The following is a 72,089-nucleotide window of genomic DNA, read 5'->3' as shown; positions in this document are numbered from 1 at the left end:
CCTTGTTTTATATTTGTAAAGGGTCATGCGATGAAGCTACCTGTAAAGTTTCATTGAATTTGGCCTGGTAGTTTTAGAGATTTTTTAAAAAGCAAAACAGTAAGTCAGCCATTATGTTGTTTTTGTTGTTGATCAATCTCAATGCCTAGTTGTATTTTTGTAGAGGGTCATGCAATGAACCTTCCTGTAAAGTTTCAGTAAATTTGGCCTGGTAGTTTCAGAGGAGATTTTTTTTAAAGCAAAACAGGAAGTTGGCCAGATTGTTGTTGTTGTTGATCAATCGCGACCCCTTGTTATATTTTTGTAGAAGGTTATCCAAGGAAGCTTCCTGTAAAGTTTCATTGAATTTGGATTGGTAGTTTTAGAGGAGATGTTTTTAAAGCAAAACAGGAAGCTGGCCATTTTGTTGTTGTTGTTGTTGATCAGAACAGAACAGAACAGAAGTTTATTTCGACTTATGCAACAAAGCATCTCGTCAAACAAATATATACAATTAAACAAAATATTCATGCGTGTGATCATCGTTACAAGGTAGCCAATATCAATAACAATTCAAGATAGCTCAATAAATATGGAGAATGTTCACGTGTAACAATATTGATAATAATAGATATAAGAAGCTGTTTATCTAGTTATTTAGATACATTATGGAAATGCAGATGATTAGTGGTCACGACAGTGATTGTGCGGTTACGACTTAAACAATATCATTGATTAATAGGTTTCTTCTATTATTTGCCTGTACCAAAAATTTACATAAATATACAATAGATGTTTTGTTATTACTACTAACTAGTTGAGTAAATTTAAACATGCTGGGTTTTACATAAAAATACTTTTTAATAAAAAATTTACGTAGGTCATCGAAACAATTACATTTTATAACAAAATGAAATTCATCCTCAATTTCCTGTGTATGGCATTATAAACATAATCTTTCATTTCTTGGCAGTCTGTTTTGTCCGTACTTGCCAGTTTCAATACGTAACCTGTGAGCTGAAACTCGTAATTGAGTGAGGTATTTTCTATTAGTTTTGTTATATAGTAAATTAAGATATTCAGCCATACCAAACGTACTGTGCAGATGCAAGTATAGAATATTAAGTTTCGCACTGTTTGCAATATCAGCACGCCACTTTTGTAGAAAACTATCGATTAAACGTTGTTTAAAGACTTGAGCAAAGTGTTTGACATTATAATTCCCCGGATTAACCCAGACATCTAAAAACCCATTCTCCTTTTAACGTTAGATGCCCAAGTTGTAAGGCCTTCCTCGCTTAAATCAACTGATTTACGGTATAACAAATTTAATAAAATATTATTGGACTGTTGTACTTTGAACCAATATTTAATAATTAGCACGTATCTGTTAATATATATTGGATAACGCCCTAATTCTCCGTAAACAGCCGCTGTACATGTACTTTGCTTAACTCCCATAAGCGATTTGCAAAGTTTTAGGTGGATCCTTTCTATATTTTTCGATTTTGAAAACCCCCAGACAGAACTCGCATAGTTAAGGACCGAACCTACAAATGAGTCAAATAAATGAAGTGCAATTTTCGGAGGTACGTCATATTTGTTAATATTTTTGTTTAATACGTTCATAGCCTTTAGAGCCTTACCGACTACATATTGGTTATTTAAAACGAAAGTGCCCGTGTAGTTAAATACTGTGCCTAGATGGTTAAAGTTCGTCAACTACTTCAAGTGGTACGCAACTATATACCCAAGTTTCATTAGCCCTAACCGGTCCTTTTTTACGGAATACTACAACCTTAGTTTTGGCTATATTAACTTCTAAGCCCCACGTTTGGCAATAATCGTAAAGATGATCTAAACTTCTTTGTAAGTTTTCTACTGAGTTTCCAATTATTACCATATCGTCTGCAAAAAGTAATATCATAATACATAAATCGTATAGGCTAATATCACAGTCAACGTTCTGTTGTAGAAACAGTTCTAGATCTTTTAGGAATGCAAACAAAACCGGCGAATTATTTTGTCCTTGGCGTAAACCAATAGAAATATCAAAGAAATCGGAGACGGAATTGCAATGTTTGACACACGATTTTACCACAGAATACATTGCGCTTGTTTCAAGAGTAAACTTTACATAACTATCAGATTTTAACATTTTGGCCATTTTGTTGTTGTTGATCACTCGTGACCCCTTATTGTATTTTTGTAGAGGGTTACCCAAAAAAGCTTCCTGTAAAGTTTCATTGAATTTGGAGTGATAGTTTCAGGGGAGAGGTATTTTAAAGCAAAACAGGAAGTCAGCCATTTTGTTGTTGTTGTTGTTGATCAATCGTGACCCCTTGTTTTTTTTATTTGTAGAGGGTCTGAATTTCTAGCTATACACAATGAACCAGTGGGCAAGAGAGAGCCTTCACAGTGAAAATCTGGGAGCGAGACAAATCGGCCCTTTATCAAATCGGCCCCTGCGATATTTCGGCCCTTCCATTTCGGCCCTTTAAAAATATTGACATTTCGGCCCCTTACTGATTTAAACAGAGACATTTCCCCCACCCCACAACTGCTGTACATTTTTGGCAAACATTTTCACACAAAAAATACCACAGTAAAGCATCCAATAAGCTACACATCATTTTAAAACATTTACTGTCATAAACATTTACTGTCATTTGAAATGTTCTACGATAAGTAATTTCATAAAGTTCTAATCGAATCGTTTTTTTTCTTATATTTCTGCATAAAAATTGTAAAAACATAATTTCCAAAATAGAGGCATATGCAAGTATTCACGATGATTTTTTTTTATTAATAAAAAGAGAAATATGACCAAGCCCCCTTTAATACAGCTATTTTAATCATTTATTGGTAATTCCATGTCAGACAAGTGTTTATTTTATAATGCCGACAAATGACAGAGGTATTTTATAATGCCAACAAATGTACAGAAGCATCTTATATATTTTACATATTTTGGTAATGTCAATTACAACAGCTTTGATGATACCTCAAACTGTTTTAGTATCATATATGTTATAAATCTAAAAATTAAGGTAAATGAAGTTACCATTATTGGAAAGATCGCTGTTTGTGGATCGGCTGGCTGCCTAATATAGCTAAACCTTGAAGACAGAATTTGTAACTCACTTTTCAGAAATTATTATACATTAAACCCTTTTAAAATATATACTTGAATTGAGACTGAAAATATATACAACAATAATAACCATCAACACGATGTATATCTACTCAATTCATCTTTAATTACCTATCGAACACATTAAGAAATTAAGAACACTAATTTATTCACACCTCTTTTAATGTCTTGTTCACACCTGCAACGTCAACAGTATACCTGACAAGGGATGCTTTGATCAAAGACAATTTTTCTTTTCAATTTATTTATATCTATTTCACAGTTTTAACAAAATACATATGTATTTAACATGTAATACTAATAAAAAAATAAGGACTGAAACGTCTCCGTAATCAGGGGCCGAAATGTCTACAGGGTGGGGCCGATTTGGTAAGGGGCCGAAAAGGTCACCGTTTCAACTAGGGGCCGATTTGGTTAGGGGCTGCTTTGTCTGGTAGCCGAAAATATTACTCATTGAAGGTGTTCATGTTGAGAGAAAAGACAAGAATGACGGGAAATGACAGAAAGGTGGGAATGGTATTGGGCGATTACATTGCATATTACATCCTTTCATCAATAATCATGACATACACAACCTGATTGATCACTCTTCCATAGAAATAAACACTGACCAAAGGCCACTCACACATGACAGGCATTCTGTACGAACACAAGCATTCAATGTTACATCCCCACACCCCACTAGTGCAGTGTTACAACCCAAAAACCCACAAATGAAATGTAACGCCCCTACCCCACAAGTGCAATGATGCAATCCCATCCCACATTTGCAATGTTAAATCCCCATCCCACAGATGCAATCTTACACCCCACCCACTAGTGCAATGTTATAACCCCAACCCACAAATGCAATGTTACAGCCCCACCACACAGTTGCAATGTTAAATCCCCACCCCAAAAGTGCAATGATACGCCCCACCCCACAGTTGCAATGTTACATTCCTCACCCCACAGTTGCAAGGTTACATCCCCCACCCGACAGTTGCAAGGTTACAACCCCACCCCACAGTTGCAATATTACAACCCCACCCCACAAGTGCAATATTACAACCCCACCCACAAGTACAATGCTACACTCAACCCCACAAGTGCAATATTACAACCCAACCCCACAAGTGCAATGCTACACTCCACCTCACAAGTGCAATATTACAACCCCACCCCACAAGTGCAATGCTACATTCCACCCAACAAGTGCATTGCTACACCCCACCCCACAAGTGCAATGTTACAGTTGCAATGTTACAACCCCACCCCACAAGTGCAATATTACAACCCCACCCCACAAGTGCAATATTACAACCCCACCCCACAAGTGCAATATTACAACCCACCCCACAAGTGCAATGCTACACCTCACCCCACAAGTGCAATATTACAACCCCACCCCACAAGTGCAATCTTACAACCCCAACCCACAAATACAATGCTACCAGCAGTGAATATTGTGGCTTAGAAAGAAAGATAACTAACAAGTCTACAGTCCTCTTGACAGCCCTCTTGGTTACGGCAGTAAATATTGTAGCTAAGTAAGAAAGATAACTTACAAGGCTACAGTCCTCTTGACAGCCCTCTTGGTAACTGTAGGAAATATTGTGGCTAAGTAAGAAATATATATTACAAGGCTACAGTCCTCTTGACAGCCCTCTTGGTTGCGGCAGAAAATATTGCGGCTAGGTAAGGAAGATATCTTACAAGTCTACAATCCTCTTGTCAGTCCTTTTGGTTGTGGAAGGCTCAGCTCATTGAAATTCTACAATGGGGAAAACATTGAAGTAAAGGCATAATAAATTGTTATTTAAACTATGAATGAGGTAAGGGAGAAAATTCTCTTTCCAATGAAATCAGAAATCGCATGTGACAATTGAATATCCCACAATTTCATACAGGGGTCTCGTTACAAAAAATAAAAGAAAACAACTTTATTGGCTAAAATTTCCAGAGAGTTCCAATGAAATTGCCTCATGAATATGATTACTCTCTAAGCAAAATGTCCTACATATTTTTATATCATTTACATAAGTGACAACAACTAGATTTATTAAGAGTAACATTCAAAGTGATTGGGAAAGTAAAATTCGTCAGAAAGTCTTGTTTAAACTAGATCGTAAGTATCTGCTCTATGCAATAAATCTCTAGTATGGTCCTACTGAACTAGCTAATACTTCATAGATGAAATGATGATAGAAACAATACTTAACAAAGAAACAATACTCCACCAAGAAAATAATATTTAACATGGATCTTGGGCACAACTCATAAAGCATCGAGATTTCAGGAGATCAAGGAAGTGTTTTCAATTGAAAGCCCTGCTAAAGTAAGTAAGTATATAAAGGTGAGAGGTTTTGCAGTGTGTCTCTAGAGCAAGATAGGTACGTCAGCAGCCGCTCATTCATGGCCTCATCTTCTGTTATGACTGTTTGTAGCATTTGGAGATCAATTGAAGCTATGTCGAGTATCTGTTTATTTTTGTCTTGGCAACATCAATGAGTCTTCGTATACTATGGTTTTCTTTCTGTGGAAGAGCAGTTTGGAGATTCTGTGATGCAAAAGCCTTCGGATCTGATTGGCATCAGCTTGTATGTGGGTGGCATTATCAGAGATCATTAGTCTGGGCAATGATCATATGCTTACGAAACATCTGAAAGCCAGCAGAAAAGATTTTTCAGTGAGATCGGGTATTATTTCTAAAAGGACGGCTATAGTGTTTGCACATATAAACAGACAAATATTAACTTTTGGTTGCTGTTCATGCCTCTCTTCCACATGTGAAGGCTCTGGTAAAATCCACATCCGTGATAAAGAAGGGAGACTTTTCGCTGACTCTCATAAATGAAAGTGGTGGATGGTCCAGTGGATTGTTACTAAGGACTTTTCTGTTACATTAAACGAGGTATACAAGTCAATGTAGGATATGGTACTCTCCATCCCCTACTTCCTAATTTATCATTCGCTGGCAGCTGTTTGTGATCCGTTTTCCATGGCAATTTTGCTGTGTCTTTGCCATCGGTGAATGTCAAACAGTTTTCTTGGTAGTCTTTCTGGTAGAAAATATGTCCATGCCTTCTTCCTGTGGAATGCCCCATGCTTCCATGTCCAAAACTCTGTGAATAAGATAATTGTTTACCTATGTGCATAGAAAAGTCTTGGAGCCACTCTCAGTGTAAGTACATGACATTGTGATAAACCATCGACATTGATAAAACAATCTTGCATGCTCAATTTTGATTTCCTCTCTTATAATGCACCAGTCAATTGTAACCACGGCCCCCTCGGGGATATACCAGGTAAAAGGGCTGTGTTTTTACCTTTCAGGTGTCCTCGTAGCTAAAGAACTTCAGCGAACACATTATATATTACCTTTTTGGACGTGTTGTAAACATCAAAAAAATAAAATATCAACATTAAAGTTATGGAAGCCAGAACTAGTGTCCTCGCAATGCCGGATGATTGCGGTGGTTTTGTCTTCCCTCAAAATATATCAGGGAATTGCTCTTACCTTAGATCCCCGGGGTGTGGGGTTATTCACGGGATTTTACCACCAGTTCGTTCTCGCAGGGCAGGGATTTTAGCGGGGATTGGCTGGACGGAAAGTCGGGGGGGGGGCATGGTTACAATTGACTGGTGCATACTTTACAAGTTCTTTTTCTGAAGACACTTTGTGCTCACATTTTGTTTTCTAGCCAAGAATGAAAATCAAAAATCAGTCAGAGATACAGTATGGTGATGCATTGTTGTTGATAGATCAATATAAATTTGTGAAATATTTGAGGGAAAGGTATTTGGTTAAATAATTTACAAGTGTAACTTTGAGTTTTATTTAACAATGCAGTGCCGAATATTGTGGAGAATTGAATTAGTATTAATTAATCAGTTGACTTGTGGCGTTTAGGGAACAAAATTAAAATCAAAATATTCAATAAAGTTCCCTTATCACCCAATGTTGTGGAATAGTAAAGTTATGAAGATTTAACCTCACAACAGTCTTTCTCAAATGCTGTCCAGGCTTTCTTATGCTTGCAGAAATCATCTTGGCATGAGATTGGATCACTATGGATCATTATGCACCAGTCAATTGAACCATGGCTCCCACATCCAGGGGTATACCGGGGATAGCCGGCGAAATGGGCCATGTTTTTACCTTTCAGGTGGCCCCGTAGTGCCAGGTCTTCCCGGAAAATACATTGTGGATGGGGCTTAACCTAATGTTCCTTGGGTGCGGGGCATTTGGTGGGGACTTTACCATCAGATTATCTCCGCAGGGCGGGGATTTTAGCTGGAGTTTGCTGGACCGAAAGAAAAAGTACCCGCTATTCCGGGACCGGGGCGGGGGGCATGGTTACAATTGACTGATGCATTAGCTTGTGTATTCAGATAAAGTTAAGAATATATATTTATTTATATAAGTTATACTTTGCAATCTAAATCAAAGATTTGAAAAAGGTATCCTTTATCAATAAATGCAAGTATACATAAATGACTGTGCAAATCTTTATGTATCATCCAAATATGAGTACCTTGCTAGGTGTTATTTGTAAAAATTATACTAAGTGAGCTTTCAAGATTACATTTCCAATCGCATACACAATGAAGTTTGAAACCTGGATAATTAAAACAAATCTTGGTTTTAGACCATTACTATTAAATATTTGATAAATCACAGACATTATAAGGTACAGTATAAAGGGGCTGTACTCTGTTAATGATGAAAAAGCAAAAAATTAAAGAAAATTGTAGAAAATTGACATAAACTTGGTATCGATCTATACAATTAATGCATTGAAACTTACTAACTGATGATCCCCATAGTTTACAAATGATTTATTAATAGCAGTTATTTCGTGTTTTTCCATTAAAAAATATTACTAGGTATGTCTACCGAGTAGAATTCATTCCTTATGCGTGATCTGCCGTTGATGTTATTACATGATATTAGCGAGTTAGGTATATATCTGGAAAATTCCTCCCAGTAAAAGTAAGTCCTCATAGCATAGTGGATACGACACTTCACTGCATTTTTTTTTCATTTTGGTATTTTATTTACAATAACGATATCAAAGAGTAAAATATTTTATTAAAAAAGTGTCCTTAGATTCGTTACAGGAAAAAAACAAATTTTTGGGTGCCAATCTGGTGTACAGTCCCTTTCATAAACAACAAGTGAAGCCAATGCTGTATTAATTTGAGACAAACAAAAAAGACAGCACAAAAATCAAAAAGTGTGACCAATGTGAAAATACCTTACATAATTTATAAATTTTCATGCGATTAAGACAATTTTAATGCTAGAAATCACAAAAAAATCATTCCCTTAAATTATTCCTGTCATAATTTAAAGCTACCCTCTCACAGATTTACCGTTTTTACAACTTTTTTTTGTCTTGAAAAGAGCAAATTTTTGCGTTAACATCTTCAAACCAATGATATCAGATTGCTGACAAACAATCAGCTCGTATTTTGTCATATTTCCGTTCGAAAATTAATGTTTTATGGCTTAAACCGTTACTAACAGTTTAAAAATAATGCTTAAAACAACAATTTTTTAACTTTAATATAAAATCTGCCATCTAAATTTTGGTCAGCAGTCTTATATTACTGGTTTCCATGGATTTTCGCAAAAAATGGCTCGTTCCAAGACAAAAAATAAAAAAAGTTGTCAAAATGAGAGTGCAGCTTTAAACTCATACCGTTATAACATTTCGATGCACCACATTTGACATACAATTTTAAACAGATGAAAAAATGTTATTTTTAAAACACAATATATCCTTTATGTTATCTTACATTATAATGAATTTATTCAGATCATAATTAAGTGACTTTTCTTGCACTTAAATGTGAACAAGAAAGCTTGGGATTGAACACTAAATGAAACAAGAATGAAATTAAATGAATCACAAAATATCATCAAAATTATACACACAAATGTTCTTTGATATACCAAAAAATGAAACTTTTTAGACTTTCCAAAATTTAACATTTACTAAATACGGTTATATAAAATGATGAATACATTTGTAGGATTTGATATACTACTAGATGTAACTCGGCTTAGTTCATTTTTCTAAACTTTCTCTCAGTGATGAGGAATGACTTTTATTCACTGCAGTTGTTTTCTAAGTTTATGAAAATAAGAACAATTAAAACAATTAATTAACTACTGTTGATCAGTGTTTGTGGGAGGTCATGGTTGATTTCAATGAATCACCAATAAGCCCTGCCAAAATTGGATACTGATTTAAGGTCAGTCAGGTGCTTTTGGTAGGCATGATTAGCATGAATGTTAATTTTAACCATCATTTATGAATGTTTACACAATCAATGAATATTGAAATAACAAGCGAAATGTTAGTTTGAATGATGAAAGCCATGAAATATGGGAAGTATTCAAAAAGAGACCATTTTTTCAGCTTGTTTAAAAAATGAGAAAATTGTTAAGTAACATTATTTATTGTTTTAGGAAAATGTTGAAATCTCATGTTTAGGCCTATAGTGAATATACTTGATTGCTATGTTATTGCAATATGTTTTATTCATTGCAATATTTATGTAAAACATTAATTATTATGTTGACTTAAGTTTGTAGATAAGAACTAATGGTATAGGTGATGTGAGAATGATCTCATAAGTCTTTAAAACCCCTTTTGGTATTGCGAGTTCTTTGCTCCAGTCTTGTTCAGTTTAGCTTTTGAAGATTTTCAAAGTAACTGCAAAAGAAGTCCAGCTGTCTAGAAAGACTATGTCAAACCCTGACCAGATATAATTTCTTGTCTTTTCAAATTACCAACTTGGCAATGGTTTTATCATAACATAGGATATTGGTTTTAAAGAACGTGTTAGTGTTTTTGTATGTGGAATGAAATATCATAAGTGGCACTAAATTGAACATAATTTATAGTTCTCATTGATATTACACATAGCCCCAAGTACATGTTGATCTAAGATTTAAGGCTTGGATGGAGTCAGGGCAAGAAAAATGCATGTTAATACATTGTACTTTCCAACGCAAGAACTGTTTGTTTATTCAAGTAAATAAAGCAATTCCCACACCAAGGAACTGCAGTATTGCATAACCAGCTTAATTGACATTATGAGTTGGAGTTCAAATTGCTGCAATTAAATGCACATCTAGTTTTCAGAATTATTCAAACTCTGATTTAGCAACCTTAATATAGTTATATGAACTACTTTTGCGAAATGAAACTTTTTTAGATTTACAAGGACGGGTGAAAAGTATTTGCCAAATGTACTGCAACACCTGATACCTGTTGCCTAGGAATCCAACAAATTTTTGACACTCCAAATGTGACAGTAATATTCAATTTGGAGTACCTGAAAAGAAAGCTTCTTGATTCTACATTCAACATCTTCTTTCTGTATGACATATTGGACCAGGAGAATCATGACCCTACAACCTTTTGCATCTATTGAGATAGGGAGCTATCAGGACAGTGACAGAGGACAATACAAGAATGGCCAACTGCTGCATTTATTGAGTTATCGAATGCATACAAATTAAGACGGAGAAAATAATTCTTAATTTTTCCAAACTACTTCCTTAAGCATCTTATACATTTATGTAGTTGTCTTTTACAATGATTGTTCAAAGTTACAATGGCCCTGTGGGATAAAGATGCTCCGTTCACGGGGTAACAGGTTTTGTACATAATAGGGTTATAGGTACTGCGTACTGCGTTTTGATCCAGGAAGTTGTATTCGACTCAAGTAGATTTTTGCAGATTCGGATTTCACAAGGCACAAGCCGAGTAAAATCAAAATCTACAAAAAACTACCAGAATCAAATATGACATTCCGCCATATCCGGATCAAAACGCAATACTAATAACACTTTTATTTTATACATTACTGATTAGATCACTTAGAAGCCACATCTTTGCATAAGAAATTTCATTTTAAGGATGCACTCATTGGTTTAATGACGTCAATTTAATATTGCGCAACATACTTGTTATGACGGGACGTCACAAGAGTGGTATATGGCTGTATTGCACTGGAGCGGAATATGGGTTAAAGTATTTTGTGATATGTATTGCATGTGGATTGATGATGGGTATAAAATAAAAATTAAAATTATGTTTGGTATTCCATTCTCACTAGCAGTGTGATGAACTGCTGACACCATGTTATGAAATTTGATGGTCAAAGTAATTAAAAGACATTTCAATATTTCATACTTTAAAAACGATAATTATTCATCTCATCTTAGTCTACTTAACTTGCTTTGCTATGTACAAAAGTCTGCAGCAGTAATATGAATAGCATTAGACAGAAGGCAGTGCATTATATTTATCAACAGCACTAAGTTATCATGGTAACATGTTATATGAATTGAATACCAAGCACAAATTAAGAGGGAGAAAATAATTCTTCACTTTTTAAATAAAAACTACTTCCTAATAGCATTGTGTATGCCGTCTGACATAGGTGTGCAATGTAGATGTCTTTTACAAAAAAATGTTCAAAGTATGGCCCTGTGGTTTAAAGCTCCTCTGAAAAAGAGGTGACAGGTTTTCTATATAGTATATAATTACATCATTGAAAATCTTCTCTGAAACTGCAAATAACAGTCCTTTGATATAAAAGGATTTGACCAAATTAAAGAAGTATGTGTGCCAACCACGTAAATTAATTTGTACAAATCTTATTTAACAACTTTGAGAAATTCAAAAGAACTATGACTTTATCTGATTTAACGCTTTAGCCCCCCACCCCACCCCCTCACCATACATACACTTAACTAGATTTTTCAAATTTCCTTTGCAGTTTGCAAGCAGTTTTAGTCTAAAGATTAAGCTAGCCCATTAAACACACAGTGGCTTGATGACAAAGGCTCATTAAAGTCACAATAAATAATTTCAACTAGCCAAAATTATATTTTATACATACTTGAACATGTATATCACCAAAATAATACATTGCCATAAACATAAAATGAGATTTGACAAAATTCAAAAAAACCTTATACTGTAATATGGCAATGTATTATTTTGATGATATACATGCTCAAGTATGTATACAATATAATTTTGGCCAGTTAAAATTATTTATTGTGATTTAAAGGAGCCTTTGTCATCAAGCCACTGTGATTAAACAGTGACCCCTTGTAATGTGAGCCGTTTTTTTCAATGCTTAGAACATGGTTGTCAACATTCCCCTGAATGAAGCCCTAGTCCATCAGGGCTTTCAGCACTTTGATTTTACACGTGGTGATTTTAAATATCAGCGTGGCCGGAGGCCGGATGAATTACCCTATGGGCAGAGAGAGAGTAATATTGGACTGTCAGTGTTACAAACATAATGATATCATTTAACATACAAGTACATGAATATTCATTAAAACGAAAAAAAACTATGCCAGCTGCACTCTCACAGATTTTAAACGTTATGACAACTTCTTTAATTTTTGTCTTTGAACGAGCCAATTTTTGCGAGAATCCATGTAAACTAGTCAAATTAGACTGCTGACAAAAATTAGATCGCATATTAATATATATTATTTATATATTTAAGTTCAAAAATTGATGTTTTATGCATTTTCTTTAAACCGTTAGAAACGGAAAATCAGTTCCGTATTTGAGACTGTAGTTGCAGTCCATTTAGCCAACTACTGTGATATGATAATAATCTTTGAGCTCTCTCAACCATTAGAATATTTGCATCAATGGAAATACTTTCAGTTTACTCGAGCAGGGAGTCTGAATGACATGTCTTTGTTAATGAATACAATATGGCCATAGCTTAATCTGTAGGACAGGCAGAATTACTCTAACTACTGGTGGCGCCAGTACGCTGGGTTACTTGAACTTTCAGTGTTGTTCAGAATATATATTGGCAGAATTTTCTGTTAACAGTTGCAGATACTGAGTGTGATGTTGTTCTGTACGCAGACGACACCCTGATCTCGATTCACAGACAGACACCTCTTGTCGGTTGCTCAGGCAATTAAAGCGAAAATGTTTACTTTTCATAATATATTCATAGAGGACTTAACAAAAACTTCCTACTGTAACCATTATCAGAACTGATTATTTTAATTTCATATTGAAATCCTTATCAAAACTCAACACTTTAAACTACCTATTTCAAGCCATTATCAGAACTGAACATCTTAAACTATATATTCAAACCGTTATCAGAACTGAAAATTAAAAAAAAATCCTATTTTAACCATTATAAGAATTTCTCATTTTAAACTTCCTATTCAAACATTTATCAAAACTTTTTTAATCAACCTATTTAAACCATTATCAAAACTGAGCATTTTAAGCTTTCCAAGCGTTTCCCAAACATTTTAAACCTTAATTGTTATCTGGTCCAGGAGAGCTGTGGACAAGCCAAGAAGACCGACATTGTTTGCGGTATACAGCTATAAAGGTGGGCCTTTGTGTAGGATGGTCACTGGGTCAACACTCTGTACTGGTACTGCGAAACTCTGAAACAAGCATCTCAAAATGAAAGGATGATAACACACACAAAATCCAAAGCCATCTTATTCCATATCAAAGTATTATTTTAATGCCAAATTGAAAGCTCTCAATAGTGATTTCAGAATAAATCATGAACTTGATCATCCCTGAAATTACCAACACTAACAATGTTTTAAAAAGGTGAAGGTGAGAAATAATCAATGAAGGACATGAATTTTTTACCTTTGAACTGGAGACAAACAAACATAAGGGTCATCAGCCAGATTCTGGTTGACATGACCAACCCGCGTACCAAGTATGATGCTCCTGGGTCCAAGTATGAAGGTCCTGCTTCCATTTGCCTTCTTAAGTTATAGAGTGGAAAGAAGTGTGACTTACTGACTTGTGACCAAAAAATTGTTTTTTCACCTGAAGGTCACTGTGACCTTGACCTACTGACCTCAAATCAATAGGGTCATCTTCTAATCAAGAGTAACTAGCAAACCAAGTATGAAATTCCTAGGCTCAAGCGGGGCTCACCTTGACCTTTAACCAACTGATCTCAAAATCAATAGGTGTCATCTAATAATCATGACAAATCTGCATACCAAGTATGAAGTTCCTCGGCATAAGTGTTCTTAAGATATTGAGTGGGAAGGAAGTTTGACCTACTGATGCCTGGATTGACTGACGAACAGGGCAACAACTGTATGTATCCCCCATAGGCATAAAATATGTTGGTTTAGGGTAACATCTCCGAAACTACAAGTTAGATTAGGTAGGATTTTTTTAATAGGCAGGATTTTTTTAATATGTATTTAATGTCAAGATCAGTTTCTTGCAAATAGCGCTTTTTTTTGCAAATGTCACTCACATTATATATGTACTTAATGTCCAGATCAGTTTCTTGCAAATAGCGCTTTTCTTGCAAATGTCACTCACATTATATATGTACTTAATGTCAAGATCATCATGCGCAGTTTTTTGCAAATGTCACTCATATATTATTGCTGTTGTTATGGAGCTTCATTCTGTCAAAAAATAATGTCAGTTTATGTTTTGAATGGTATTTTTGATAATTTCTCAAGGGTCAATGTTTTTTTAGAAGAGGATTTTCTTCTAAACAATTAGCAAATGTAGCAATATAGTGCCATTTATGAATATGTCTATTGGTTTATTGAATAAAAGGTTTGAAAACATGTTAGAAAAGGGATCATTCCCTGCCAAACCACGCAATTTCCCAATCAAAATGCCCTGCCACCATTTCCGTAAATATGGAAAAAAGTCAGCAGCTTTTATAAAGAAGAGACGGTTTATCCAAAACAAACAATTTTTTTTAAGCCTTAAAAGTAAACGGGACCTGCCACAGGAAATAAAGGACTGTGATGGACAGATAACCATTAACTGTCACAGGAAATAAAGGACTGTGATGGACAGATAACCATTAACTGTCACCGGAAATGAAGGACTGTGATGGACAGATAACCATTAACTGTCACCGAAAATGAAGGACTGTGATGGACAGATAACCATTAACTGTCACCGGAAATGAAGGACTGTGATGGACAGTTATTCATTAACTTTCACAAGAAATGAAGGACTGTGATGGACAGATAACCATTAACTGTCACAGGAAATGAAGAACTGTGATGGACAGATAACCATTAACTGTCACAGGAAATGAAGGACTGTGATGGACAGATAACCATTAACTGTCACAGGAAATGAACGAATGTATAGGACAGATAACCATTAACTTTCACAGGAAATGAAGGACTGTGATGGACAGATAACCATTAACTGTCACCGGAAATGAATGACTTTATAGGACAGATAACCATTAACTGTCACCGGAAAGAAAGGACTGTATAGGACAGATAACCATTAACTGCCACAGGAAATAAAGGACTGTGATGGACAGATAACCATTAACTGTCACCGGAAATAAATAAACTGTGATGGACAGGTAACCATTAACTGTCACAGGAAATGAAGGACTGTGGTGGACAGAATTAATGACTGTATAGGACAGATAACCATTAACTGTCACTGAAAATGAAGGACTGTGATGGACAGATAACCATTTACTGCCACAGGAAATAAAGGACTGTATAGGACAGATAACCATTAACAGTCACCGGAAATAAAGGACTGTATAGGACAGATAACCATTAACTTTCACAGGAAATGAAGGACTGTATAGGACAAATAACCATTAACTGTCACCATAAATAAAGGACAGTATAGGACAGATAACAATTAACTGTCACCATAAATAAAGGACTGTGATGGACAGATTACCATTAACTGCCACAGGAAATAAAGGACTGTGATGGACAGATAACCATTAACTGTCACCGGAAATGAAGGACTGTGATGGACAGATAACCATTAACTGTCACCGAACATGAAGGACTGTGATGGACAGATAACCATTAACTGTCACCGGAAATGAAGGACTGTGATGGACAGTTATCCATTAACTTTCACAAGAAATGAAGGACTGTGATGGACAGATAACCATTAACTGTCACAGGAAATGAAGAACTGTGATGGACAGATAACCATTAACTGTCACAGGAAATGAAGGACTGTGATGGACAGATAACCATTAACTGTCACAGGAAATGAAGGAATGTATAGGACAGATAACCATTAACTTTAACAGGAAATGAAGGACTGTGATGGACAGATAACCATTAACTGTCACCGGAAATGAATGACTTTATAGGACAGATAACCATTAACTGTCACCGGAAAGAAAGGACTGTATAGGACAGATAACCATTAACTGCCACAGGAAATAAAGGACTGTGATGGACAGATAACCATTAACTGTCACCGGAAATAAATAAACTGTGATGGACAGGTAACCATTAACTGTCACAGGAAATGAAGGACTGTGGTGGACAGAATTAATGACTGTATAGGACAGATAACCATTAACTGTCACTGAAAATGAAGGACTGTGATGGACAGATAACCATTTACTGCCACAGGAAATAAAGGACAGTATAGGACAGATAACCATTAACAGTCACCGGAAATAAAGGACTGTATAGGACAGATAACCATTAACTTTCACAGGAAATGAAAGACTGTATAGGACAAATAACCATTAACTGTCACCATAAATAAAGGACAGTATAGGACAGATAACCATTAACTGTCACCATAAATAAAGGACTGTGATGGACAGATTACCATTAACTGCCACAGGAAATAAAGGACTGTGATGGACAGATAACCATTAACTGTCATCTTAAATAAAGGACTGTATAGGACAGATAACCATAAACTGTCACAGGAAATGAAGGACTGTGATGGACAGATAACCATTAACTGTCACCGGAAATTAAAGGACTGTATACAAAATGTAGGACAGATAACCATTAACTGTCACCAGAAATAAAGGACTGTATAGGACAGATAACCATTAACTGTCATCGGAAAAAAAGGACAGTAAAGGATAGATAACCATTAACTGTCAACGGAAATGAAGGACTGTATAGGACAGATAACCATTAACTGTCACAGGAAATGAAGGACTGTGATGGACAGATAACCATTAACTGTCACAGGAAATGAAAGACTGTATTATATAAGGACAGATAACCATTAACTGTCACCATAAATAAAGGACAGTATAGGACAGATAACCATTAACTGTCACCATAAATAAAGGACTGTGATGGACAGATTACCATAAACTGCCACAGGAAATAAAGGACTGTGATGGACAGATAACCATTAACTGTCACCTTAAATAAAGGACTGTATAGGGCAGATAACCATAAACTGTCACAGGAAATGAAGGACTGTGATGGACAGATAACCATTAACTGTCACCGGAAATAAAGGACTGTTTACAAAATGTAGGACAGATAACCATTAACTGTCACCAGAAATAAAGGTCTGTATACAAAATGTAGGACAGACAACCATTAACTGTCACCAGAAATAAAGGACTGTATAGGACAGAAAACCATTAACTGTCACCGGAAAGAAAGGACAGTATAGGATAGATAACCATTAACTGCAAACGGAAATAAAGGACTGTATAGGACAGATAACCATTTAACTGTCACAGGAAATGAAGGATTGTGATGGACAGATAACCATTAACTGTCACCGGAAATAAAGGACTGTATACAAAATCTAGGACAGATAACCATTAACTGTCACCAGAAATAAAGGACTGTATAGGACTGATAACCATTAACTGTCACCGGAAAGAAAGGACAGTATAGGATAGATAACCATTAACTGTCAACGGAAATGAAGGACTGTATAGGACAGATAACCATTAACTGTCAAAGGAAATGAAGGACTGTGATGGACAGATAACCATTAACTGTCACCGGAAATGAAAGACTGTATTATATAAGGACAGATAACCATTAAATGTCACAGGAAATAAAGGACAGTATAGGACAGATAACCATTAACTGTCACAGGAAATGATGGACTGTATTGGACAGATAACCATTCAATATTTTGGCCTTTATGGACAGACAGTCTTTAGACAGCAAGAAGAAATACCCTTTTTGAGCAGCACAATACTGCATAAATGTTCTAACAATATTTGTGTCTCAATTGAAATATTTCTTCTAAAACTATGGCCAAACCGTCAAGGAAAAATGAGAATGATTTAACTGATAAACTTAACCTTTTTATAAAAGAGTCTGTATTGCCCTCACTTGCAGTTGGGCAATTAATTGTACTGCCAGGAGGTGAAGTTCTCTGATTGTCTGGTCTCCAATGAAAGGGCTGCCAGCTGGAATTAATAAAATTAACATATTGTAACCCATTTCCATTAAACACTTATCAAAAGGCAAACAAAATTGAAATAACATTTAAGAAAGGTAGTTTTAAAGCATATTGTCACTGAAGATGAAAAATTTACCATGACTGCCAGAATTGTTTCACTCCAGCACTTTTTTTGTTTTTGTTTTAAATTTGAATTTTTGGTTTTTATTTTTTTAATTACTCTGAACCATTTCAAGATTAAAATTTAAACCCTAGCCTATTCAAAACAGTCCCCTCTCCCAAGTATGAAGTATATCCACAGACCTTTCATAAGACTTTGTTTCCTGTCAATGACAAATCTGTCTAGACACTGGTGGTTGCTGCAGCTGCAGAAATCGTTGTGATCCCAGTGGATCTGAAGAACAAACATATGCCTACTGAAATAACAAATGGGAACTATACAACAGTGTTCTCAGAGAATCTGATGAGAACTGCCATAGCATGTTTCAGTAGCAAAATTATGCCATAATTTGTAAAAATAAATGTATCATATAATAAAGGTTTTAAAATGGACAGGAAGTTTAAAAGGGGGAAAGGGCACATTGTATCAGCCCGTGAAGAACTTTTTCATAACGAATTTGACAGGAAATGTTTTTATTGAAGTAATATTAAGTTTCAACTGCTCAATATGTATAGTTTGTATGTATTCATAATCAAATTATATGTATTAATCAAAACAAAAAAAATATTAATCCTTAAATTCTATGAAAGCAGAAGGGTGCACATGCCCAGGTCTCCATGAGGACAGAAGGGCGAAACCAAAAAAAACAAAGCGCAGCATCCCTCCATTTCTCGTGACCTAAAATCCTACTAATGCCTGCTGCTTATACGGCGTTTAAGGTGAGTCTGTTCTCATTGCCGCTGACTGGGTTTGTATTTTGAACTGTCAAACAAAAATGGCTCATAACAATTACTTAGGCTGATTGCCTAAGACCACAGTTATTTTTACTACCTGGTATATGTTTCATATAGACACTAACCAGTGGCTTTTCACTTTAAAATAGTCCCAAATGAAAAAAGTATCTGGCTGCTGTAGAACAATCCAAGGCACAAAATTTAATCACAAGAAAACATAAGGTCAAGAAAACGGTAGCCTTCACCTTACTTAAGTAATATTTTTGCCAAAACAGACTTCAAAAACTCCTACGGTTCAATTTCAGGCCATATGCAACACATACTGAAAGCTTAGCAATGATATATTAAACACTTAATGAATGAGACAAGTATTAGCATCTGTGGTATTTTCATAAAAAGCACAAATAGCCATTTCTGTCAAATGGTAAGCCACAAACCATTGAAGAGCCATTATTTCCTTATATGCATTGGAATAATCTGACCAAGTAAAGTTTTTCTTGAAAATTAGTGATCATGTGACATTTTGCTATCGGCTTTTAACCATTCCAAGGTTAATCTCAACTAATTTGAGTACCAAGAATCCCAGATGCATTTTGAAAGCGTTGAAACCAGACATGCTTACAATTTCTTCTTACTTAGAGACGGTATTCCTTTCTCGGAAATCCTTGCCGAGAGCCGGTATGGAATACCATACCAGACCACGTTTTGACCAGCACAGGTTCTTGTTCTTGAAAATACCTGTGGCTTCAGCAATCAGGCTGGCTATAAAAATAAACAATAAATTAGTGTTGTAGAAGGCATTTTGAGTGTATTGAAGTCGGGTTTTTTAATACATGAAGGGAAAAGGCTCTAATCTTAATGAAACTGGCACACTTTTAATTTCTTTTGCCCTGAGAAGTTTTTCAATAAAAGAAACTGAATAAATGAATGAATAAATGAATGTGTACTAATGATTGATAAGAATGAATTAATGAATTAATGTAAGGTAGCAATATTCCTTTAAAGTCACACTCTTATTCAAAATCAATACAAACACATATAAAACAAACATAAATTGAGTGATAAACCTTAAACTACTTACTAAACAATGCACTTTTGGAAAATAATAATTACTAATAACAAGATTATGACCATGCATTTACTAGCTGAAAATGCAAAAAAATATTAAATGATTGGTGAATGCTACATGTAAAAGATTTACTCTGATCTTCTGATAATCAGTTCATATGGTAGAAATAACGTGTTTTCTGCACCTTTCTTTCAAATTAAACTCATAAGAACCATTGTTTTTGACATTTATTCATCCTTTTTGGTATATTAAAACAATTGTATTAACTGTGGTAACTCTATTTTTAGAGTGCATCTTTAAAATAAGGATCTCATTGTGTTGCTGTGATTGTTGAAGCACAGGCATCTGGATCATTGTTTGTCACTTAAATGTTGTTTAAAACCATTTTGGGTACATACTGCATTAAATGTGTAGTAAGTTTTGTTTTATTGCTTATGACATATTATGCTTCAGTTTGGATACAATTTTCAATTATATGATCTTAAAGTTCTAACAAATTACCGCATGTTGGCATGTTGGCGTACACCAAGTACAGCTTGGCCGGATGGGCAGCTTAGCGGGTGGGCCGGATGGCTGGTTCTTCATCATTTCCTCTCAGGCTTGTTTAAAATAATAAGAAAGGACAATAAATAAATGCACACCACTTACCCAAGCATACAATCATTGAAGCCCTTACCCCTGCGAAATGTGACCATGGTTCACCATGTTCATCCATGGTTATTTAACCATGGTTAAACCATGGTTATGACATGGTTTAACAAAATAACAAATGGACCACAGTCTACAACCATGGTTTTGACAGACCATGGTCAACCCAAGTTGAACCATGGTATATAAACCATGGTCAACCACAGTTGAACCATGGTCTATAAACCATTGTCATCCTAGGTTGAATCGTGGTCAGAAAAGAATGGTCAACCAAGGTTGAACCATGGTCAGAAAACCATGACTGACATATATTACTTGGTGATGCACGGATGACGGACATAGAGTGATCACAAAAGCTCACCTTCAGCACTTTGTGCTCAGGCAAGCTAAACAAATCAATAATCACAAACAGATAATGTAAAAACCATACCTGTTAATCTAATAATGGATAAACTCTTTTTTATTTCAGTTAAAGATTCTATGTATGTTGTCAGGTTATCAAACCAACTAGGACGTAGTGTAATAAAGTAGGCATAATTTAGGGTTTAAGGTATTAGACTGATAAATATTTCTATAAGCCATAAGACAATTACATCAAATTCAACTGCATTCTCAACAATGCAGTTTTTGTGCTGTTAGTTTCTTAAACTTCCCTCATGAAAAAGTATGGTCTGTCAATATCATCTGAATTTAGCTGAATTTTGCTGAAAATTTGTCTGAATACCATCTGAATCATTGCTGAATGTGTGCAGATAACCTGAAATTGCAAAAGCTGAATCAAGTCTGTAACACTAATTCAGAAAAAATCAGCGTTGTTATATGTTTCTGAATTATGTCCGACAACACTGCTCAGTTAAATTTCAGACTTTTATTCAGACTTTTATTTCTGAATATTGGCTGAGCTGCTGAAAAATGGCTGAAAATGGAACAATCCAGACATAATTCAGAGGGTTGTTCAGACAAGTTTCTCAGACAGTATTCAGAGAAATATTCAGACATTGTTCAGGTGAGGTCCCCAGTAAAAAGTTTGGCAGTATACCACTGGAATTTCAGTGGTATATCAGCGGTGAATTTTGGTGGTCTTCCACTTACGGTTTAAGGCTGGTACTCCACAATACCACTGGAATACCAGCCGTAAACTTTGCGAGGAATACCACCAAAATATATCCATGGTTTACCCCTGGAATAAAGTAGCTAAAAATACAAAATCATTCCAAAATTAAGAGCAGATATAGTAGGAAATTCATTAACATTTGTTGACTTATATGGAAAAATATTTAGTCAGGAAAATAATTGAGTCAAAACATAATTCTTAAAAAGTTCTAAAATATTTCCCTTTTAATATTGAGTGCTTAGCACAAGTCACAACACATTTGTTATAGCTCTATATGTTTGCGTTGGGCAAGATCTGTGACATTAATTAGAAACAATATCTATGTTACAACTTATTTACTTCGAGGTCAGTTAAAACAACAGATTTACAGAAAAAAACCTTACAAAACAAAAACATTTGAAAGATATTAAAAAAAAATAAGTTATGCAATTGAACACACATAAATCTATAACACCACTTCACTAAATGTTTTATAATGGTTTAAAAATTTAAAATGAAACAATACCAATCATTACAAAATATGACATATTTATGGTTTTGTCAGGAAGTCCAGAGTCCATGTATAACAGTTTTCACTTTTTATGTATACTCCTTGCCGGGTGATGTAATCATTAAAGATGATTCTTCTTCTTTAGGGTTCTTTTGTAAGTTTCAAATTTATTTATCACTGCAACATGACAAACTTTTTAAGCATCTAGTTTAGGTTAACCTACCCTATACAGGAACTGTTTTTCACTTCTTCTTTAATTAAGATGGCATAACTTTTTTAACAGTTTCCAAAATGGCATCTGTATCAATGTTGATGCCGACAGCAACTCACATGGAAGTTGTAACACAGGGTTGATTCTATACTGCAGTGCGGTAATATGTTCCTCCTATTTCCTCATTTTCTTTCTCAAATGGCGGTTGTCTTACACAATAAGTAAGGTCCCAGTATATTGCTTTATTCAGTCCTTGACATTCACAATTAGTCTCTGAAGACTGCAGTCCGTTTCCTTAATACATTTGATGACAAAAATGATTCGACCATGACATTTTCTTAACTGTTGAGGCTTATGACTGAGACTTTGACATCCATCTTCCAACCTGAAAAATATTTCTAATATTGTTTTTTACTGCAAAAAAATGCCAATAACTTAAGGTGAGTTGGTTATTAAATCAGTGCGAATTTCAATGTCACAGGTATATTAATTAATGACCGCTTACTATATTTTTTCGAACCAAAAAGCTCATTTTTATTGAGTCTGATTTTTTTTTAAAGATTCTCATTCCTGTCTGTCACCACCCACTCCAAAATGTTTTATTTGATGAATAATGGTAACTGCAAAAATAACCAAACTATACACAATAATCATGTTTAATTTTATTGAATTTGATTTTGTCATGGACAGTACATTCATAGGGTGTCACCTATGTGCATTAGCAAATAAGTTCCACACATATGCCATATTTGTTTTTAAATCAGGATGAGAATCTTTCAATGTGCTTTAAAAAAACATCAACTTACTGAGGGATTTGGCAATTTATGGCTTAGAATGTTTTTCTCATTCTCTGTTTAATGAGATCTCCTTCACAGAAATCTAATTGATTCTTGTGTGGACGGACGATTTGTTTTTGCAAGCTCCTATAGGCTATAGGCTGGCTAAAATAGATGAAACAACACTTCAGTTTATTTGGCTGAACAGGTTAACAAAAATGTGAAAATAAAAGACAAAACATGGCTCGTTAACTTAGCATCAAGTTTCTTAATAGACAAATTTATTAATTGGCAACACAGGATAAGTGATTTGAGATCATGAAAAATGTGATGTTATGGTAAAAATATTGAAAATAATAACTATCATAAACTATGAAAGATGACTGACAACTGTTCCTACTTCTAGATAAAAACTAGCTCAACAGAAGTTTCATTAACAATTACCTTAATAAACATATATAATAGTTGTTAAAAAATATATAACAATGAAGAATTAGCTGTATGCTACTCAAAAACACTCGCTAAACTGTGTTTCTACACAAACGTATTTTGTACATTTGTCGCGAAAACATATAACAAAGAACTTATTTGCTCACAACTTTTAAATGTTATAATGTCGTTTTAAACAATAATATTAGTGTAAAAGATAGTTATTAAAGTTATTTAATAACACCAATTACTTTGTTTTAACTTACCTAAAATCGAAGAAATAACACTGAATTTATTTGGCGCGTTGTCGAACACGGCTGAAGTTCGAAATTACCTCCGCCAGTGAAGAGCGTTCTCTAAAACGCGTAACCGTAAAAGAATAAGACTATTTTGTTATATATGTGAGGCAATCGATAACAAGTTGTCAAATTAATTGCAATATTTTCACATTCATAGAGATCGTTATCCTTTCAATTTTATTTTAATTTTATTTATAATTAATAAAGACGTAAGCGATCCGTAAGCGATACCGGAAGTGGGTGAGAAAAAAACATCAACACCGGACATCGGATTGTGTCATTTTCAATGATTGTAGAGTCGTTTTAAGTTTAGTGAACCTGTAAACAATATACCTTAAACCTGTTTGACAACTAATTAACCAGTGCTGGCAAAGATGTTTTGTAAATTAAAGTATTTTAGCAAATAGGGCAATTCAGGATATCTCTATATATTGCGTCAACCATCAAATTCGGACAGCCACGAATTCAATTAGACCATCAGCATGTTTTTCCTGGATTAATTTAATACTGTACCCTCACTGGTCTTCAATTCTATTAGTTGAAGTGTTATTTTTTTATAACACTGTCTAATAGTGAGATCAATACCAGCTCCCATTGTGATTATCTCTATCTTGGACGATCTGATAAAAAAAGCAGGTAAGTGTAATAAAATTGGAAATGTTTAAGTTATATTTTATTCTGTATTTAATTGGCAATACAAGTTTTAATTATAATGTATACAAGGTTACATTTAAGCCCATCATGGTCAACTGCCAAACAATTGGTCTGTTACCTTGACCATGTTCACTTGAAATAGACCATGGTTTATAACTGTCTTATATTAGACCATGGTCTATCATGGCTGACTAAACTTGGTTTATTTATTGTGATCTTGGTCATCATTGTTCAAGACCATGGTTACCTAGTAGAACCTGGTTAGACCATGGTTGATCATTGTGGACCATGGTTTATATATTGTGGTCTTGGTCAACCATGGTCAATCCTGGTTCAAGACCATGGTTACCTAGTAGAACCTGGTTTGACTATGTAGAACCAATGATTGACCATGGTTGACCATGGATGAACATGGTGAACCATGGTCACATTTCGCAGGGGAATCGCCTATACAACAGACTCGATTAACACATGTCTGGCATACCAGTTTCAATTGATGGGTTCAACATTTTGAGTAAATCCACTGCTGCACATTTTATATTAAGTAGCTCATGATAGGTGCAATAAAGCCAACATTTGGAGATGAACCCAGTATCACAACAATGTGAACATGTTGGTTATGTCACTTGCCATCAGGAAACCTAGAATTGACAGAATAAGATAGAATTGAATAGAATGGTACCTTATGTGACAGTTGGCGTTTGGCCATGCTTTTTCATTGATCAAATTTATGTTGTTGATATTCTCAAAATCCCTCCATTTATACTTAGGAATCGCAAGTGAGGCTTTCTTTCATTAGTTACCTGCCTTTGGAACTATTTCCATTTTTTTTTTAAATAAAGTAGATTTTGGTAAATGTCAAAAATATATAAGAAAATTATAATTATATAAATTAATTATTAACTATACTACTCAGTATTCCGTTTTATCCTTATCTGTGGATGGGTAATACTGGTTACTGAAACATAGAAATGGGTATTCAATAATTATAATACTTGATTTTATGATTTATACAAGAACAGAAAAGGAAGCTTCAGGAACGTGGTGATTGCTGAAAGATTTTTTTTTCTAAAACTTCTTCCTAAGAACTGCACATGACGGGAAGTGCAATGTTGCTTGCAAAGAAATGTGTAACTGGATCTCAGTAGGGATCAAACAAAATTCTTAAATCGAAAACATCATCTCCCATTACCTTGCATTCTTAGCAAAAAATTACTTCAAACATAAAATAATAATGTCCAATGTTTTTTTCAACAAAAACATTAAACACAGTATTTCTTTTCCACTTTTAAAGGGAATGGTGGCAGGCCTTTCGATGAACGAAAACTTACGTGCTGTTTTGGCAAAACGGGGAAAATACTGACATGATTCATATGATGTTTAACTTGTTTCCAAACCATTTATTCAAAAAAACCATGGACATATCCAAGAATGGCACAATTTGCTACATTTGTTAAGTGCTCATCCTCTTAAAAAAATAACAAAAATATTTTTTTTTACCATGGTAGGGATAAATATATGCTTTTTTCAGGACGGAATGGGTCCGAATATGGGCCCTTAAAAGGGCTGAAAAAAAACAACACTGAAACCCATTACAATTTACTTGAGGTGATTATTCAGACTAGAGCTATCATGGAATGTGATTAATAGCCCCGCATGCTCAAGTGTTGGAATGATAAATAATTTTAAAATCTAACCCTGTATGATAATGATATGGATATTGATATCATCAGTAAGTCTTATGTAGCAAAACATACTAATTGTTTTGATGGTTGCTGTGATGTTAAACCCGAGAAGGTATGGACACAGTCTTGTACACATTCTCATGCTATTGTGGTCACTTCTTCCAAACTATTTTAAAATCTGATCATGAATGAGAAAGACATGGACAGGACAAAAATGGAAAGGACCATTATGAACAACACATACAAAGTTCAAAAGGTTGCTGTGACAGTGACCTTAAAGGTCAGGACACACGTCTAGTGTTAAAACTTCCTGATGATATATTAGTCAATTCTGCCAAATAATTGTAAAATCTGACTATGAATGAAAAAGATATGGATCGGACAAAATGTGAATGATGGCTGTGACAAAGGGTGTGAACCCTATATAGCTCCAACTTCACCTTGTGAACTGTGACAACGGGTGTGAACCCTATATAGCTCCCACTTCACCTTGTGAACTGTGACAACGGTAGTGATTCCTATATAGCTCCCACTTCACCTTGTGAAAAGTGACAACAAGTGTGAACCCTCCCGTACGAAATGATCAGGCGTCAACCAGCTGGTTGACGGGCGTCAAAGAGGCGTCAACCAACTGGTTTTTGCCTCGACGTGTGTAAAACCAACTGGACAAGAGCAGGACACGTCAAATTCTTGCCAAACCAGGCGTCATTTTTCTCAGTAAAGGAGGCGTCATTTACAAACCAAGCGTCAAAAGGAACTGTAACAATTTTTCAGCCTCTAAGTATTGAGGCGTCAATTTCAAACCAAGCGTCAAAAGGAACTTAGGAAAAATTAAAGCCTCCAAGAAACTTAAACAACTATGGAATTATCTTTAATGGTCACATTAAAGTTTCATTTTTTTATAATTTTCCACCGGAATACAGAAAGAAATTGCCACTCAAGGTGACTAAAGTCTAATAATTGTTTCCCAATGTGATAAAATTACAAGGGAATAAAAAATGAAACTGGAAGATCATTGAAAAAATACTGTTCTCTACTGTATATAAGCATTATGCATTAGAATTTCTTTTGAAAATTATTCATTTCAAAGTAAACATTCACATTAAAACCACATTCTGCATTTCAAACTCTTTTTAATTTGACTTAAATTGAGAATGATTTTTAATTTCTGCTTAATTTCAGAACTTATCTTTGACAAATTACTATGATGAAGCTTGAATAAATGATCGCATACAAAAAAAAATCATTATTAATATTTATTAATAATAATAATATATATTTTGTGCTGTAATGTTTCTAAATTTATAGATTTATTTTGTTATGTTAAAAGTAGCAAATAATAAATTCATAGCAATAAACATTTATATTTAGAAGAACAGTAAGCATTATACTGCTTAAAAGTTTAATACTGGTAGTGCTTCCAAATTTCTCCCTCCATGAGTCCAGGTATATAACAGCCTGGGCTTATCAGTCCATTCAAAAGTCAGGCAATAAAGCTTCCTGAAGGGTTTTATCTAAGCCAATCAGCATCAAGTAAACATTCATCTGTGTAGGAAATTCAAATGTATGGAGAAGAATCATGTAAACATATGGCGGTTTCTGGAGCTCATATTTTGTGTGGATAAACCTTTTTCCTTATCATTTGAAAGGTAAGAACAGTTTCAACATGTATCTTTAATACTATTACACAGTAAAAAGAACATAAATACAAAATGGTTTGTTATTAAGTATAATGTTTTTGCAATTATTTATCTGGCAGCAGTTAATCATTCTGTACATTGCTCCCTGAACCTCCATTAACACAATGTCCCAATGGGATGTTTTGAAACCTGGTGATTGTTACAAATACAATGTGTTTAAGCATATGGATATATGCACGATTTCTATTACATGAAAGTATAAGCTGCATTTAACTTTATATATACTCTTCTTTATACAGTGTTAAGCCTGAGCATGATCTAATCACTTATTTATTGATGATCATGTGGGTGTGTATGTGTGTGCCTAATGATCCTATTTAATTACCATAGATGACCAATATTGTGTCTGTGACAAAGATGAGGATCCTGTGACCAACAAGATTTGATGGGAAAGTTGGAAAGCTTAAAAGAACATGCTAAAAATGGTGGGTTGCTGACTGTTATTTCATTTAGTTTCACCTTTGAAACTTAATTCTTTTTATGATTTACAAATATAAATCCATGTCGGCATGAGGTAATTAAAACTATGAATTATCTTCTAACAATTACATTCCTCTTGTAATTATAGCTATAGATCCGGAAATCATCATTTGAATAAATACATTTAAATTTATTTTAACAGATTACGTTCCCAGATAGTGCAGAAAGAATGAAGCAGAATCAGCAACAGCAGCAGAACTAAATGGGGCGATAACGGAACAAGGTTCATTCTGTCGAAAACATATTAAACACAGAATATGAACTCTTAAAACAATAAGTGATAGTAAAAATGTGTAAAAAAATAACATTTTCAGCTGTGCCTTTATTAAGAAAATATATTAAACAATGTTTTATTGTCCTGTTTTCCGAACTATAAATTGTTCTTAACTCAAACTGGTTGTGTTCAAGTAATGCCAATTTTTGACGTCTGTTATTTTTTTGACGCCTGGTTTTTTTTTTGACGCCTGGTTTTTTGACGCTTGGTTTTTTGACGCTTGGTTTATTTGACGCCTGGTTTTTTAAAAACCAGCTGGAATTTAAAACCAGCTCATTTGCATAATGTTAGCATATAGACGCCTCTTTTCCGCTTGGTTGACGCTTGGTTTTAAATTTGACGCTTGGTTATCCATATGAGTGCTAGATTTAAATTTTTTAAACCAACTGGTTTTAGTCTGATTTTGACGCCTGGTTTCCTGCTCATAACCAGGCGGTTAATTTCGTACAGGTTATATAGCTCCCACTTCACCTTTTGAACTGTGACAATGGGCGTGATTCCTATATAGCCCCACTTCACCTTGTGAACTGTGACAACGGGCGTGATTCCTATATAGCTCCCACTTCACCTTGTGAACTGTGACAACGGGCGTGATTCCTATATAGCTCCCACTTCACCTTGTGAACTGTGACAACAGGTTTGATTCCTATATAGCCCCCACTTCACCTTGTGAAATGTGACAACAGGTGTGATTCCTATATAGCTCCCACTTCACCTTGTGAACTGTGACAATGGGCGTGATTCCTATATAGCCCCATTTCACCTTGTGAGGAGTTGCTTTGGCTGCACCATTCTTTCCTCAGCGAGACCAGCATGTGCGCATTCTGCCATCATAAAATGTAATGCCTAGGACAATCAAATATTTCCTTACTTTTGTTTAAACTCATATTACGTGACAATAAACACATACAATCTTAACATATTTAAGAGTTGAAACCTGAAACTACTTCAATGAAACACATTTCTGACATTTTTCTGTCAAAGCCATTATATCTTTATATCCGGAAACGGAAATGACGTCATCATAACAAGTTGTAAAAAAATGACGCTCTTATATATTTTTCACAAAAATAAATTATTTTAACATTATTTCTTAAGCAATATTCAAAAAAATATTATCAAACGATGTCAAATTAAAATTCACGTCTTATGGTACAATTTTCATCAAGATGGTTTGTGAGAACTTTGGAAAACTTCAAATTTGCTTTGACGTCGGCGCAAAAAATCGAGTTACAAAGAGGAAAAAGACGGAACTTTAACTTAAAAGATGGGAAATCAACAGTGAACAATCATTTTGCCAACAACCATACCGTTTATGACAAATTCAACAAAATCGAACAACAATTCCACTGGAGATATAACGTAAACGCTTGATAGTGTTCGGATCCCGGCGTAGAAATAACCGAAGAGGGACTTACAAGCTTAGTAAAAAGGAAGAGTTAATTATTTTTTCAACACTGTCACTTTTTCTTCTGGACGTATTGGTGAGACATTTAATTTCGTTTTAATACAGGAGCTAACAGTCTAGTCGTTCAAGATGGTGGCTTTTCGTGGAATATTAGTCGCCTGTATACTTCTTCAAATATATTTAAAGGCAGTGGAATACAACGATACCAACCAGCCTAAAACAAAACATAAATATTCTCCAGGCGAAAAAACACTTGTCAACTGTTTCGACTCTACAAAAAGAAGTATTTTCACGTTTGAAATTCTTTCGTACCTTTCGCCCCCAGTGGTTGAAGTGGCACCCAGCCATTTTGTATCCTCCATGAGAACTATTAAAAACCTAATGCAGCCAATTGTATAAACGTGGATAAGTCCTAACCAGCGGTTATCTTTTGGTTATCTCCCTGGTTTGGTCAAGTTATCCGTAAACCGATTGTATAAAAAATAAGTTATCCTAACCAGCGCGTGATTCGGCTAACTTTTGGACAATATTTAACCGACCACTGGGAGTATGGTTAACTGACTTATCCAAAACAAAGATGGCGGACCAGACATAAACAAGCTCGATTCCAAACTTATTTCAACGATTTTACAGACACATGGACTCTGCCTAAATAAAAAACAAATGGTATAACATCGATATCCATGACAGTGATGAATTTAGAGGTAAGAAAAAAACAATTTCTTATTTGTGACCCAATTTATGCATAAAACTTATCCAAGGAATCTTGAAACAAAAACAGTGACAACAAGCTGCATTTTGAGAACGATATTTACCTTGTTATTGTGTGCATATTATTCCATAATCTTACACTAGTCACGACTCTGGGTCGAGACCAACAATTGCTTGCAGGTCCCGCCCTTACTGTGTATAGATACAACCTCGCTTTAAACATATTTTGTTTCATTTCCACATATTTACAATCAAACTAAACCGCGTGTAAACATTGAGAAGTTGACAGCTATGACGTCATTTTCAAGGAATCTTACCCATTCTAAAGTCTATTTCTCCAACTTTCTTTCAATACACCCTGGTTGAGGCACACAGGAGGATAATTGCTACTGTTCAGTAGTATGTAATTATATTATTGGTTTATACTAATTTATTTTAGCTCGATTGAGACGAAAGCTGATAGCTTATAAGATCACTCTCGATTCCGTTTCCTGGGCAGAAACCAGTACTGTGTCCTTTTTGAGAGGCCATGAGAAAGTACCCCTAGTGGGGATCGAACCCACAACCTCTTGGATGAGAGGCGGACACATGTACCACTAGACCACTCTCACCACACATAAAGAAGTGTGTGTGTGTGGGTGCGTGCGTGCGTGCTTGCGTGCGTGATATAAATGACTAGATGTAAGCTATTTGTGATTTGAGACCTAACTGTATCCTGCAAATAACATGTTATAGATAAAAAGACAGATACATTATTTATCTCTTATTGTATATAATAAATGTATGTTTCAGTTGAGTGGTTTTACCATCCAAAGTCAGAAGAACCAGTGTTGATAAGTTCTACACATGTCTGCTACAGCAGGGAATGGAACCAACACCAGATCTAATACTTCACGAGCAGTAAGGATATACATAGCATTATCAGGTTAGATTGTTAACAAAACTATATTGTGAAATTGAAAACATATTTCAGTAAATATAGCAGTATACTCAGTACAGTCATTTGAATAAAAGAAAATACATTTATATTTATATATAATAATTGGCTTCTTCATAATTCAACCTTCATTGATAACAATGAACATAAATATCATAAAATAAAGTGAGAGCAATACTTAATAGGAATTATTAAGAATGCCTACCCTATCACATGTTATGGGTAATATGTTGAATATCTGTTTGTAAGTCTGTTTGACTGCCTGATGTCAAATTGTCTTGAATACTCCACTTAAGGGAAAGTTTTACAGGAACATTCAAATGTAAAGCATGGATTTTTATACTTCTGCTTTATTGCTTATTAAATAGTTTAAATTTGAACATTTGAGTACTATAGAGACCAAATTGCATTCTGTTGCATTAAAATCATGTTTTGACATTCCAGTTCTTGTAACTTATATAGTTTAGTTTTCATGGTGTTTTAAAGGGGCGTTCCCTTCATTGGCAAAATATCATTCATCTACCTTTAAAATATGTTCAAATGCCTATTTAAACGCACATACAGGATTGTTATGATTTAAAATATTCATTTTACTATTCTTCAGAGTGTAGCGGTACTAGCCACTTGATGACCAAGTTCATCTGACAGACTCCTGTTTTAGGAAACACCACAAACAGGAACTTAAAAGTTCATGAGAGGAATAGAAAACGTTTCAAATTGCTGCTCCCAGAGGGCTTAATTGTCAACGTCCTATCTTGTATTGATAGGGTTAAATAAAAAATGATTATTGTTAATTATTATATTATCCATCAAATTTGATATCTTAGATCTTTTTCTTGCAATTCAAATTATCATACTAATGGGGAGTGTTATATAAAAGAAATAATAAATACCACTTGTCATGTTGAAACAATGTTTAGTTTGATTATTGTTTTTAATTGGAATGTACCAAAATAGTCATTTTATATTTAAATTTCACTCTTAATGATTTTCTTTGTAAACTATTCATTTGACAGTTAATGGCTGAATTGGAAAATAAACAACAGTATTTGACATTAATTAAATTGACACAGGACTGCATTTACTGTAAAAATAGTTTTTACAAAAGATGTTTGTCAAACATTATGCCCCCCCCCCCTTGAGCGCCATGTTGTCAGGATTATATTGACAATTGTATGAAATATGCATGGACCGAAATGACAGCTGATTTGTCACTGACATTGGATGCCGTTGAGGCAGTTTTAAGATTATGACCATTCAATGTTTGAGGATAGAGTGTGTTTTGACCATGACCTTTGACTCTACGACCTCAAAACCCATAGGAGTCATCAGCTGGTCACCAAAAATATAAATGTCAAGTTTAAGGACCATGGGTGCAGGAATTGACAAGTTATCACACAGACAAGCTTTTTTCGTTCAAGGTCACTGTAACCTTGACCTTTAACCCGATGACCCCTAAAATCATAAGGGGTCATCTACAGGTCAGACACAACTCCAAGACAAGTTTGAGGGCCATGGGTGCAGGCATTGTCGAATTATCATTTGAAACATTTTCACATTCAAAGTCACTGTGAACTTGATCTTTGACCCAATGACTCCTAAGATCAATAAGGGTTATCTCCTGGTCAGGCCCAGCTTCCATGTCAAGTTTGATGATCATAGATTCAGGCATTGTTGAGATTTCACTGGGAGAAGATTTGTTAACTTTTATGCGTTAAAGGTTACTGTGACCTTGACCTTGACCAGATGACCCCCAAAGTCAATAGGGGTCATCTACTGGTCAGACCCAACCTTCATGTCAAGTTTGATGAACATACGTCCAGATATTGTTGAGTTATCACTTGGACAAGCTTTGGTCTACCGACGGACCGACCGACCGACATGTGCAAAGCAATATACCCCTCTTCTTCGAAGGGGCGGGGGGGATAGTAACGAACATTTTGTATAAATGATGAATGGTTGGTTTTAAAAAAAATCTTATAACAAATATGATAAAATAAATACATTATTGCTAGAGTGTGGTTTTATTGACTTGTTGTTTGTAAAATAAATTTGCATGTCTCTTCAACACTAACATTAAAGATTTTATTAATCTTAAATACATGTGTGTGTTGTTACACACTGACTTTGAATTTATTTACATAGTTTTATGAAAATAAAGAAAATAAATTATATTTCATATCTGTTGATTTTGTGGTCCTGGTAAGTGGAAATGAATTCACGCAATGGTTTATCTAAGGCCATATAGAGAATAAGTTATTAATAATACATTGTATTATGCTGAGAGGGTTAAATTGTAAACTAATAATTTCTCTGTACTGATACTGATACCAAAAGTCACTTATAATATAAATGAGTTTAAATTTGAATAATAATACTAATTTGAATAACATATAAAACTAAACGTTTTAATGTCAACTTTGAATAACATATAATGTCAACATATAAAAAACAAGATAAATATATTAAATTAGTATCAAAAGGAATGGTCCCATACAAAACTCATTTGATTTTTTCAAGGACAAAGTTGAAACTGACTATACATTCCGTAGATGGCATCTTCTACAAAAAACACACACTTAAATGGACGAAGCCATTGCATTTTAATGAAAGTGACACTTTTTATTTCGGGTTAGCAAATACAATTTATTGGCAACTGGTATTCACTTAAAACTTGTTACGGTATATTAAAGAAGATTATATGAATGATGTTTACATGCTCATGCATTTTTATTTGATGCAATATCAACAATATTGTGCACATTAAAAGTTAAATACCCCTGTTTCCGGAATGAGCTTATCCGTTGAGATGTTGCATGTGTAATATTTATCAAACTATTTTTGACAGAAGGAGCGTATACATTGTTGACAGTTTTTTCAGGTATTTGGTTGAATATTTACCATTTTAATATGCTGGGCAGATTTAATGAAGTTTGTCATTAAATCTGCCGATGCACAAAATTCTATAAAGAGGAAATATGCACTTGAAATAGGTAAGTGCGATTTTATTAAATTGGTACTAAGTTTACTGTACCATGATATATTAGATTTTCATTTGTCATTTTCATTTTCAAAGGTACACCATAAGCCCTATATATTGGTGTATATTAAAGTAATAGGTACATGTTTACGCTACTTAATGGATATTGGATGTGTAATGGATTTGATGGGTATTTTTTTTCATTAAAATTCAACAACCTTTTCGTAATGTCGTTGTATATGCCAAACAAGTCTATGATGTTAACAGAAAAATGCGGTAAACACGCACTGACCGGAACCTTGTTTACCAGTGCATTGTGGGTATTTTTATGAAGTTTTGGTTAGGTTAAAGTTGTCCAAGTTGGTTAACTTAGCCGCCGCATTTTCTGCCTTTATACAAACGGATAAACGGTTTGGATAAAATGGCCAACTTGGTTAAAGTTAACCGCTGGACAACTTTAACCAGCGGTTAAATCTAACCAACTTTTATACAATTGGCTGCAGCAGTATTATGCCAAGGTTAATCCAAGATATATATTTTTCGTGTTCCTTCTACTAAGTGGTGACGTGCACCCTCACCCTGGACCTATTGAACAGGACAAGTATGCTGATAATTCGGGATTTTCAAATATGAAAAAAGGGAGACAACCTAAATTTCCTTGTTCGGTTTGTGGAAAAGGTGTAACTGCCCGTAGTAAAGCTGTCAACTGTGATTTTTGTGAAATCCGGACACATATAAGATGCTCAGGTTATATAAGTGATTCTTTTTACTCAAACGTATGCAAATCTAATGGATCTTTCTATTTCACTTGTCGGATATGTACTTTTAAATTATTACCTTTTTATCTTTGTGATGATTTAAACGATATTCATGATAGAATTCTGCCAGATTTACATGACAATAGTTTTGCTGAATCTTGTAGTAATTTTAACTGCTTTGAACTTAAAGGACTTCATTTTATTCATTTCAACATACGATCTCTATTACCAAAGTTGCCCGAAGTGAGACATTTAATGTCAAAATATAGATTTGCAGCCATAGCGTTTTCAGAGACCTGGCTGGACAATTCAGTTATGGACTCGGAAATACAAATTCAAGGATACAATGTGATCAGAAAGGACCGGAACAGACAAGGTGGTGGAGTATGCTTATACGTTAATGAAGATCTGGCGTTCACCGAAAGACGGGACCTAGAAAATGACAATCTTGAAGCAGTGTGGGCTGATATTTTATTACCAAAAACCAAACCTATTTTAATAGGGTCATGTTATAGACCACCTAAACAAACAGATTTTGTTGATATTTTTGAAAATGTTTTATCTATGGTTAGATCTGACACAGAATGGTACATCCTTGGTGATTTTAACATTTGTTTTTTTGCAAAGAAATCAGCTCTTTTTAAAAGGTTTGAACAAGTTCTTAATATCTTTAATCTAAAACAGATCATAAATGACCCTACCAGAATCTCAGAGTCCTCTTCTTCTGTGTTAGATCACATTTTATGTAGCCATCAAAACAAGATTGTTCAGTCTGGTACTCTTCCGATAGGTCTCAGTGATCATTTGCCTGTATTTTGTACGCGTAAAACACAGAAAGGGACGTATAATATGCATAAGAATGTTGTTGTAAGGTCTTTGAAACATTACAATGTAGATCATTTTATTCACAAACTTAAACTTTGCGATTGGTCAAACATGTTTATTGCAAAAACTGTAGAAGATTCATGGCTGTCTTTTAAAGAAACATTTCTGTCAGTTTTGAACACTGTTGCTCCTGTTAAGGAAGTCAGACTAAAACAAAGAAGTGAACCATGGTTAGATTCTAACATTCTGGAACTCATCAGTCAAAGAGATGCTTTTTATTTCAAATTCAAAAAATACAAACAGAAGGAGATGTTAGATAAATATCGTTTTTACAGAAACCTTGTTCAGAAAGAAGTAATTAAGGCCAAATCGGAATATATGTCGAACAAGCTGGAAGAAAATAAAAATGATCCAAAAAAGCTGTGGTCAGATTTAAAAAATCTTGGATATAGTAGTAAAAGTAAATCTTCTCCAAATATTGTTTTGAACATTGATGATGAAAATTGTTTTGAACCATGTAAGATTGCAAATCACTTTAATACTTTTTTTACTACTGTAGCCTCGACTTTAGTAAAAAAACTACCTTTGTCCTTCAATTTGTTTAACTATGAGTCTGTCTGTTTTAAACGATTTTATAAAGATAGAAATCCTGACTCTGTTAAATTTAAACTTCACACTGTTAGTGAAGAATACATTTACAAGGAACTATGTAAACTAAATTGTTCAAAAAGCACAGGGTTAGATAACATTCCTGCAAGATTTTTAAAAGATGCTGCACCATTTTTAAAGATACCAGTAACATTTCTGATAAACAGTTCTATCACAAGTAACATTGTACCATCTGAACTCAAAAATGCTAAAGTTAAACCATTGTTTAAGAAAAACAACAGATCTGATGTTTCAAACTATCGACCTGTAAGCATACTATGTATAGTTTCAAAAATCTTAGAAAGAGTTGTATACAACCAACTAGAATCTTTTCTTGTTAAACATGGATTATTATACGAACTTCAGGGTGGTTTTAGATGTAACTATTCAACTGACTCCTGCCTAATTCATTTGACCGACCATATAAAAGAACAAAATTCCAAAGGTCTATATACAGGAATGATTATGCTGGATCTTCAAAAGGCGTTCGATACCGTAGATCACAAAATTCTATGTCAGAAGTTAAAAGAAATTGGTGTGGATTCAATTGAGTGGTTTCAATCATATTTATCTGGACGTAAACAAGTTGTCAATGTAAATAATACAACGTCTGAATTCATGAACATCTCTTGTGGCGTTCCTCAAGGAAGCATACTTGGACCGTTGCTGTTTTTATGCTATGTCAATGATATGAGTATAAGCATAAGTGAAAAATGTAAATTAATATTATATGCAGATGATAGTGCTATCCTTTTCTCACACAAAGATCTGTCTGTTATTAGTAATGTACTCGGCAAGGAACTTGAAAACTGTAGTAAGTGGTTAGTTGACAACAAACTGTCTTTGCATCTTGGAAAAACAGAATGTATTTTATTTGGGTCTAAAAGAAAACTAACAAAAGTTGATAGCTTTAATGTAAACTGCAATGGCCATATCATAAAGCCTAAACAATATGTTAAATATCTTGGAAATATACTGGACAATGATCTCAGTGCTGCATCTATTGTTAACAATATTGTCAGTAAAGTTAATTCTAGGCTAAAATTTTTATATAGACAAAATCGTTTTTTAGATATGAATCTAAGAAGATTGTTATGTAACTCCTTAATACAATGCCATTTTGACTATGCATCGACATCTTGGTACAGTGGTATATCTAAACAATTCAAGAACAGATTACAGGTCACTCAGAACAAAGTTGTCAGATTTATTTATGGCTATGATTGTAGAACTTCCCTGAAAGTCTTGGCTTTCAGTGATATTGGATGGCTTAATATAGAAAATAGGATAAAGCAACTACGACTAAACCATGTACATAAAATCTTTAATAGCAAATGCCCATCATACTTACATGAACATTTTACTTTAGTCTCATCCACACATTCTTACAACAGTAGACATAGTGCTGGAAATTTTAAAGTGCCACAGGCTTACAGTTTTATATTAAATACTTTCTTTTATCAAGCAATCCAGGACTGGAACAGTCTTCCAATAAAGTTAAAAGAATTGAAAAATAAGAATACTTTTAAAAAAGAAGTGAAATCACATCTCATTGTTGGTATGAAATGTGCAGAAATGGAAGATTTCCTATTTTATTAATTGTTATTCATTTAATCTTGCATATCAGTCCAAAGATTTTTGTCATATTATGCTAAAGTGTCATATGGTTTTAACAGTCGGTTGCATTATAACTGTAAAAGTTCGATATCAAACATTTAATCATTCTTTAACTGGTCAAGAGTACATGCATGTTATTTTTGTATAAGTAAACCTAATTTAAACAGCTTACAACTGAGATCTTGGCAAATAATTATATTTGTCATAAGGACCCCATTGGAAATAAGTTGAATAACTTTAATGGATTATCCTGTGTAATATATTTGTCACATTGAATTAAATCTTTGTTAACGCACGTATGTATCCAAAGCATTCTAATGATGTTGTGCTTTAGTATAGATATCATCACTAATACTTTGTTAATCAGTCTGTGTTATAACTTTATGAGATATTTGGTTTGTTACAATGACATATATATGCACGAATAAATCTATCTATCTATCTATCTATCTTAGTTCTTCAGAGCCCAATACAATTTGCATACCCTGTCCCTTTTCTGCATAACCCTGTCCCTTTCCTGCATTACCCAGCCCTTTTCTGCATTACCATTACCCTGCCCTTTTCTGCATAACCCTGTCCCTTTTCTGCATCTTCTCTGCATTACCCTGTCCCTTTTCTGCATTACCCTGCCCTTTTAAAACCTGACTTTGACCATACCACTGAAATATAAACCTACCAAGGTTAAATTAAGCTGATGTGTTTTTGAAACTACCATTCCTTCTTGTATGTGGCAAACATCCACAACCAGCGGTTCCCAGCCTCAAAATACAAACATCCACAAACAGCGGCACCCAGCCTCCAAATACAAACATTTACAAACAGCGGCACCCGGCCTACAATTACAAACATCCACAACCTGCGGCACCCAGCTTCCAAATACAAACATTCCTACACAGCGGCACCAAGTCTCCAAATTCAAACATCCACAACCAGCGGCACCCAGCTTCCAAATAAAAACATCCACAACCAGCAGCACCCAGCTTCCTTATATACAAACATTCATAACCAACGGCACCCAGCCCCCAAAATACAAACATCCACAACCAGCGGTATCCAGCCTCCAAATACAAACATCTATAACAAGCGACACCCAGCCTCCAAATACAAACATCTACAACCAGCGGTACCCAGCCTACAAACACAAACATCCACAACCAGCGGCACCAAGTTTCCAAATACAAACATTCACAACCAGCGGCACCAAGTCTCCAAATACAAACATCCATAAACAGCAGCACCCAGCTTCCAAATACAAACATCCACAACCAGCACCACCCTGAGCCTCCAAATACAAACATTCACAACCAGCGGCACTTAGCCTCCAAATACAAACATCCAAAACCAGCGGCACCCAGCCTCCAAATACAAAAATCCACAACCAGCGGCACACAGCCTACAAATACAAACATCCAAAACCAGCAGCACCCAGCCTCCAAATACAAACATTCACAACCAGCGGCACTTAGCCTCCAAATACAAAAATCCACAACCAGCGATACCCATCTTCCAAATACAAACATCCACAACCAGCGGTTCCCAGCCTACAAATACAAAACATTCATAACGAGTGGCAACCAGCCTAAAAATACAAACATCTACAACCAGCGGTATCCAGCCTACAAATACAAACATTCATAACAAGCAACACCCAGCCTCCAAAAACAAACATTCACAAACAGCGGCACCCGGCCTACAAATACAATCATCCACAACCAGCGGCACCCAGCTTCCAAATACAAACATTCCTAAACAGCGGCACCAAGTCTCCAAATTCAAACATCCACAACCAGCGGCACCCAGTCTCCAAATAAAAACATCCACAACTAGCAGCACCCAGCTTCCTTATATACAAATAATCATAACCAACGGCACCCAGCCCCAAAATACAAACATCCACACCAAGCGGTATCCAGCCTACAAATACAAACATCCATAACAAGCGACACCCAGCCTCCAAATACAAACATCTACAACCAGCGGTACCCAGCCTATAAATACAAACATTCACAACCAGCGGCACCCAGCTTCCAAATACAAACATTCATAAACAGCGGCACCAAGTCTCCAAATAAAAACATCCATAAACAGCAGCACCCAGCTTCCAAATACAAACATCCACAACCAGCAGCACCCTGAGCCTCCAGATACAAACATTCACAACCAGCGACACTTAGCCTCCAAATACAAACATCCAAAACCAGCGGCCCCCAGCCTCCAAATACAAACATCCACAACCAGCGGCACCCAGCCTTTAAATACAAACATTCACAACCAGTAGAACCAAGCCTCTAAATGCAAACGTCCCAACCAGCGATACCCAGCCTACAAATACAAACATCCACAACCAGCAGTACCCAGCCTCCAAATACAAACATACATAACCAGCGGCACCCAGCCTCCAAATACAAACATCCACAACCAGCGGCACCCAGCCTCCAAATACAAACATCCACAACCAGCGGTACCCAGCCTCCAAATACAAACATACATAACCAGCAGCACCCAGCCTCCAAATACAAACATCCACAACCAGCGGCACCCAGCCTCCAAATACAAGCATTGATAACAAGCAATACCCAGCCTCCAAATACAAACATTTACAAACAGCGGCACCCGGCTTACAAATACAAACATCCACAACCAGCGGCACCCAGCTTCCAAATACAAACATCCACAACCAGCAGCACCCTGAGCCTCCAAATACAAACATTCACAACCAGCAGTACTTAGCCTCCAAATACAAACATCCAAAGCCAGCGGCACCCAGCCTCCAAATACAAACATCCACAACCAGCGGCACACAGCCTCCAAATACAAACATTCACAACCAGTAGAACCAAGCCTCTAAATACAAACGTCCACAACCAGCGATACCCAGCCTACAAATACAAACATCCACAACCAGCGATACCCAGCCTACAAATACAAACATCCATCACCAGCGGAACCCAGCCTCCAGATACAAACATCCATCACCAGCGGTACCCATCCTACAAATACAAACATCCACAACCAGCAATACCCAGCCTCCAAATACAAACATCCACAACCAGCGGAACCCAGCCTACAAATACAAACATCCACAACCAGCGGTTCCCAGCCTTCAAATACAAACATCCACAACCAGCGATACCCAGCCTACAAATACAAACATCCACAACCAGCGGTTCCCAGCCTACAAATACAAACATTCATAACCAGTGGCACCTAGCCTCCAAATACAAACATCCACAACCAGCGGAACTCAGCCTCCAAATACAAACATCCATCACCAGCGGAACCCAGCCTCCAGATACAAACATCCATCACCAGCGGTACCCATCCTACAAATACAAACATCCACTACCAGCAATACCCAGCCTCCAAATACAAACATCCACAACCAGCGGTTCCCAGCCTACAGCTACAAACATCCACAACAAGCAATACCCAGCCTCCAAATACAAACATCCACAACCAGCGATACCCAGCCTCCAAATACAAACATCCACAACAAGCGATACCCAGCCTCCAAATACAAACATCCACAACCAGCGGTTCCCAGCCTACACATACAAACATTCATAACCAGTGGCACCCAGCCTCCAAATACAAACATCCACAACCAGCGGTTCCCAGCCTACAAATACAAACATTCATAACCAGTGGCACCCAGCCTCCAAATACAAGCATCTACAACCAGCGGTATCCAGCCTACAAATACAAACATTTATAACAAGCAACACCCAGCCTCCAAATACAAACATCCACAACCAGCGATACCCAGCCTCCAAATACAAACATCCACAACAAGCGATACCCAGCCTCCAAATACAAACATCCACAACAAGCGATACCCAGCCTCTAAATACAAACATCCACAACAAGCGATACCCAGCCTCCAAATACAAACATCCACAACAAGCGATACCCAGCCTCCAAATACAAACATCCACAACAAGCGATACCCAGCCTCCAAATACAAACATCCACAACCAGCGATACCCAGCGTCCAAATACAAACATCCACAACCAGCGATTCCCAGCCTACAAATACAAACATTCATAACCAGTGGCACCCAGCCTCCAAATACAAGCATCTACAGCCAGCGGTATCCAGCCTACAAATATAAACATTCATAACAAGCAACACCCAGCCTCCAAATACAAACATTCACAAAGCGGCACCCAGCCTACAAATACAATCATCCACAACCAGCGGCACCCAGCTTCCAAATACAAACATTCCTAAAAAGCGGCACCTAGTCTCCAAATTCAAACATCCACAACCAGCGGCACCCAGCTTCCAAATTAAAACATTCACAACTAGCAGCACCCAGCTTCCTTATATACAAACATTCATAACCAACGGCACCCAGCCCCAAAATACAAACATCCACACCCAGCGGTATCCAGCCTAAAAATACAAACATCCATAACAAGCGACACCCAGCCTCCAAATACAAACATCTACAACCAGCGGTACCCAGCCTACAAATACAAACATCCACAACCAGCGGCACCCAGCTTCCAAATACAAACATTCATAAACAGCGGCACCAAGTCTCCAAATAAAAACATCCATAAACAGCAGCACCCAGCTTCCAAATACAAACATCCATAACCAGCAGCACCCTGAGCCTCCAAATACAAACATTCACAACCAGCGGCACACAGCCTCCAAATACAAACATCCAAAGCCAGCGGCACCCAGCCTCCAAATACAAACATCCACAACCAGCGGCACACAGCCTCCAAATACAAACATTCACAACCAGTAGAACCAAGCCTCAAAATACAAACATCCACAACCAGCGATACCCAGCCTACAAATACAAACATCCACAACCAGCGATACCCAGCCTCCAAATACAAACATCCACAACCAGCGATACCCAGCCTACAAATACAAACATCCACAAGCAGCGATACCCAGCCTACAAATACAAACATCCACAACCAACGATACCCAACCTACAAATACAAACATCCACAACCAGCGATACCCAGCCTACAAATACAAACATCTACAACCAGCGATACCCAGCCTCCAAATACAAACATCCACAACCAGCGGTTCCCAGCCTACAAATACAAACATCCAAAACCAGCGATACCCAGCCTCCAAATACAAACATCCACAACCAGCGGTTTCCAGTCTACAAATACAAACATTCATAACCAGTGGCATCCAGCCTCCAAATACAAACATCCACAACCAGCGGAACTCCAACTCTGATACGCCGACCAAACAATTGCGAATATGTCAAGTTCCATGCACGCACTCACACACATTTACACCTTAACACTCACAGAGTTATTGCCTCAAACTAATTCACTTACACAAACTCACACTAAATCAATAAATCAGTAATCAATAAGCCAATGCATACCCACCTGCAAGCTAATTGACATCCTTTGAAAGAGATGAATCTTGCAGCCCACTAGACCTATGCTGTCCTAACTTAAATGTCCCGAAAAGCAACTGCAATTAGAAAAAAAATAAAGTTAACAGTCAAAAATGAAGATGTCCGCATTACAACAAAGCCTAGTATCGCATAAATTGAAACATTCAGCCGATTTTTGGCTGGGGTAACACATCTTTTTAATCCCCAAATGGACCATCAGCATAACATGATTTGCAGTGCGTGTCCGGAAGGGGGGGGGGTATGGATTTTGTACTAATAATAATGCCTCCAATTAAAGTTGAAATATAGTACAAAATAAAACAATAACTTTGTCAGTGTGTAACCATGTCATAATTAGCTGGCTAGCATAATGTAGTTGTTTCCCTTGGACCATAATTGAATTGTAGATATCGCTTTGACAGTTTTCATGTACGAATATCAGGAAAGCAATATGTACTTGCTTGTTAAAATTGTACCAAAAAATATGGTATCACAAGGCATCAAAATCAAATGCTGGGGCTAACTCCCACTTGTTCTTGTACTTTGTCAAATATGCATGTGAACGCCTCAATGTCAAATAATTGTTTTCATCTTCAACACACATATATTTGAAAGTTTCAAGGCATTTTTATGGTGAAAACACTTCTATAATTTATTCATACACTTTATTTCAATAAAAAAATTCCCTCATATTTTGCAATCAACTATTCCATCTCGTGAACAAGCCAAAACTGGGTCTTCATTAGAAACAACAAGCCCAGGAAATTTTACAGAACAACGATTATGCTGAAACGTATGTGTCTTTATAAAAATGTCACGGGCTTTATTTTCAAATCACTGTCCATATAATATGGAGACTTGTATAGACTGTTCTGCAAACACTGATTTTTTTGTAATGCAATTGCTGTTCAAAGTAAATCAGTTGAATGTGTTATTTTAAGAAAATAAGATGCAGTAAATAAAGTCCTTTTCTCATCCGATGCCATTTAATATTTTTAAATTGACCTCTTGTTAACTCTTTAATGTTCACATTCAGTCTCTGAATAAGTAAGATTATAATATATATATATATATTAGCACAATTACAAGATATACTTTCACATTGATGTTCCTTCATAGATTGTTCGGCTCTTTCCATCTGTGTTTTGACGTTCGGAGGTGATAAATTTTCATTCTTATTATTTGAACAGTCATACACCTAATCCGCATCCTGTTGGGTGAAGACTTTTCACTCTTTCAAGGGAATTGTTTGGATCAGGTGTTGCGAACTCTTCCGACAATGGCGAATACAGTGACATTGCTGTCTTTGTGCTGCAAACAGGGAACACAAACTTCAACTGGAAACATATAAGGGAAGGCCAGAGAAAGAAAAGTTAAGGTTATCGTCTTAAGATGGGGCTGGTGGGCAGTTTATTTTTATCTTTAAACATACATCTATTTATTCAAATATATATATATCCAATAATTGATTAGGTTTCAGACAATGGCGAGGGATGAGAATCTAACATTGTCTGGCCTTTAATATTTCATTACATTATAATTTAGTTAAAAATTAAACCTGTTACAAAAATCACAGCACATCAGTTTCTAACAAATAGGGGAGAATTTTTGATAGCATTATGCAGATAATTTATGAATACACAAAATAAATAAACCTGAGCTATCACAGAGACAGCGCGCTCGACTATTCCGCCGCTTTTCGGTGTGACGTTGCGTACGTTGTTGGCGTACATCGGGAATTTGTTAATTTTTTGCAACTCAATGCTTCATGAAATTTGTTATAGAAATACGCTTGTTGATATTCTTATATGACAAGAAAGGCAAAACTGTCGCCCAAATAGTAAATTGGGATTGCATGTAGGTTTATTAATTAGTATAAATTTAATTCGACATATAACAATAGAAAACATCACAAAAACGTCAAGTAAGATGTAACATAATTTACCAATGCGCATTGTTTAGCGGCTTGGTAAATTAATAAAATTATTTTTTTCGGCCAAAACAGAAGACTTGGTGACGTGACGTCAACTATATATGACGTAGTTTTAATCATATGCGGCTCAAGATTTCCGGTAAAAAACGGCAAGCGAAAGACATATCAAGTTGAAAAAGTAAGATTTTATGTTTTCCCGCGACCAGATTTTTTAAAACTTTTGTATTTTGTTTATATATTGTATGTTTTCTATAATATTTATGTCGACAAAAAGTACATTAATTCTACCTTTTAATTAGTAAGTGTTTGTCCTATTTTGACTCTGATTTTAGCGTTTATTATATGTATACTTTAATCTAGCCGCGAAGTCACACGTGTCAAAAAATGCCAAAAAATAAATTAACGAAGTTGTAACTTTCCGAAATATTTAAAGAAATATGCATTTGTTTATAAAGCTGCAACTGCAGTCTAAAAGTACATAAAATTGACTACAAATTGGTGTGCATTTGTCTTAAGTTGAATATAAACTGAATTTAACACTTGAAAACTGCAAAATCTAGCCACGATGTCACAGCCTTTGATATTAATGTGATGTCGACGTTACGTTTGAAAACTCAATAATGTTTACGTATACGATTATATACGAACATTGCAATATAATTCACTCATAACTTATTTGTTTAGAATTAAATTAAAATGAATGATGTATAAATACTTTCATCTCCACTATTAAGATGAAGTTCGAAACTGGAGCAGAAAAAATAGCATACTATCGAAAAACACCTCAACTAATCTATGCAACGTTAAAACGGTTAAAAATGACGATAACGTCGGTTACGCTAATGTACGCCAAAATCGTACGCAACGTCTGTATGGATTGAAAAGTTTTGGCAAAACATGCATGGATCACTGTTAGATTAGATTTCAATGCAATGCATGATGTGCTGAGATATTTACATAAATTTAATGGAAAATATTTCAGGTGGTACGCAAACTTTAACGTAAATTCTAAGTCGAAAAAGGGGCATAATTTTGTCAAAATGCTTGATAGAGTTACCTCCTCCTGTGTACAGGTTGGGGGGCATGATGGTGAACATGCGTGCAAATTTTCAAAGCCAGATGGCAATGGTCTTTGAAAATATTTGATATGGTACGTAAACTTTAACGTGAATTCTAAGTCGAAAAAGGGGCATAATTTTATCAAAATGCTTGATAGAGTTACCTCCTCCTGTGTACAGGTTGGGGGCATGATGGTGAACAAGTGTGCAAAGTTTCAAAGCCATATGTTAATGGACTTTGAAAATATTTGAGGTGGTACACAAACTTTAACGTAAATTCTAAGTAGAAAAAGGGGCATAATTTTGTCAAAATGCTTGATAGAGTTACCTCCTCCTGTGTACAGGTTGGGGGCATGATGGTGAACAAGTGTGCAAAGTTTCAAAGCCATATATGTCAATGGTCTTTGAAAATATTTGAGGTGGTACACAAACTTTAACATAAGTGGTTACGCTGACGCCGACGCTCGGGTCACTAGGATAGCTCTCATTATTCTTTGAATAGTCGAGCTAATAAATAAAAAAATCATCAATAAACATACAATGCAGGAGAAAATTATTTTTCCATACTCTCATTAAAAGGTTCATAGCCTGAGCCAATCACTAACACAGACACAGCCTGGTTATTTTACAAAACATTTATTTCACCTATAACCTCTGACTTCAATTGTACATGCACACACAGTGCTAACAATTTCAATGACCAAAATGGTGGGTGATATAGAACTTATATAGTAAATGAAACTGATGACAAATGAAATAAACCTGAAGTCTCAAGTTTTGAAGCAGGGATAGGTTTGCCAAGTTGATCGGCCTGAGAAGCACGTCAAACCCACATACATGGCCCTGAAGTGCAGCTTGTCTTCTTGAAGTCTTGTACAAAGGCGAAGAGGGTTGCCACAACATGTCGACAGCATACATCAATGCTATTAAAAAGAAATCTTATTAAGTTGGGCAGCCACAATACAACCATATATATATATATCATGCATCAAGTAATATCTTATAATTTGGAGCGGGTTTATCAAGTTTCAGCTATGATAAAAATATGAGTGAACAAAAAATTAAATATTATATCTTTGGATGTTTTTTGTAGAACTCAAAAAAATGTTCACAGTATTGAACCATTATACAGATCAGAGTATACAAGTTATCCAGGGCCGGTTAGCTCAGTTGGTAGAGCAACTGACGTGCAAGCAGGAGGTCCTGGGTTCGATCTCCAGACTGGCTGCAAACTCTTTGAAGTATGTGAGAAAATGAGTCCAACAAGGGACTGTGGCTAGTGCCCTGCATGTTGGTGAGACTAAGACACTGAAGTTAAACAAGTATTACCCAGTGGTCCAGTATGGGAATTCTGGGACAAATTCTAAGATAGAGGGGATGTATGTATGTCAACGTACTGAACTGTACATACATGTATCAGAGTATCATATTATGAGTTATTTGGGGCTGATTAGCTCAGTTGGTAGAGCGTATGACTTGCAAGCAGGGGGGACCTGGTCCGATACCAGTACTTGCCACATACTTTTCTTAATCTGTGACAAGTCTTGTACAGGAATAGTAAATTAGACCATTACCCTCCTTTGCAGCTGCAATAAGCAGATTGAATGGATCCCTCGTCACTGTTTTTCATCAAGATCCAACAGCTGTAGTAGCCTATTATTTTTTTTACATTTTATTCATCATTGGTTCAATATGCAGCTTAATTTTTTTAACCCCCAGTCATGGCATAACAATAAGATAACTTGTGTCTGATAAAACTATTGAAAAATTCCCTCTACAGTTAACATTCATGGTATTTGCACACATGGAATTTGTATGTTATTTATATAATTATTTTATTTATTATTTTATTTAAAAATGCTGGTAAATGGATATGCATAATGACAAGATTTTTTGTATAAATTTACACCACTACCACTATCATCGCCATCATCATAATCATTACAATCAAAGTATAGAATATGTAAACACCACTGACTGACAGAGTCTTACCAGTATTTGGATATCATCATAGGCACTGTCTCAATAGCTGGTGTATAGCCATCTTGGAACATTAAATATCCCTCAAGCTGGTGATAGGCTCTTAGGGAGGCATCGTCATAGTCATTCAATGTAATTAAAAAATTATAAAAGTCAAAAATTGACAGCACTGGCACGATAGACAAATCAGTAATCACAGACAGCCGTTGTGGAGACATAAGGTACATATCACACAGAATCAGCTCCTGACTGACAACTTCAGGCCGATGTTCCGATAATCTATCGGGATTAAACTCTATCCTTAGCTCGTGTGCGAACCTACACAGCCCTACTAATGCAGGATTCAAGGACTCACTAAAAGTGACACCCCTTTATCTCAAATAATGTTGTAAGTCGGCAACAGAATGGCTTAAAAAAATTAATAGATCATATTTTTACAATTAGGAGTATTGAACAGAGAATATTACCAGTAATTACCCTTCCATTCGGAATCTGAAATTGTCTTCGGTGGATGAAATTTTATGCTCTGCTTCTATTTTCGGTCCGCTGTGTTTGGACTTTTTGGTGTTTTGATGTCTCAGCAAGTGCACGTTTAATATGGTCGACTATCAACATATTCTCTTCCCAAATTCAATACTTGTTGTATCCCATTTAAAGTATACGATATTTATTATTTCATTTACCAAATATTACGTTTTCACTCTATGTTTTCATTAAGAAAAATCTAGATTATTGTCTTTCAAAAGCATGGAGTTGCACTTGGTATATACAGTATCGCATAGACACATTAAAAGCATCTAATGACCTTGATTGATTATGACGTCACACCAAGTGTAAAAACCGGGAGATTTGCCTGCTCCAGATACAATGTACTTACAATAGTTCAAGATTTTAAGACACGCGTTCTATCCATCTTTTAATTACAACAGGTTAAGACCAAAAGAAATAAAACCATATCCAATAGTCAGAGCTGTGGGACCACTCTAGATGTCAATCATCATAGGGCCCGCGGCATATGGGGTTCAAAATTTCTCATTTCCACAAAACGGTGGGAATAAAACTCCCCCTTTGGCATCAAAAATATGCTTCAGTCACACTTGGGGATGTGACGGGGTCAAGCCATAATGCAGCCACTATAGGGCAAGGGCAGACAACAGCTCCGAATATTGTGGATGAGTTGTCTAGTGGTAACACACTTGACTGTCCAGTAGTCGCAGGTTCAATCCCTTGCGCAACGCTAAAATATACTAATCATCCTCCAGGAGGGACCTTAAATGGTGGTCCCCTGTGACAGTGCTATACATTGGTGCGCATTAAAGAACCAGGGTAGCTCTAACATTCTGTCTGTGCACTCAAACACCTTGGCCACGACGGCCAGTATCAAACAGAATTGAAGCTTGGGGGAGATGGCTGGGTGTTATGATTGTCTGTCCACTATGGTCCAAAGAAACTGAAATAACTAACAATCCTATTTTAGCACTTGCTGAATGGTGTACTCAGTACTGGTTCAACCCAGGAAAGTTGTATCCAGTGTATCGGTGCTTTACACCGAGCATGTTAAAGAACCAAGATGTCTCTTTGCAAAGATTAAGGATATTGCACCCTAATCTCACTCTGTATCTTCTAGTCTTCCAATGTATGTATTTGACTGTGAATAGTTGTAACTTCTATTTCAGGTCACATATGGCATTTAAACATCATTTAAGTTGTTATGGACCCGCGGTGGGGTCAAGCCATAATGCAGACAGCCTCAAAACTACCTTGATAAAGTAACATAAACAATGCTCAGTTATTTTTCAAGAGTTGTCATCTTAAAAATTGTCCCCAAACAGCTGCTGTCACTTCGAATATCAGTTTGAATTTGTGTAACACCCCTTTTTTAGCGTCATTGGGTTTTTGTGTATTCTGATTAACAAAATGACATGTTACCTTGAGTGCACAACGTATGTGCTGGTTAATAATGGATGGATGAAGGTGAAGACTAAGATTCAAACATACAAAGGCCAAGATCATCATACCTTTAGATCAAATAACCTGGGGTTTTCAAAAACATGATTAAAAAGAACCATGAGTTTTTGTACACTACTCTAGTCCAAGATAACCCTGCCAACAACATGCATCATTAGGCCTTATACAATAATAGAGTCCAGATTTGGCCAACGGTTTTGGACATGGAAACATTGCTGATGGAATCACCACTTGGCTCATTTTTATAAATGGTGCACGGCCCCAAAACACATGGCGCAGTGCTGATTTAAAAAAATAATCACGATTATGGTATAGTCTTTCTGACAAATAATGCAAAGTGTGTTATATGTGGCAAATTTTAGAGATAATAATCCAAGAAAACATGGTTTTTTTTCATGTCTTTATATATTTGGTAGTTATATAATTATATCATACACAAAACAACAGTATCTCAGTGGTGACAAATTTCTAGTAATATCATGATTATACTTTAATTGATATTAACAATGTTACCATGCCAACAGCAATAAAATACAATATGCAACACATCAGGGATCAAACTAAAAGTCTTAATTAAAAAAATACTCAACAAAAATAAAGGCATCAAAAAAATAATAAAAATATTTAAATTACAAACAGGATTGCCCCAATTTCTTGAAACTTCATAAGTCCCTGATAACAGGACTAAGCTAAGCTCACTTTTTTGTTTTTGCACAATATTTACTACTTTTGAGTATTAATTGTTTTACTTTATATAAGAATTGTCAACTACAATAAACAATGTTTCTGAAATAAGCTACTTAAAGGGACTGTTCACCAGATTTGCACAAAAAAACGTTTTTTTTCTGTAACGATTCTCAGAAAAATTATCTTATAGAATGAGTTACGCTTTGATATCATAATAGTAAAAAAAAGGTACCAAAATGTAAAAAAAATTGTGTCGGAGACCGGGTTCGAAACCGTGTCGCCAAAATTGCAGTCCAGCGTCGTATCCACTGAGCTATGAAGGCTTACTCTAATTGGGTGACATAATTAAGCTATATACCTACCTCGGTAATATCACATGATAACATCGACTAACCAATCAGGCATAAGGAATGAATTCTACCTGGAAGACATACTCAGTAATCTTTTTAATTGAAAAATACGAAATAACTGCTTAACTTAAATAAATTGTAAACTTATAATGTGGTACTTCAGTTAGTAAGTTTCAATGCATTATACACATTGATGCCAAGTTTATGTCAGTTTTCGACAATTATCTTTTTTTTCTGCCATTTCATCATACAGAGTACAGCACCTTTAAGTCCGTTATGCTTAAGAAGTTTCGAGGAAATGGGACGAGCTACGCAATAATAAAACTATTTAAATTACTCAAGTAAAACCTTTAAAACATCATAAAATGACAAAGGTAATGGCAATTAAAAAGCACTCAATTTACAAAAGTATAGGCATTACAAATCTACTCAAATTACAAAAGTATAGGCATTAAAATCTGGCTACGCCTCTTGGATGATCTTGTCCACTTCCCGCTCCCCCAACAGTAGATTCCAAATGGTGGATGACTTTAAATTTTGTGAAAAATGATAAGATACCGAGTCTACAAAGTTCGCTTCCGTCACATATTCATACCTGCACAAGGAAACAGGATATATGAACAACTGTAATAAAAAGTGCAATTCAAGAAATTAATGAACTAGTTGTATTGTGAATGTACTGCAGTTTCAATCAATATTTTTTTTGTTTTTTGCCTACAAGGCCCTCCTGGCTTCAAATTTGGATCAAACTGGAGTGTCAATACTAAAGTGACAACAGAAGGCTACCAGTAAAAAAAAATAAAGTTTGTAAAAAAACTAGAATGGGCTTTTGAGAAAAGCGCATGTCTCCCCCGAAGGCTTAGTAAACAGACACTTACCATAAAAATGCAAAGGCCTTCAAGTGCTGCTGTTTCTCAGGGAAAAAACGGCAGGTCTTTTATGGACAAAAAACAAAATAAACAAAATGCACGAAAGTTGAAATGAGACGCCAGTTATTGATCGGAAACGGTTTTCATCTTCAAGCCCTTGTGGACTTGACCTTTGACCCAGTGACCCCAACTACTGCATGACCCTTACAAGCATGCAAAGTTTGGAGACTCCAGGTAAAGCAGAACTTAAGTTATTGATTGGAAACCGTTTTTCATCATCACTCTCTTTTTGGACCCAGTGACCCCAAAACCAATACGGATCATCTGCCCAAGAAGACCTACCAGCATGCAAAAGTTCAAGACTCAAAGGCAATAGGAACTCCACTTATTGATCGGAAACCTTTTCTTATGTTCAGGTGTCTGTGACCTTCACCTCTGACATAGTGACCTCAAAAACAATGCGGGTCTTGTACACCCGAGTAACATCTCTACAATTTTTGGTAAACATATGTGAAAGATATTACACGCAAATGATTTTTACATGGAAGGTCACCACGACCTTGACTATTGACCTTGTTACCCCCAAAACAATTGGGATCATCTAGACATCATGACCAACCTCACTTCAAAGTTTGGTGAACCTAGATCAAAGCATTCTCCTGATATTGCACGGAAATATTTTTTTACATTAGAGGTCACAGCGACGTTGACCTTTGACCTTGTGACCCCCCAAAATATAGGAGTTTTCTAAACCTCATGATCAACCTCCCTACCAAGTTTGGTGAACCTAGGTCAAACCATTCTCAAGATATTGAGCGGAAATGTTTTTTACATTGGGGGTCGCCGCGACCTTGACCTTTGACCTAGTGACCCCAAAAACAATAGGGATCTTCTACACCTCATGACCAACCTCCCTACCAAGTTTGGTGAACCTAGGTCAAACCGTTCTCAAGATTTTGAGCAGAAATGTTTTTTATATTGGGGATCGCCGCGACCTTGACCTTTGACCTAGTGACCCCAAAAACAATAGGGATCCTCTACACCTCACGACCAACCTCCCTACCAAGTTTGGTGATCCTAGGTCATGCGGTTTTCCAGTTATCGATCGGAAACGAAGTGTGACGTACGGACGGACTGACGGACTGACGGACTACCGGACTGACGGACAGGGCAAAAACAATATGTCTCCCCCAGAGAGGGGGAGACATAATAATTCTTAGTGTTTGTCCGAGCAACTCAAATATGTGGAAATCTGAATTGCGTTCCTAAAGTTTTTAACTTTTGCACTACAATGATGTCACCAAAGCTATCAAAACAGACAACAGATAAGCGCATAAGCTTGGTGAAAAAGGGCATGGCTAAAGACTCTCTGGCGCGAGACTATAAACACTATTTTCAACACTTTGGGTACTGGTATAACATGGTCTTTTGTAACAATGAAAGCTACCACCAGACATACCAGTTTTCTTGGTTTCCTCTGCATCAGCATATGGCCTGGAGCCTGTAGATGGGTTATCTGAACTTGCATCCAGCAGATTCAGGCAGTGTTGACTTTTCTGAAATTCATGAAATAGAGATGCACATAAAAGTTAAACATTACAATTACATGTTAGGCTTCCCTGAAATGTTTGACCAAAACGTGAAATCTAAATACCTGAACAATTAAGCATTTCAAAGTAAAGACTCCTAAAAAGTCCTGCCTTATTCAAATGAGTGAGTTCAAGTTTGACAGCCTATGAAATTCATGTACGTGAAGTTAGCGGCCTAGCGGCCTAGCGGCCTAGCGGCGTGAAGTTAGCGGCCTAGCGGCGTGAAGTTAGCGGCCTGGCGGCCTAGCGGCCTAGCGGCGTGAAGTTGGCGGCCTAGCGGCCTAGCGGCCTGGCGGCCTAATTATTTTTTCTATGTCCAAGCAATTGTTAATGCGTTTTTTTTTAAAACAATGATAAATCAAGGTTTTTTATTCATATAGTTACATAGCGGCCTTAAATTGTTATCTATTCAGAATATTTTTCTTTACCTTTTATTCTAAAACAATTTAAAATTAACTGTTTTATGCACAAATTATCACTCTGAAGCGTTTTTCAACTTTTTTTCAAAAAAGTCGATATAGCACTTCAGCGGCCTAGCGGCCTAGCGGCCTAGCGGCGTGAAGTTGGCGGCCTGGCGGCCTAGCGGCCTAGCGGCCTAAAATGGTATCCTATTTCAAACCATGTATACATGCATTTTCTTCTAAAACAATGACATATTAACTGTTTTATGCACAAATTAACACTTTGAAGCTATTAGCGATTATCAACAGTTTTTTTTCAAAAGTGTCGATTGAGCAGTCAGCTATTTCAAAGCATTAAACATGCCTGTTCTTCTAAAACAATGATATATTTACTGTTTTTATGCACAAATTATCACTCTGAAGCGTTTTTCAATTCTTTTCCAAAAAAGTCGATCGAGCAATTCAGCGGCCTAGCGGCCTAGCGGCGTGAAGTTAGCGGCCTGGCGGCCTAGCGGCCTAGCGGCCTTAAATGGTTTCCTATTTCAAACCATGTATACATGCATTTTCTTCTTAAACAATGACATATTAACTGTTTGGATGCACAAATTAACACTTTGAAGCTATTAGCGATAATCAACATATTTTTTTTTCATAAAGTCGATTGAGCAGTCAGCTATTTCAAAGCATTAAACATGGCTGATCTTCTCAAACAATGATGTATTTGCTGTTTTTATGCACAAATTATCACTCTAAAGCGTTTTTTTTTTTCAAAAAAGTTGATCGAGCACTTCAGCGGCCTAGCGGCCTAGCGGCCTAGCGGCGTGAAGTTAGCGGCCTGGCGGCCTAGCGGCCTAGCGGCCTAAAATTGTTTCCTTTTTCAAACCATGTATACATGCATTTTCTTTTAAACAATGATATATTAACTGTTTTTATGCACAAATTAACACTTTGAAGCTATTAGCGATTATCAACAGGTTTTTTTTCAAAAGTGTCGATAAAGCAGTCAGCTATTTCAAAGCATTAAACATGCCTGTTCTTCTAAAACAATGATGTATTTACTGTTTTTAGGCACATAATATCACTCTGAAGCGTTTTTCAATTTTTTTTCAAAAAATCGATCGAGCACTTCAGCGGCCTAGCGGCCTAGCGGCGTGAAGTTAGCGGCCTAGCGGCCTAGCGGCCTAAAATGGTATCCTATTTCAAAGCATGTATACATGCATTGTTTTCTAAAACAATGATATATTATCTGTTTTAAGCAAACACTATCACTCTGAGGCGATTATCAACCTTTTTTTCAAAAAGTCGAACAAGCAGTCAGCTTTTCAAAGCATGTGAACATGCCTATCCTTTTCAAAAATATGTTGATAATCGCCTCAGAGTGATAGTCTGTGCATAAAAACAGTTAACATATCATTTGTTTAGAAGAAAATGCATGTATACATGCTTTGAAATAGGAGAGCATTTTAGGCCGCCAGGCCGCTAGGCCGCTAGGCCGCTAGGCCGCTAACTTCACGCCGCTAGGCCGCTAGGCCGCTAGGCCGCTGAAGTGCTGGATCAAATTTTTTTGAAAAAAAAAACAAAACAAAAAACAAAACGCTTTAGAGTGATAATTTGTGCATAAAAACAGCAAATACATCATTGTTTTAGAAGATCAGCCATGTTTAATGCTTTGAAATAGATGACTGCTCAATCGACTTTTTTGAAAGAAAAAAAATATGTTGATTATCGCTAATAGCTTCAAAGTGTTAATTTGTGCATTCAAACAGTTAATATGTCATTGTTTAAGAAGAAAATGCATGTAAACATGCTTTGAAATAGGAAACCATTTTAGGCCGCTAGGCCGCTAGGCCGCCAGGCCGCTAACTTCACGCCGCTAGGCCGCTAGGCCGCTGAAGTGCTCGATCGACTTTTTTGGAAAAGAATTGAAAAACGCTTCAGAATGATAATTTGTGCATAAAAACAGTAAATACATCATTGTTTTAGAAGAATAGGCATGTTTAATGCTTTGAAATAGCTGACTGCTTTATCGACACTTTTGAAGAAAAAAAACTGTTGATAATCGCTAATAGCTTCAAAGTGTTAATTTGTGCATAAAAACAGTTAATATGTCATTGTTTTAGAAGAAAATGCATGTATACATGGTTTGAAATAGGAAAAGTTTTCAGGTCGCTAGGCCGCCAGGCCGCTAACTTCACGCCGCTAGGCCGCTAGGCCGCTAGGCCGCTGAAGTGCTCGATCAACTTTTAAAAAAATAAAATAAAAAACGCTTTAGAGTGATAATTTGTGCATAAAAACAGTAAATATATCATTGTTTTAGAAGATCAGGCATGTTTAATGATTTGAAATAGCTGACTGCTTAATTGACGCTTTTAAAAAAAAAATGTTGATAATCGCTAATAGCTTCAAAGTGTTAATTTGTGCATAAAAATAGCTAAGATGTCATTGTTTTAGAAGAAAATGCATGTATTCATGCTTTGAAATAGGATACCATTTTAGGCCGCTAGGCCGCTAGGCCGCTAGGCCGCTAACTTCACGCCGCTAGGCCGCTAGGCCGCTGAAGTGCTCGATCGACTTTTTTGAAAAAAAGTTGAAAAACGCTTCAGAGTGATATTATGTGCATAAAACAGTTAATTTAAAATTGTTTTAGAATAAAAGATAAAGAAAGATATTCTGAATAGATAACAATTTAAGGCCGCTATGTAACTATATGAATAAAAAACCTTGATTTATCATTGTTTTTAAAAAAAAAACGCATTAACAATTGCTTGGACATAGAAAAAATAATTAGGCCGCTAGGCCGCTAGGCCGCCAACTTCACGCCGCTAGGCCGCTAGGCCGCCAGGCCGCTAACTTCACGCCGCTAGGCCGCTAGGCCGCTTGGCCGCTAACTTCACGCCGTTAGGCCGCTAGGCCGCTAGGCCGCTAACTTCACGTACATATGAAATTCTACAACAGGAACACAACTGGCACTTCTTTACAAAAAATACTAAAATCACAGTTAAAACACACCTAATTTTCTATCCATAGTTAAAAGGGCAGCACCAAAACACTGCAAAGTATGAAAACATAAACGCCACCCACCACCAACATGACATGGTTATAAATAAATAATAAACAATAGTTAGAAAAAAAAGGCTGTGTTTTTGTTAACATAATAACCCAAGCATATTATGCAAACAAAAACACAACCATAAACACAACCCACCACCAACATGATATGGTTATACGGTAAACAAACAACAGTTAGCAACAACACCCCAACCCAAGCATATTATGTCAACAAAAACATGACTATCAACAACAACCACCACCAAAATACTTGAAATACTTAAAGCAAAATGACAGTAAAATTACAAACTATATAAACTGCATAACATATTATGAATACTCCAATGCTAATTCTAGCCAGCTACTTAATATACAGAATGCAGTCTAGTTTTTCGAGCAGATTGGTAACTAGATAATGAGATGTGGTAACTAGATAATGAGATGTAAATAAGGTAATTGAACATCAAAGTTCTAAAAGCTCTGCGGTTGATATGCCCATGCGCGCATTAATTTGTCAAAAGTTAAAAGTAATATGTTGATCTGCCTAGGTAAAATGAGATACAGATATAAAAGTCTGCATTTGACAGGAAGTGAGGAACTGTAGGCAACCGGGAGGGCAGCGTCTGCAGTCGCCCAGATGTCAGGAGTTGTTGGCATCCAGGAGAGCAGCGTCTGCGGTCACCTGGAAATGAGGTGTTGGCAACCGGGAGAGCAGCGTCTGCAGTCACCTGGATGTGAGGAGTTGTTGGCATCAGGGAGAGCAGCGTCTGCCGTCACCTGGAAATGAGGTGTTGGCAACCGGGAGTGCAGCGTCTGCGGTCACCTGGAAATGAGGTGTTGGCATCCGGGAGAGCAGCGTCTGCGGTCACCTGGAAATGAGGTGTTGGCAACCGGGAGAGCAGCGTCTGCGGTCACCTGGATATGAGGTGCTGGCAACCGGGAGAGCAGCGTCTGCAGTCACCTGGAAATGAGGTGTTGGCAACCGGGAGAGCAGCGTCTGCAGTCACCTGGATGTGAGGAGTTGTTGGCATCCAGGAGAGCAGCCTCTGCGGTCACCTGGAAATGAGGTGTTGGCAACCGGGAGAGCAGCGTCTGCAGTCACCTGGAAATGAGGTGTTGGCAACCGGGAGAGCAGCGTCTGCAGTCACCTGGATGTGAGGAGTTGTTGGCATCCGGAAGAGCAGCGTCTGCAGTCACCTGGAAATGAGGTGTTGGCAATCGGGAGAGCAGCGTCTGCGGTCACCTGGATATGAGGTGTTGGCAACCGGGAGAGCAGCGTCTGCAGTCTCCTGGATGTGAGGAGTTGTTGGCATCTGGGAGAGCAGCGTCTGCAGGCACCTGGAAATGAGGTGTTGGCAACCGGGAGAGCAGCGTCTGCGGTCACCTGGAAATGAGGTGTTGGCAACCGGGAGAGCAGCGTATGCGTGTACCTGGAAATGGGGTGTTGGCAACCCGGAGAGCAGCGTCTGCTGTCACCTGGAAATGAGGTGTTGGCAACCGGGAGAGCAGCGTCTGCAGTCACCTAGATGTGAGGAGTTGTTGGTATCCGGGAGAGCAGCGTCTGCGGTCACCTGGAAATGAGGTGTTGGCAACCAGGAGAGCAGCGTCTGCAGTCACCTGGAAATGAGGTGTTGGCAACCGGGAGAGCAGCCTCTGCGGTCACCTGGAAATGAGGTGTTGGCAACCGCGAGAGCAGCGTTTGCGGTAACCTGGAAATGAGAAGGTGTTGGCAACCGGGAGAGCAACGTCTGCAGTCACCTGGATGTGAGGAGTTGTTGGCACCCGGGAGAGCAGCGTCGGCGGTCACCTGGAAATGAGATGTTGGCATCCGGGAGAGCAGCATCTGCGGTCACCTGGAAATGAGGTGTTGGCAACTGGGAGAGCAGCGTCAGCGGTCACCTGGATGTGAGGTGTTGGCAACCGGGAGAGCAGCGTCTGCAGTCACCTGGATGTGAGGAGTTGTTGGCATCCGGGAGAGCAGCGTCTGCGGTCACCTAGGAGTGGGGAATTGTTGGCAATGGGGAGAGCAGCATCTGCAGTCACCCGGAAGTGAGTAGCTGTTGGCAGCTGGGAGGGTAGCGTCTGCGGTCACACAGAAGTGAGGAACTGTAGGCAACCGGGAGAGCAGCGTCTGCGGTCACCTGGAAATGAGGTGTTGGCAACTGGGAGAGCAGCGTCTGCGGTCACCTGGAAATGAGGTGTCGGCAACCGGGAGAGCAGCGTCTGCGGTCACCTGGATGTGAGGAGTTGTTGGCATCCGGGAGAGCAGCGTCTGCGGTCACCTGGAAATGAGGTGTTGGCAACCGGGAGAGCAGCGTCTGAAGTCACCTGGATATTAGGTGTTGGCAACCGGGAGAGCAGCGTCTGCAGTCTCCTGGATGTGAGGAGTTGTTGGCATCCGGGAGAGCAGCGTCTGCGGGCACCTGGAAATGAGGTGTTGGCAACCGGGAGAGCAGCGTCTGCAGTCACCTGGAAATGAGGTGTTGGCAACCAGGAGAGCAGCGTCTGCAGTCACCTGGATGTAAGGAGTTGTTGGTATCCGGGAGAGCAGCATCTGCGGTCACATGGAAATGAAGCATCTGCGGACAACTGGATGTGAGGAGTTGTTGGCACCGGGAGAGCAACGTCTGAGGTCACCTGGAAATGAGGTGTTGGCAACCGGGAGAGCAGCATCTGCAGTCACCTGGATGAGAGGAGATGTTGGCATCCGGGAGAGCAGCGTCTGCGGTCACCTGGAAATGAGATGTTGGCAACAAGGAGAGCAGCGTCAGCGGTCACCTGGATGTGAGGTGTTGGCAACCGGGAGAGCAGTGTCTGCGGTCACCTGGAAATGAGGTGTTGGCAACCGGGAGAGCAGCGTCTGCAGTCACCTGGATGTGAGGAGTTGTTGGCATCCGGGAGAGCAGCGTCTGCGGTCACCTGGAAATGAGATGTTGGCAACCGGGAGAGCAGCATCTGCGGTCACCTGAAAATGAGGTGTTGGCAACCGGGAGAGCAGCGTCAGCGGTCACCTGGATGTGAGGTGTTGGCAACCGGGAGAGCAGCGTCTGCAGTCACCTGGATGTGAGGAGTTGTTGGCATCCGGCAGAGCAGCGTCTGCAGTCACCTAGGAGTGGGGAATTGTTGGCAATGGGGAGAGCAGCATCTGCAGTCACCCGGAAGTGAGTAGCTGTTGGCAGCTGGGAGGGTAGCGTCTGCGGTCGCACAGAAGTGAGGAGGTGTTGGCAAATGGGAGAGCAGCCTCTGCGGTCACCCGGAAGTAAAGAGGTGTCAGCAACTGGGAAAGCAGTGTATTTGAACATCGGAAATAAAATAGGAGGTGTAGGCCAACTTGGTTAAAAATAACCGATGGACAACTTTAACCAGCGGTTAAATCTAACCAACTTTTATACAATTGGCTGCAGAAGGATTTGTCCACAATAATTGGGTTTAAACTTAATTAGCAAAAGTAATCAACAAGCTTCCACTTCATTTATACAATAATTTTTTCAACCTTCCAACTCACAATATAAACAGAAACTTATAAAACTTTCATTCGCAATCACTTTGTAAATTCCAAACTGAATACATTAAACTGTTTGTCGGTATAGGACACAATTCAGTTTATAATACACATATTTGTACAAAAGAAATGGGTATTTAACTCAATTAGCATTAGTAATCAACAACTTCCGCTTCATTGATATAATACTGTTTTTTTCAAACTTCCAAGTCCCAATGTAAATTCCTGACCACTTATACATCAAGTTGTTTTTTAGTAATTAAGTACTGCAATTTAATTAAATATACACATAACACTAGTATTATGTTCCTATCCTACTAAATCCAACTCCCAATATCAGCAGAAATGATAATTAAAACTGCCATCCACAATTAGTAATTATACCAAACCACTTGTATCAAGTTGTTTTTCAGTACAAGTACAACAATTCAATAATAATACACATGACACAAGTATTATGTTTCTTTTTGTACACAATAATGGGGTTTTAACTAAATTTGGAAAAGTAATCATGTTTCTATTTGAACACAATAATGGGGTTTTAACTCAATTAGCAAAAGCAATCAACAACTTCCACTTCATTGACACATAACAATTTTTTCAACCTTCAAACCCTAATGTGAGCAGAAACTATTAAAACTGCCGTCCCCAATCACTATGTTAACTCCAAATCTCTTATTACAACAAGTTGTTTTTCAGTACAAATACCACAATTCAATAATAATACACATAACACAAGTATTATGTTCCTTTTTGTACACAATAATGGGGTTTTAACTCAATTAGCAAAAGGAATTTGAAAACTTCCATTTCATTGATATGTAACAGCTTTTTCAAACCCTAATGTGAGCAGAAACTATTAAAACTGCCGTACGCAATCACTTATCACTATGTAACCTCCAAACCTCTTATACATCAAGTTGTTTTTCAGTACAAGTACAACAATTGAGTATTATGTTTCTTTTTGAACACAATAATAGGGGTTTAACTCAATTAGCAAAAAATAATTAAAAACTTCCATTCCATTGATTTATAACAGTTTTTTTCAAACTTCCACCTCCTAATATAAGCAGAAACTATAAAAACTGCATTAGGCAATAATTATCACTATGTAACCTCCAAACCTCTTGTATTAAGTTGTTTGTCAGTACAATTTAAGTATCACAATTCAATTTATGATACACACAACACAGTATTTTGTTCCTTTTTGTACACAATAATGTGGTTCAAAAATAACTCAATTAGCAAAAGTTACACATCTACAACTTCCACTATATTGACACATAACAGTTTTTTCAAACTTCCAACATGCAATTTAAGCAGAAACTATTAAAACTGCCATCCGCAATCACTAATCACTTATAATGTAAACTCCAAACCTCTTATACATCAAGTTGTTTGACAGTACAAGTACCACAATTCAATAATAAAACACTTAACACAGTATTTATAATGTTCCTATTTTTACAAAATAATGGGGTTTTACCTCAATTAGCAAAAGTAATCAAAAACTTCCACTTAATTGATATATAACAGTTTTTTCAACCTTCCAACTCCCAGGATAAGCAGAAACTATCAAAACTGCTGTCCACAATCACTATAAGCACTATGTAAACTCCAAACCTCTTATACATAAAGTTGTTTTTCACTGCAAGTACCACAATTCAATTATAAAACACATTTATAACCAAGTATTTATAATATTCCTATTTGTACAAATAATGGGGATTTTAACTCAATTAGCAAAAGTAATCAAAAACTTCCACTTAATTGATATATAACAGGTTTTACAAATTTCCAACTCCCAATATAAGCAAAAACTATTAAAACTGCCCTAAGCAATCACTATATAAATAAATATTTTGTCAGGTAACCACAATTCAATCAATTATACACATAACACAAGTATTATGTTCACAATAATTACTATATAATTATATGTGTGTTATATTCAAAATGCAAACATTACTGTTTCAGGCCTTAATCATCAATTGTATTAAATTAAAGATTGTAAAAAAAGCACAAAAACTACTGAGAGGAATCATGACTTAGTTATAATCTCAACTATGGTAAATTGAACAGAAAACACTTAAGGCATAGATCAAATACTGAAGAAGCCTGTTTAGTAATATTGTAAAATGGTAATTAACTGACGAAAATCATAAACAAGTTTAAAAAGACAGGAAAAAAAATTAAATTGGATTTTATCACAATACTTGTTTTATCTAGTTATATATCAAAGCTAATCGCCTTTCACTTCTTCACTTAAGTCTGTATAAAAACTACAATTTTATTTATAATTGATCTCTATTTCGTTGCCCTATCATTAAAGATATCTACGAATTAAGAAGCTGCCAGTTGATGTTCCTGTGTATATGTCCCTTTTAGTCATTTGCACCCCATTAACACACACACACTGTATCGCCTAAAGTCAACTGCCCGCTGTAATATGACTTCACCCTTTTGGAGAAGATATAAAAAAAATGATCATATCTATATTGTAGTATAGTGGAAACTCACTAAACCGGATCTCCACAAAACCGGAATCCTCGGGATACCGGACTTTTTTCAGAGTCCCGGTTTTCCCCTTCTATTTTCAATGTAAAAAAATCCCTACAAAACCGGAACCCCGGAATTCCGGATACCGGACAAAAAATCGAGAAAATATGTTTGTTGTCAACTTTATTTTACCTCACAAAACCGGACGTTTATTCGTTCAAACATGTCAAAATAATTTGTGTTTTAGGAATTCGCGAATCGCGTGTCACTTTGTTTTGACAGCAGACCGGTGCGTCGTTAAATATTACACTTGTGATGTTGTGTTAACTCGATAATCGATAATGATGATTGCGCTGTGGATTGACTGTCGCGCAATAATCAAACGATAATCAAACTTGTGAAAAGAAAATTGATTGAAACATTAATTTGTTTGTTGCAGAAAATACTAACTAGAAACGGTTATTAAGTGATCATTTTGGAGGGTTGTCTTATCTAAAGACTTAAAGATGATTGAATCAAATTAGAGCCGTGCGTTAATTAAACTATCAAACATACTAAACAAGCATTAAATTACGCGAGTTGTTTTATTTCAAGACTTGGAAAAAAGATGATTATAAAAACGCATAAATGTTTAATTATGCTTATCACTTGTGCAAGTGCTTTAATCATGTCTCAGCCTCCGTCTAAACGTCGGAGAATCGAACTGTCCCTAGAGGAAAAAGCCTTTAAAGGTTAACTCAGTTAATATTTTGTAAACTTACTCCGTACATCAAATCCTCACTAAACCGGAAATTTTGCCTAGTCCAGACCTTGTCCGGATTAGTGAGTGTGTTTCCAAGACAAGCAAGTCAAACCAACGCTGGATCCTTTTAAGTCAACTCTCTGATAATATGACTTATTTTGGAGACCTGCTTTCTTATACTATATATTTTTACCAGAAAATGATTTTAACCAAAACTGAATCTGTACCTGTACCTTCAAGGCATTTATATTGCTATGAGACACTTATTAGTATATGTCATATGATTCACTTGCATAAAAAATATTTCATCACATGCATATAATTGTAAATTCCAGGGGACCAGAGGTTGATAAAAATACAGGAATTTTTTCTCCCCACCGGGAGATATGGCATGTATTAGTCATAAACAAGAGCTGTCACAGAGACAGCGCACTCGACTATTCCACCGCTTTTCGGTGTATGGATTTAAAAATTTTGGGAAACATGCATGGATCACTGTTAGATTAAATTTCAATGCAAAACATGATGTGCTGAGATATTTACATAAATTGAATTGGAAAATATTTGAGGAAGTACGCAAACTTTAACGTAAATTTTAAGTAAAAAAAGGGGCATTATTTTGTCAAAATGCTTAAAACAGTGACCTCCTCCTGTGTACAGGTTGGGGACATGATGGTGAACAAGTGTGCAAAGTTTCAAAGCCAGATGTCAATGGACTTTGAAAATATTTGAGGTGGTATGCAAACTTTAACGTAAATTCTAAGTAGAAACAGAGGCATAATTTTGTCAAAATGCTTGATAGAGTTACCTCCTCCTGTGTATAGATTGGGGGCATGATGGTGAACAAGTGTGCAAAGTTTCAGGGCCATATGTCAATGGACTTTGAAAATATTTAAGGAGGTACGCAAACTTTAACATAAGTAGTTACGCCGAAGCCGACGCTTGGGTGACTAGGATATCAGAACAGAACAGAAGTTTATTTCGACTTATGCAACACAGCATCTCGTCAAACAAATATATACAATTAAACAAAATATTCATCTCTCCTTATTCTTTGAATAGTCGTGCTAAAAATGGATCTTATAATTGTTGTTTTCTTTCAAGCAAAAAACCTAAACTGGATTCCTTTAAATCAATTGGCTGATGTAATTATAATAAAATAATGACTTTAATTTTTTTGAGATATCATAACTGGTTTGATTTTAATATAAATTAAGGAAAACGATTTTTTAACCCAAATTGGATCACTTTAAATCAACTCTTTGTTTCGTTATGCGTTCATGGCTTTAGAGTAGTCCAAATAAGTTTACGTTAATGGATTTTTTTTATGACGGGAACCATCGGAAAAGAGTTGAGTGTTCCGGTGGTTCCCGCCCTTCGGCCGCTTTCCCTAATCGACTAAAGCGAGCCGGGTACTATGTCATTTTGACAGAACAATGTCTGGCTAGCGCTTGTGATAATTCGCATTTTGAAGCATTTTCGTCGTATACTGTTTCTCTCGACAAGAATACCGGTTTTAACGTGTATATAACGGGCCACTGCATCTATGAGCCAGGTATTTTGTTTGTAGCTTACGAACAAGTTATAATTTTCAACGAGAATTGGTCTTTGTTTACGTTTTCGCCGGCGAACATTCTTCACTTGTTTCATATTACAGTATAGGGTATTTTTAAAAAAAAAATCAAATATCATTTTATGTTTATGGCAATGTATTATACTGATAATATACATGTTCAAGTATGTATAAAATATAATTTTGGCTAGTTGAAATTATTTATTGTGACTTTAATGAGCCTTTGTCATCAAGCCACTGTGGTTCTAAACAGCTGTTTTTGGTCAATCAGTAAGTAACTGTAAAATCATTGCAAAATGATTATTGGTAAACAACAAAAACAACACCATACAAGATGTTAAAAAGTCCTCCCTGATAATGGCCCTTTATGTTTGTATACCAAAGTATAATTTTCTATGTGAACTTACCGGTTTGTCTTTGTTTTTTTGTTTATTATTTGTGCGTGTCCTTTTTTGCCCCGACTGATTTTAAACTTCTAAGGGGCATAACTGTAAAGGGCTACAGTACACTAAAACAAGAACCTGTATTACATGTAATATTCGGGTACAGTATGGACTGAACCTAAAGAATGCATGTATATTATGTATTCTAGGTTGAATGAAATACACAAATGCCCTGTGTGAAGATGTCTACGTGACAAATCTGGATACTTGCATCTTATTAAATAGAAATTGTGTTTTTACTAACACATCTGTTGAGTACCATACTGTAAATATACTATAGTTTACGTTTGAAAATGGCAAATAAAATCTTCCACAACCCGGAAGTCAAGTTAGTTAGTGACTGAAAAAAAGTTTCCTTTTTTATGGACGATATCCTGAAACTCTGTAAATAAATATCTCACATCCGTGTACACATGATAGATAACTGGAGTTAATCTAAAAACTCTCTGTATATGCATGTCTGTCACGAACAAAGGGTATTTCTACTCACATATCTGTTGAAAATGTACTCGTACTTGTATCTCTTCGGCTTGGTTACCATGGTAATGCGTCGGTTAAACGTCTACACAACAAGCCCATACGTCCGTACAACGATTCCGGGTGCGAACCTGGTGCTGACTGTCCCACCACTTCAACATCAAAAACTAAAGTGAGTATGTCAGAGTACCTAACCCAGTACAAAAGCATACAGATGTGAACATCTGCCCTTCTGAAATGTTTTTTACGTGTATTATTAAATAAATAGTCGTACTCGTCCTGCAATACTGAGATCAACAACATCCATGTAAAAAAATGATAAAACAAAACTGCAAGTACTTCAAAAACAAAATTGACACAAGAAAATAAAATAAATTTATAAGTTGACTGCAATTTTTGAATGCAATCAATAACAATAGGCTCTTTAACTCACGTATCTGTTGAAAACAGTATATCTAATACGCAAGAACATTTCACTGGACGCCAGACGTCACTGTGTTCACGCTGCTACCGCCAACGCGCCCCTTGTGCAGAAATACCCAGCTCTTCTGTAAAAGATAAAGGATGACAATTCTACTTAGTGACATTACAATATATCACAGATTATACTCATGGACATGCCTAGTTGCTAGTAAAACCTTATATCTAATACAGTTAATATATATATATTATACAATGTATTTATAAGAGGTTAATCTACATACCAGTTTATGGAACTACGAGTATGTTGCTCCCTGCTCGAACATCTCTCGTCCTTCGTATCCCACTTGTGTCTTGCAGTACCTATGTTAGAAAGTAAAACGCAGTGATTAAAGAAACCACTGCTATTTCATTTTTATTCCTGGGAAATACACTAAATCTGCCAAATACACATCATATTCACATCAATGCAGTTACAAATAGTGGTACAAATAATTAAAGAACAAACACCAACTTTCCGAACATTGAATAATGCAAGTAGAATATTCTTTAATCTGAACGCCCAAACACCTTCAAACACGTGACTGATTTAAAACTCGCGAACGTAATTATAAGATTACCAGGATAACCTTACTAAAAAAAAAAAATTAGACAGGAAAATATTTAACCCCCTTCTACACAAAAATATACACAAATCCGTCGCCAGCGTTGAATTGCAATGTATGACCGTTTGATTGACTAAGTGTAAATTAACGGTCGAGGCCAGTTCTGTTCGTTAAAGACGTTGAACAATGGGACAATTTATGGAGGAAATAGTTAAACTGTTCGGAAATGTTAATATATTTGTACAACAACACATGTAGCCGATATACTCTTTAATCCTCGACATATTCATATCAAAGCGCTGATAGCGCTGCATGAACAGGGTTTTATACGGGTTTTCACCATAACGATTCACATGTGTGTATGCTGATTGTTTACCATGGAAGTTATAAGTTTCCAACGCCAGCTTTTTAAACACTTTTAATCATTTTTAGGTTATTTACAATGCTTCATTTATTATATACACTAATATTTCAGGATGTAGTGGTTTTATGGTTTTAAAAACAAGTCTGATTAGTAACATGTTATTGTTCGGACAAGAAAGAATATATGCTAAAATGTTTATTTGAAAACACTTAGCCGGTTTAATGTTACTATATGTTCCTGTCATGATGTCTATTATCATACATTTAAGATGACATTGTACCAGTGGCTCAAATTAACGGCATGTCGGACACCTTGAGATACTGGGATTGATTTTCACGGATGGCTGGTCAAGCCTTTGTTGCTATTTTTATGAAATACAGTTTATGGTAAAGTGATGCCTTAATCATTTATTGTAGTGGTAAACTGTTAGTTGCATGCAGTTTAAACCATAAGTGCATTGGTTGTAGAGCCCAAGTAGTTTATATAGATCGACAATTACTGTATATGAAAGCTGTACGTTTGAAACTTTAAGGCGAACTAAACTTTTAAATAATTATAGATTGATATTTTTGTTATTGTGATTGATCATTTAGTTTGCAGTTATCGTCAATATGCCGTTGGTTCAGCAAGGTTTACTAAATACAACAATTATAACACATCAACAGATATAATTATCGTGAGTTTATCGTCAGTTTGAGCATCGTTTTTGTACAGAACAGAACAGAACAGAACAGATATTTTATTAGACTTATACAATTGTACATCGTCTTAATACATATAGTTATACATAAGTTCATGTCATTTCTCTAAACAAACTAAGAGGATTTTTTAACAAATTTAAGGCATGTTGTCAAGCAAAAGTCAAGAATTGATTTCTAAGTAACTAACCTTATAGTATGTATTACTTGATAACATTGGCAGTGAGGACAATTATCTTTAGTAGTGTACTTATGTCATGTTATTAATTATTGAGTTGCGTATAACAAATGCTTGTTTCATATATTTACAGACATTCATAATTTCAGTCTTGTCATACGAAGTCAGTAATTTATGAAACTTAAAAACAGATGGATTTACATAATACAGTGGTTTTATAAAAAGTTTACGTATTTGCGAATAGCACCTACAAACACAAATGAAATGAAATTCATCTTCAATATCTAAGTCATTACAACATAGGCAATAACGTTCATTGCGAGATATATTGTTGCGTGCATATCTTCCGGTTTGTATTCTCAACGGATGTACAGAAACTCTAAGCTTGACAAAGTATAAACGTAAATTTTTAGGCGCTAAATCTAGATATTTTTCATACTCGAAAGAGGTTTTAAATAGTCTATACATGTCTAAAACAGTACTCTTACTAATATTTCCGCACCACTCTTGTTTAAAAGTATCTATCACTCTACACTTAAATTCGCATATGAATGTGTTAACACATATAGCACTTGGGTTATCAAATACATATGCAAATCCATAATCGTTTAACAATTTTTTAACATTAGAGACCCAGTTTACACACCCTTTATTACAATCATTAATAGCCTGGGTGTAAACATATTGGATAATAATATTAGTACTACGATTAAGTTTGAAAAAGTATTTTATAATTCTGACATACCTATTGATATATAAGGGATATCTCCCGAGTTCTCCATATACTGTAGCATTACATGTGTTTATTTTAACTTGCATCAATCGCTTACAGAATTTTTAATGTATACGTTCTATTTCTTTTGACTTAGTATAACCCCACATTTCACATGCATAATTCAATATCGAACCAACAAAAGCATCAAATAATTGACAAAACAGTTTAGGACTTAGGTCATATTCTTTGCATTTATATAATAATATATTCATAGCTTTAAGGGCTTTCCCAACCAAATGCTCTTGGTTAAATGTATAACTTCCAGTATAATTTATTACAGTTCCTAAATAGTTAAAGTTATCAACTACTTCGATAGTATGACCATTATATAACCAATTCTCATCTTGACGTAGTCCACCGCGTTTACGAAAAACCATTATCTTAGTCTTAGATGTATTTACTTTTAGACCCCATGCATTGCAATACAAATAGAGGTTATCTAAATGGGATTGGACTTCCTGTGGAGACTTGCCTAAAATGGCCATATCATCTGCAAATAGCAACATAATCAATACAATATCATCAATATTTAAACCAGAATTATTGTTATCTTGCATGAATAGTTCTAGGTCCTCCACGAACAAAGAAAAAAGTATCGGGGACATAACCTCCCCTTGGCGCAGGCCTACAGCGTAACTAAAATAGTCAGAGTAAGATGCACATGATTTAACACCTGACTTAACATTTTCGTACATATCTTTAACTACTCTAAGTAGTTTACCTTTTATACCAGTATTATATAGTTTTAGCCATAATGCATTGCGATAAATACTATCAAAGCATTTAAGCAAATCAACATAAATTACATATAGTCGTTTATTTTCATTAATATACTTTTGCACAATAGAAATAAGAATATAAATAGCATCAACAGTTGAGCAACCTTTTCGAAATCCGAATTGCGCATCCGAAATAGTGGCATTAGCTTCGCAAAATGATTCGATGCGTTTGTTTAAAATTGTTGTAAATACTTTTGAAAAACAGCTTACAAGTGTAATTCCTCTATAATTGTTAACGTCATCAATAGATCCTTTTTTATGTAAAGGAATAATTACACCTTCTGTCCACTTTTCCGGATAGAAACCCGATGATAAAATGCTATTAAATATGTCACAACAGTGGCTAGATAATATATCAACACATTCAATAAAATACTCATTTAAAATACAATCGCTACCAGTCGATTTATTACGTTTCAAATGTTTAATTGCGCAATTTACTTCGTTGACTGAAATAGGTTCATCTAACTCTGGAAATGTTAAGTTACTTTCGTCAAAGTCGTGATTCGAACAAAAATGTTCAGCCTCAGCATTATTACAATCAGACGTATTGTTACTAAGATTTTCAAAAAAAATCTTGAAATCTTCCAGAGAAATATTACAATTATTAAATTTATTTTTTGATTTAAAGAATTTCCAAAATTCTTTAGGCTTACTTCTTCTTAAGTTTTCAATTTCTTTCATTTTGATTCGAAAGGCACAACTTTTCTTTTTACGAATTAAATCTTTGTAATATTTCTTTCGTGAACACAGTGCAGACCTATTTACCTCAGTCTTATTTGTATTAAAATTACATAAAGATTCTTGGTACGAATTCCTTGCATTAA

General features: G+C 36.2%; 2 protein-coding genes, 3 long non-coding RNA genes and 1 other non-coding gene across 6 annotated transcripts; 5 read left to right on the top strand and 1 right to left on the bottom strand.

Moving 5' to 3' along the window:
* The first annotated feature begins 4,064 nt into the window (after positions 1-4,064).
* LOC128240999 (uncharacterized) lies at positions 4,065-4,589 on the top strand. Its single transcript, XM_052957987.1, has one exon. The coding sequence runs from the start codon at positions 4,065-4,067 to the stop codon at positions 4,587-4,589; it is 525 nt and encodes a 174-aa protein (XP_052813947.1).
* A 23,543-nt stretch (positions 4,590-28,132) lies between these two features.
* LOC128240170 (uncharacterized) lies at positions 28,133-29,140 on the top strand. The gene is made up of 3 exons (XR_008262070.1): positions 28,133-28,248; positions 28,630-28,724; positions 28,922-29,140. It is a non-coding gene; the product is annotated as an uncharacterized LOC128240170 (long non-coding RNA).
* A 1,710-nt stretch (positions 29,141-30,850) lies between these two features.
* Positions 30,851-34,222, top strand: LOC128240202 (uncharacterized). Its single transcript, XR_008262089.1, has 3 exons — positions 30,851-31,165; positions 31,965-32,097; positions 32,714-34,222. It is a non-coding gene; the product is annotated as an uncharacterized LOC128240202 (long non-coding RNA).
* A 7,007-nt stretch (positions 34,223-41,229) lies between these two features.
* On the top strand, positions 41,230-44,155 carry LOC128240998 (putative uncharacterized protein DDB_G0282129). Its single transcript, XM_052957986.1, has 4 exons — positions 41,230-41,659; positions 41,843-42,473; positions 42,657-43,028; positions 43,594-44,155. The coding sequence occupies exons 1-4, from the start codon at positions 41,230-41,232 to the stop codon at positions 44,153-44,155; spliced, it is 1,995 nt and encodes a 664-aa protein (XP_052813946.1).
* A 4,315-nt stretch (positions 44,156-48,470) lies between these two features.
* Trnaa-ugc (transfer RNA alanine (anticodon UGC)) lies at positions 48,471-48,543 on the top strand. Its single transcript has one exon. It is a non-coding gene; the product is annotated as a tRNA-Ala (tRNA).
* A 3,163-nt stretch (positions 48,544-51,706) lies between these two features.
* On the bottom strand, positions 51,707-63,314 carry LOC128241555 (uncharacterized). The gene is made up of 3 exons (XR_008262391.1): positions 63,196-63,314; positions 54,629-54,725; positions 51,707-52,895 (listed from the first exon to the last, which is right to left on the bottom strand). It is a non-coding gene; the product is annotated as an uncharacterized LOC128241555 (long non-coding RNA).
* Between the last annotated feature and the right edge of the window lie 8,775 nt (positions 63,315-72,089).

Source organism: Mya arenaria, chromosome 7 (assembly GCF_026914265.1).
Source record: "Mya arenaria isolate MELC-2E11 chromosome 7, ASM2691426v1".
In the NCBI taxonomy this organism is placed as follows: domain Eukaryota; kingdom Metazoa; phylum Mollusca; class Bivalvia; order Myida; family Myidae; genus Mya; species Mya arenaria.
This window is presented reverse-complemented; position numbering and strand designations above follow the sequence as displayed.

What these genes read in the sequence shown, in the direction of transcription:
- LOC128240999 (XM_052957987.1), top strand. Translation starts at nt 4,065, where the DNA reads ATGTTACATTCCTCACCCCACAGTTGCAAGGTTACATCCCCCACCCGA.
- LOC128240998 (XM_052957986.1), top strand. Translation starts at nt 41,230, where the DNA reads ATGCAAACGTCCCAACCAGCGATACCCAGCCTACAAATACAAACATCC. An exon ending in ACAAACATCCACAACCAGCG is followed by an intron (nt 42,474 to 42,656) that starts GTTCCCAGCCTA and finishes ATTTATAACAAG; the next exon opens with CAACACCCAGCCTCCAAATA. An exon ending in ACAAGCATCTACAGCCAGCG is followed by an intron (nt 43,029 to 43,593) that starts GTATCCAGCCTA and finishes AGCGGCACACAG; the next exon opens with CCTCCAAATACAAACATCCA.